The sequence below is a fragment of the Argiope bruennichi genome, chromosome 3 (genome assembly GCF_947563725.1).
Source record: "Argiope bruennichi chromosome 3, qqArgBrue1.1, whole genome shotgun sequence".
In the NCBI taxonomy this organism is placed as follows: domain Eukaryota; kingdom Metazoa; phylum Arthropoda; class Arachnida; order Araneae; family Araneidae; genus Argiope; species Argiope bruennichi.
In genome coordinates this window covers 29,380,313-29,452,401 of record NC_079153.1, presented here as the reverse complement: position 1 = coordinate 29,452,401, position 72,089 = coordinate 29,380,313, and the positions used below count along the sequence as shown (strand labels likewise).

Below are 72,089 nucleotides of genomic sequence, written 5' to 3'. Positions count from 1 at the left end.
GATCTCAAAACTTCATTTAATTTTTAATTAATTAATATTTTTAAAAAATTGTTCAGTCTTATACATTTTCTGCCTTAAATATACATCTCTGTCAAATTTGGTCGTTCGACTCTATCCTGTAAAATGGCAACACACACTCTTCTTCATTATAAATAGAGCTATACCAAAATGTCAAAATGTATTATCTACTATTTAGTCTGGATATAAAAATAAATTAATATTCAGGGCAGAAAATAGTATAAAACAAATGAAAAGTAAGAAAAAAACTGAAATAAGTGCTTACATCATTCCTCAGCAAAATAATCGTTCACATATTGAAGATCTGTGCAATCCTTCTAATATACTGAAAAGATACCGCAGAAAGATATTTCAAAGTTATTCATGTTTATTATAAAATTTTTAAGGAAAATAAAATCAGAGGGAAGGGGGAGATATGGAAAAAAATAAATTCGTGCTTTATAGCATAATTCTCAATAAAGAAAATGTTAAAACTGATATGTATTCCCCTGCTTATAAAATACAGAAATTCTAATAAGGATTCTCCATGTTTTGTCTTCGTATCTCATGAAAAATAAGTGCCTTCATAAATCGCCATGGGTGGTGAAATTTTTAAAATGAATGACCATTTCTTAGAGACTAAAATAACCCCGTGTCTCTATTTTCTCTAGCCATTAAAGGGAATTTAATGTCGTTAGGATGAGTTTCAAGTTTAGATGGTTTCAGATTTTCTACTCCAGGAAGAAAAATATATCTTCCATTACTTGTATTTTGCAATGAATTTTCAACTTCAATTTGTGGAGCATGAATTCTTGTTTATTCTCTAGAAAAGTCACTTTGCTAATGGAAAAAGTGCGATATATCTCAGAAATTCTTTCGAAAAGAACATAATGATAAGATAGTCACTGGAACAATCTTTTGTTCTGAATCGTTATAAAATTGTTCTTTTACTTCCAACTAAGGCTGAGATGATCTTAGTAAGGTACCGGTCGAGAGTAACTAAAATATGGATCAAAATTGCATCAAACTTCCTTAAATTGGTGTGGCATGGAAATTTAAAGAAGTGAGTAGCACCTCAAATATCGTTCATGTGATTTAATTATATTTCAAAATTATAGGATCTTATACAATTAGCTTAAAAATGGAATATTAATCCAACCATTTAACGAAATTTCTTTCTTATATAAATTGTAATAAATGAAGATAGAATGTATTCGTGTCTTTTTAAATTAATTTTCAATTTCTCATAAAAGTAGTTTAGAAAAAACATTGTAATCGTCAAAATATTTAGACTTGAGATTTTAACGAATACCCTCGTTTGGCATTATGTCTGTCCATATCTCTGCCTGTGAACAGGAAACTCGAAACCTGGTAGTTTCATTTCTTGTATATTTGATGGATCTGGTTGGTTTTCCTCTTTTTGTAAAGAACACTGTTGTTCTTCAGCGTTGTCATTGTCGCCAGTAATCGTTTCTGATGCGCAAGTATTTTTTGTCCGTTCTTGATTAAACTTAACTATTATCTGTAGTTCTGTACTCTTTCTTCCTAAAGCTCATGTGTTGTAGTTATATCAATCTTTATAACCATTTTCCTGTTAGAGCGTTGATCGTTTAGAGCCTTTCATTTCATAACTGGCACTTTTTTTTCTTTCATACAAATCAGCAATATCAAGTAAAAGTCTAGTTTCTCTCTTAATTCTGTGAGGTTGAAATCAAATTTATCTGAACATCTACTGCTTTTAGATTTAAATAAATTCCTGTATTTAGCATGATAAGCTTTCGTCATTTATGAAATTCTTTTGCTAGAAATAACGGGAATAGAAGCTCTTGACCATATTCGTTCTATTAAGGGAACTAAAGTGTAACATATTTTTCTTACAGAAGGATCATTCTCTGAAGCAATTTTAAGGTTATGTCTAATATAACAGTAGCAATAGTTTCGTGTGTAGTGAGATTAACTTCCAGCAAATCGCTAAATTTCCCAAAAATAGAACACTCTGATATTTGTCTTGTCTTCACTTATTTCGACTGAGTCAGTTTTACGCACAGTAAAATACACAAGCGTACAAACTAATAAATCAGTTACACAATAGACGGAGAGGAGACGTCAACTCTACTGAACTCATCAAAGCTACTGATTTGAAACCAGCTCTGTCCTTTTCACCGGACGCAAACAAATTTCTGCCTTACCTCAGTAAAAACTGAGGTGCACTGGCATGACGACTCAGCTCCATGCCAGTGCAAAAGTAAAACAGTTTTTATACTTTTATTCATATGAAAACGCCTATTTAAAGCTTTTTATTTTGTAATCGAGGCACTCAAAAATCCTTAAAACGTTGCAAAAAGTGTGTTTTTTTATGAAATTTTAACAACTTTGCGGCATCTTAAGATGTACTCTAATATTTATTATAATTTTTATTTATCTAATCTATATCAAAAGGCAACTTTTTTGGGCTATTACAGATTAAACATCAAAAATTGATTATTTCGTTAAAAAAACTTTAAAATGTAGCAAAAAATTCAATTTTATCAAACTTCAACGTTTTTGCGGCCTCTCAAAATGTACTCCAATATTTTTTGTATTTATAATTTATTTTATCTACACCAAAAAGCGCCCTATGTTGCAGCAGAAGCTACATACTCCTGGAACCAGCCTTGCCATCCTTCTCATCCAGCAACATAATGAGATGCAAATTTAGAAATTTGCTTTGGACGGCCAAATCAACATTTCAGTCATCAAAATTGCTGTTAAGCATTTTTCATGACAATTCAACTGGATTGCATTATTTTACGCCAAATTTGTTTCAAAGTTGAGGATTCCAAATGATTTCCAAACAGACGAAATATTTTGAATAGAATCCAATATTAGCACTTCCAAAAAGAAAGAAAATCATTACTGCCACCATTTATAAACTTAAATAGGAAATAGTTCTTAGATTCTAGAATCTAGATCACTACTTGGTCTATGAGTTGTATTAAATCTGTCACATTCGCATGCAGGAACTTAACAAAAATATTATCATTGTCGTCCTCCAAAATACCCACATTCTGAGAATAAGTAGCGTTATTTAAAAATTACACAGCTTTTTGTAGCAAACCGAGATATTCGAGAGTTAACAAATTAAAGGAATGGAGTTTTCTACAAACCAGGTAAATAAATATTTTTGTAATCATCCATGTTGACTTATTGTGATAATAATTAACAAATAAATATCTACATCTTTGACTTTACATGAAGATCAGAGTTTTTCAGCAATATCTTTGAAAAGAGCCAAAAGCATTTTAGCCATTTTAAATTTGCCCAAATCCTTGAGGTTAGAATTTGTCGCTTTTTGAAGAACTGTCTTTCAGATTAAAATATACAAATTACTTTTCTTCTGCTGAAGTATATTCGAGAAATTAAATAATTCCTTACTAATATTCTCTTTGCCAACTTTTGTGAAAAGATGTGCACAAACTTCCAACATGTGTCCTTTCATTATCTTCTAAAAACTAACTATCTAAGTAATTTTTAGATATTTGAGATATTGATATCATTAGGTGACATCATATCAGAAAACAAAAATCAGGAAAATCAAATTTTAAAATCAATTCTAATAAATCAGAACATAAAATAAAAAGGTAAAAAATTAATGAAAACGATTTGTAAAAGACCAGCAGTACCCACGCAGCGTGGATACATCCAAAGTGGAAAAATTAGCTTTAAACTTAAGTCTAGCCTCAATTCGATATGACATGGACATGTCACGTAACATCAAACAAACATTAAAAAAAACCTTTTTTCGGGGGGAGGGGGCATAATGAGTTTTCAATTGCTGTTTAAAATCAGACTTAAACAAACAGATGTATCGCATATGCATACCACAGTGCACGGGCAGTCTGAGGTTTTCGCACATGCGCGGATAAGTGTAAAGCACAGACACTGCTGTTTTACGCATGCGTGAATCGAAGTAGGAAACTAATTAAAATTGCAATTATGAAACCCCTTTTCTTTTTGATATGACTTCAATATACTAAAACTTCCCCACAATAAATGCCGTACAAAATGGTACAAATATTCCCAATATCACTTAAGTATTCCTCGAGTTTTTCTCTTTCAAACATTCAGCCGCTTTCAGGAGACTTCATTTTATGCTATGTATAGATTAAATCTACTTATTTATTTGGTATGCTTTAGATTTAAAATCACTGGTAACCCTTTACACTCTTACATCAACCATTCTGAAGAATATGTGGCATCATCGCCCTCAGTGTTTCATCAACTGTATTTGCAAACATGCTTTTACTGATATCAATGAAGCGATGTTGCACCTATACGTGATAATTTTTACTTTTTCATATATGAAGTATAAAAAAATACTGTAGACGAAAAAAAAAAAAAATCTAACTCGAGATTTTGACGAATTTTTACGTTTTAGATCTCCCTGAATTCGAAAATACACATTTATGGTGTTATGCCTTTCAGTTTGTCTGTGAACACGAAATCTCGGAAATACTTTGAGCTAGATGGCTGAAATTTAATGTGTGAAACTGCGACCAAATTTGCAGATTTTGTCAAATTTTGAATGAAATCCATTTACAGAAAGTCCGTTCGGCTGTTCAAATGCAAGTGAATTCGATAATATGATCAAATCATACCCAAGATACTCAAATATCTAGGTAAATCAATTTTGGCACAGAGATGAAGGATTTAAATTATGGATACTTATCCAAATTTTAATCCAAATCCGTAAAATGGTTAATCATCTGTCTGTATGTATGTTTGCATCACTGTAAACTTAGTAGCTCATAAAAGCGATGATCTAAATATATAAAATTTGGTATGTCATCCTGTGTTTACAACTGTAGTTTCGTGTCTACTTTTGATATCAATCAAATAGCAAGAAAGCCGTCCAAAGTAAATATTCTCGTGATCGATTCTAGATCGTAAAAATTCTAGATTTACACCAAAGCCCTGTATTTCGTAGTTATCATTCACCAACGTCATGCAAGGAATTCGTGGCTTTTCCCAGGTCTATAATTTTATGCAGGAGAACGGAGGGAATAAGATCTAAATTTTAGAGTACACAAAAAAGTTGCTGGAAGATCACTCCCACGGGTAAGTTATACATCACGCCTGCGCACGTGGTTACATGATGTATACTTAAAAGAATTTTTTTTTTACCTAATTTCTATTTTATTTAATATGTTATTACTTTAAAACCGTATTTTTATTCACATGTTGGAATTCATCACTACACATATGCACTTCTAAGTAAATGGTGTCTAGAGGTTGGATGTTATGTGAAGGGTGATATTGGACAATAGTCGCGACCACTGTCATCACTCTATGTGCTTTGGCACATCCATAGATACATCATTTTCGCATTCTTATGATAAGAAGAAAAGCCTTATAGTAACTAAGATTCTTACATCTTAATATATATAAATTACGTGTCACGTTGTTTGTCCGCGATGGACTCCTAAACTACTTAACCGATTTTAATCAAATTTGCACACCGCGTGCAGTTTGATCTAACTTAAAATATAGGATAGCCCTTTTTTTGAATTTTTAATTAGAATTTTAATTATTAATTAAAAACTAACTTTCCCGCCAAAAAATCGTTTCATTTTCCCCACCGCCAAATGAGTAATGCTTCAGTTTTTTTTCCCAACAGTCATGAGGCTAGGTTTGAGATTTTTCGGCTGATTATTTGAAACGATACTATTTATTTTCTTAATGTTTGATGCATTTAAAATTAAACATTGTGAATGAATCGATCTTTCAGATTCATTCTTAAGTACTTTTGAATTAAAATAAAACAGAATGAAGGAAATTAAAAATTTCTAATCTGCATAGCGTTACCCCAACTGGCGTAGAAAAACTCACGCATTTGCGTTACCATAACTGACGTTGAAAATTCACGCATGCGCATTGTGTTCTGATTGTTGACATGACAACCATTATCAACGGATGATTTAAATTATTTTTAGGTTAGTTGCATGTTTTTGTAATTAAGTTGTATTTATGTTAGTTATATATTTTTTGTATAAGCTTATAATTTTAAGTACATCGGTTTTTTAATTTTTTTTAACCTGTTTTCAACCGATTATTTTAAACGATTCGTTTTATTTTATTAGTGTTTGATGCATTTAAAATGAAACATTGTTAATTAATCGTTCTGGTCATAATGAATCTGAGAATATTTTGTTTACAAATTCTTGAAATATTACATAAATTAGGAAAGATATTCTTTAGTGCCCATAAAGTTTAAATGCTCAGTGACTCTATTTTCAGTAATCATATTATAAAAAATATATTTTTGTTTCAGTAAAAAATACTATATTAATTGCAGATGAATCCTTTCCACTTTAATTTATAGTATAAATTAACTAACTAACTAGAACTAACTAACTAACAAGGAACTAACAGAAAATTAGAGAGATACATATTACGTTATGACTGAAGGCGTTGATAATATTATGAGAGAATTATATGACTATCAAAATTTGAAGTTTTAAAATATTTTGATGAAGAAGCTATTAAAGTAGAAATTGCATAAAATATTTAATTATTAAAATTTTAACGAACATTAAGATTGGCGAACCAGCTGGTCGCCAAAGGCGGCTAGTTAATTTTTATGAATTGCAACAAACCTGTCATTACAATTTTTGGATTTCTGTAACACTAAAATAAAATCCTTACACTCACATATCTTAATATATAAGTATGCATCTTTTTATATTTCGGAGTGCAAAGAATTGAAGTATAAGTAATTTTTTCCAATATTAAAATTTTTTATTTATTTCTTCTTTAACAATTAATCGAATCTTACTTGAATATTTCATACAGCAGTATGAAGATTTACACAAATTTTCCAAATCTGCGAATTAGTCTGTTTAATGTTATCAAATGGGATATGAGAGATTTTATTACACAGAGAATTTCAAATGCTTTTATTATTCCACAGCATAAAAATCCGAAAATATAGAAAAAAAAAAAAAAAAAAACTTTTCAGGTTTCTTGATTTTAAAATTTTGTTATTGAACTCTAAACGCAGGCGTTGTTTCGTATTTTAAAAAGTTCTGTAATAAGAATTTTAATTCAACCTCCGTTTGAAGCAGTCCATACATTTTTTCCTCCTCTTTCATATTAAAGTTGTCACATGGTTCCCCCCCCCTAATAAATTAGTTCATCTGTAATATTTTCATCCTTTATATTATTATGAATACATAGTTTTAGAAATATTTCAGAGAAGAATTAAAGTAAATACGGATGTATTGTGGGCTAAAAAAAATTTCTTGTCTAAAATACCAACGTACAATTATAAATATAACTCAATAAAGGAGTTGAATTACAATTTTGTTTTCAGCGGTTGAATAGAACAAATACATTATAAAAATATTCTGATTATCTTGAAATGTTTAAATAAATTAAATATTTACCCATACTAAATAACTACATTAATAAATATGAAATATTCATTTTGTTAAGCAGAAAATATAATAGTAATAATTGGAATTTTTAAAAAAATAAAGAATGCCTGTTAATTTCATCTTGAAGAGATTTTTATAAAGCAAATAATAAATGTACCTTACAGATCATGATGAAAGAATAAAGATTAAACATAGTTTATTAATTATTACTATAAATTAATCTATAATTAAGATTGTGCTTTGAATTTAGATATACAAAGAAAAAATTACAAGTACCTTATGCCAGCTTATAAAATCTAATGAAACCAGAAATAGGAAATATTTCATGTTAGCAAATAGATTGAATTATTGTATTTGTTGTAAAAGAAGGATGAAAATTTTATTCGAAACTCTAGTGCTACATATCGTAATATGGAGATGTTCTGTCTTCATTCATCTCATTTTTATTTTGAAAATTTGCATTGAATCATATAATGTTGATAATGTGAGTAATATATACAGATATATATAATGTCTTAGTAATTTGCATTTAAATATAAAACTAAGTCACCAAAACAATGAAAAATATTGTTAATAATATACTTAAAAATATTTTTTTAAATTTGCTAAGATCGGAGGAAAAAATGTGCGGAAATAAAATTGATCTCATTGAATAGCTTTTGTTTTGAATTTAAAAGTGGTGTAAAAATAGTTTTTTAAAAACACTAATATGCTGCGAAATTATTCAGGATAAATTTAAGAATTTCAACTGTTTTTCAATTAAAACTTCTTATATTCTTTAGAATTGTTCTACGATTTAAGAAAATATTATAAAGGCGGATTTTCAAGAAGAAAATATTACAATGGTTTCATACTGGAAATCATAACATTTACAGAAAATATTATAATGGTGGATTTTCGGCTGTGAATAGCACGCCTGAACAATTTTCCAGTGATTCAGGTAACGGACTTTTTTTCTCGCGAATACTATTTAATGTGTTTTAGGAACTTGTTTTTAAAGATTAAAATTTTTCCTCAAATTTAATTTTCTTTGTTTTTTTCCCCTATAAAATCGCAGTCAGGATACTATCGAAAATCCTTAAAAAAATATATATAAATTATTAAATTTTTTTCTAATATTCGGATTCAGGACAGAAAATTTTTTCATAAATATTTTTCAACAATCTTGTTTTTTCTTTTTTATGAAGCAACGTTTTTTTAAAAAATAATGTACAGATTGATCTCATATTTTTTTACGAGTTGTTTCATTTTGTGAAACACATATTTAAATGAAATTCCAAAAATTTCCCCCAAATTAAAAGAAACTATAAATAATTTCCCACATTTATGTTTTTCCTTATGTACTCCATATTTAACCGATATAGATTCATTAATTTATTTTACGTATTGAACAGTCTCATGATCAGCCATCTTTAATAATTCTTTCATAGGTATTTTAATATCGAAAACTTTTAAATTTAAACGTTCTTTTTTAGATTAATAGCTTTTTATTAAACTTAAATTACAGATTTTTCGATTTTTTCCGTATTTCTCTCAGCAATAGCCGGTCCGAACAGAGCAAACGTAGCAATCGGTTTTGTAGAGAACCTCCAAATTTAACATAATATAATTGATATTGTATATTTTTCCACATATTGATATTTTTCTTGACATTTAATTTGGTATATATTTCTACTAGGACTCTTCTATTTATTTACAGCTATATAGCTAACAATTCCACTGGAAAATCCGTGTTTTTTCCAAGAACATATTTCTGTAAAGTATTTCAACTTCAACTTTGCAACTTGAATGCACATCTCAAAACATCAATCAATCAATCAATCAAGACTGGAGATCGAGAATTGAGACATTGCAATCAAGGAAAGAAATATTTAAATCCTCTTCATTTTTTTTAAAAATTATTTTTTTGTTTGTCACTAGTCAACTTTTTTTTTTGTCAAGATGTCGGTAATATGCAGACTGAAACAACTGCTCCCAAAAAACACAGCCTTTTTCCTGTGTGACATGCAAGAAAAATTTGCTCCTAGCATACAATATTTCCCTGCCATAGCTAATGTAGCATCTCGAATTTTGAAAACTTCAAAAATTTTAAATATGCCAGTTGTTGTTACTGAGCAAAATCCAAAAGGTATGAGATTTCTTAACGTTTTATTTATTTATTATTTGATATTTGAAAAGATATTTCATTGAAGGTAATCCATTCAAAGTACCAGAGATTTTTTTTTTTTTTTCATTAACAAATTATGATACAAAAGAAACTAGAATTATGTTAGCACAAATTTATTTCAATTATTAATATGTTTTCTCCAGACAGTTAGACATCTGAAACAAACAATTTTTTATAATTTATTTTATTTTTCGAAATTATTCTTACAGAATAACCAAAATAACACATAATTCTGGTTACATGATATCGATAACATTCTAACCCTAAAACATATGAGGAAACAATAAAAATGTTCAAAAAATAATTGAAAGTTTTTCTTAAGTTTTCAAATATTTTCAGTGGTTGAACCAGAAGAAAATTTTCCTTCATATAGGTCTGGCATTAAAATGCTTATACTATGGATTCATTCATATTCTTCTCTGAGAACTAATCCATCTTCAATTTTAATTTCTTCCCTTGACCTAAAATATTATATAACAAATAACAAAAGATTTAATTGGTAAGGAAGGAAGATAAGAATAGGCTATGAATGGTCTAAATAAACCCTAGATCTTAGCTAACAATGATCTGATTAGAAAGGAAAAACTGTTTTCTTTTCCAGAAGCTCAGTTGAAAAATGCTATTTAGAGATTTCATTGTCTCGTCATCAAAGGGATTATCTTGAATTAGTTGCTGATACATTTGAAATATTTTGTGTGTAAATAATATATCTGTAGATCATCTCATATTTTTAACAATTCTGGCATTGTTGAAGTTCAAATGCCATTTTAACACTGCTTTATGTATATTAACAGAAATACTGTTTTAGATTCTCTTCAAAGTATACTGATTAGAAATTCTATTTTAGAAGTGTTGCTTTCTATATTTGTTAATCATTTATTAACTAACTATTCTCATATGATATAAATTTTTCTGATTTGGAATTTTTAAAATAATAATTAAGTTGGTTATCAGTTGAATTTAAAATTTTACCTTAAATTTGTAAATAATTTTTGATGTCCAAGTCCATTATGCTTGTTTATACAATTCTTTTTCGAATGTAATTTAATTTCCCCATGAATGTTTTTAATATTTAATTAAAAAAATAAATGTATAGATTTTTTTTTTTTTTCATTTTGTATTCTTTTTTTAATGCTGTAAGTTGGTACTGATGTATTCTTTATTTAGATGTTTTTATTTTCCACTTTGATAAAACTAAAAGACACAGTACTGATTTTTCACTTATCTAAACCAAATCATGCCAAATAGCAAAAAATTTGCTGAAAATCAATGCCTTTAAAATTGCCTATATGATAAAAATACAATTTTTACCATATTTGGCAATGTATCGCCTTTAAAAATGTATATAGGCAATGTATCACCTTTCAGTTTGGTGATTGTGCCATATTCTTAAGTTTAGACTTTTAGTTTTTGTATCACATCATATCATAACCTCTAATTTGCAGATCAATTGACACATTTTATACCAGTATCTAAAGTGTACTAAGTGTTACTTAATATACTATTACTAATTTTTCTTGAAATCAAATTACAACAGAGTATCAGATGTTTTTTATGCATATTTTTGTATTAAGTATTTGCTCTACATATTTATAAAAATAATATTTGAAGAAAAACATGTGGACTTGTGGGAAAAGCAATGAGTTAAAATATTAAGACAATGAACATCAAAAATTAATAAAGAAGATAATTTTAATAAAAGTTTGCTAATTTCAGAAAGGGCTCTATATTCATTGATCAGTTGTAGCTTTTATTCAGTTTGTATATTTTTATATGTTATTCTTTACTGAATTTTATCTATTGATATTTGTTTTAAAATAATGTAATTTTTTTTATCTCTTATAATTACATAAATTTTAGAACAAACTGGGATAATTTTTCATACTTTTTATTAAATTTTATTCTAACATATTTAAATTATGTTATAATTTTACATCAAGACTGAGCATATCATAGCAATGAATTCAGTTCTTAGAATAAATGTCTGCATTTCTTGAGATGCTCATTACTTTGATATAAAAAGTGTTGAATGTAAAGATAAATTGAAAGAATTGAAATAAGATGGGATGTTTTCCTAGTGAGGCTTTCATTCTTTATGGGTCACTTTTTTATATCAAATAATATAGAATGAAAATTTATAATTAGTTGTAGTCAAAGTAAATTAGTTTTTAAAAAAGTTTGAGTTTTGAACTACATTTGAGTTTTATCTTCAAGGTGCATTTTAATTTAATAAATTTAATAGTGTTATAAACATATTAATTGTGACATTTACAGATAATAATGTTGCTCATTCAAGAACATATTTAAATAAATATTTATATGTGTGTGTTTAAGTTTTCAATCTTTTTGCACATTTTTAGAATTTAATACATTTCAGATTTTTGCTTAGTTGTAAAGTCAATAATTGTGATTTAACCCTGGAGTACATGCAGGGGGCATTCTATGACCCCAAGCCCTCGTCTAACTCCGATTACCGGAAAACTTGCAATCTGTTCATTCCTTGCTTATCAGTAGCTGAGTTTGTCAACCCCCTCTCCGATTTCCTTTTACTTAGAAATCATTCCCGGAATTTTTCGTCCCATTATCTACGTTTTTTTAGTTATTGGGGAATGGAATGACCCCTGTGTGTCTCTATGTTCGCTCCATAGACCGGTTTTTTCGCACGCCGAAGCGGTCAGTTTGTTAGCTTTCCTTTCCGAGGTGAAGTAAATATTTATTTTTCACAATGCCGACTCCATACGAAAAAGAAATGGAGCGTTTACGTACGCTTCTTACTGAAGTTGAAACTGATGACGATTCAGATTTTGACAATAAAGAAATTGAATCTGAGGAAGAGAATTTTTCAGACCATGAAATTTTCAGCGAGCAAGATACAGAATCGGAAGAAGACAGAGATTCTGAAAATGAAGAAGAGAATAGCTCTGAATGGTTTTCGTCAAAAGATGGCACACAGTGGAGGAAAACAAAATTTAGGCAAAATATCCGCACTCGTTGTCACAATATTGTGTTCCACTTACCTGGAACTAAAGGACCTGCAAAGAACATTACAAGCCCTGTGAAGAGTTGGGCATTATTTATCGACAACAGCATGATTCAGATACTTGTAGAGTACACTAATATATTTATAGAGAAATGCGCACCTAATTTTTCGTGTGAAAGAGATGCATGTAAAACGGACCCCATGGAAATCCGTGCTTTATTAGGATTATTATATATGTGTGGATTGCACAAATCTTCCCGACTGAATGTGCAAGATTTGTGGACGACAGATGAAACGGGTGTCAGTATTTTCCGCACTACAATGTCTCATAAACGTTTTTTGTTTCTTCGACGGTGCATGAGATTTGATAATATAAATGATAGGAAACATAGGCAGTCACTTGACAAACTTGCTGCTATATGGGACTTTTTTCAATTATTTGTGTTGAACTGTCAGAAACATTATACGCTGGGTGAATATTTACCATTGAAGAAAAATTGGATCCTTTTCGTGGTCGTTGTGGGTTTTGTCAATATATGCCAAAGAAACGCGCAAAATACGAGATCAAAATATTTGCTTTGGTGGATGCACGGGCATTTTACACTAGTAATATAGAAGTGTATGTTGGAAGTCAACCAGAGGGACTATATAAAGTCTAAAACTCCTCAAGTGATATAGTGAAAAGATTAATGAAACCTCTATTCAAATCAGTCGAAATCTTACCATTGATAATTTGTATACTAGTTAAGATCTTGCAAAAGATTTGCTTTAAAAAAAAATTACTATCGTAGGAACAATGCGGAAAAATAAGAGGCAAATACCCGCTGAATTTAAAATATGTAAAAGAAGAGAAGCACATTCCTCTCTCTTCGGATTTCAGCAAGATGCCACATTAGTTTCATGTTCCAAAAAAAGGTAAATGTGTTGTTTTACTTTCAACTATGCATAACGATGATAGCATTGACGAGGAAACGGGCGATGCGAAGAAACCGAAAATTATTTCCTTCTATAATTGTACGAAAGGAGCCGTGGATGTTGTGGATGAGATGGCTGTGAATTATTCCACCGCTCGTAAAACAAATAGGTGGCCACTAGTTATCTTTTATTCCATTCTGAATGTTGCTGCAATAAACGCAAGAATCATTTTACTTTCTAACAAAAATCCAGCAGTTGTGTATCGAAATAGACGTTGTTTTATCAAAGACCTTGCATTGTCACTTATCAGAGATTATGCAAATAAGCGAATGGATAATTCGAGTTTGGCTCATGAACTAAGAGCCGAAATAGAAAAAAACTGTTGCAATGCCTTTGAAGAACCACCAAAAAAGAAACTAAAAACTGTGTCAAAGATTAGGTGTAAGTTTTGTCCCGGAAATAAGGACCTAAAAACTACTGTTACCTGCAATTTGTGCATAAATTTTGTGTGCAAGGAACACATAATTTCCGTGTGTAGAAAATGTATTCAAGAAAACAAAATGTAACTGAAAATTGGTATATACATAATATTTTTCTAATTTTAAATAAATAATATTAAAATTAATATTTTGTATTAATATTTTATATTTTATTTATTATATATTCGAACAATTCTACAGAGAGTACTTAAATTATTTGTTCATTGAAAGTGTAAAAAGGATAGCTTATATTTTAAGTATTATCACAATAAAAAATATAGAATAGGTTTTATTTGAATTAAGTATTGTATTTGTCATGTCTAAAAGTCATAATTAGTATTTTTAAAACTAAAAATGTAATGTTTTTAACAGTTCAGGGATTAATTACAGTATGGGGTCATTCTATAACTCCCGTGTGTCCTGACGTTCGCCAGGGAGGCACGCGTTTTCCCGGGTTAAGAAAGAAAATATTAGAGAAAAAGTCCTGAGCATAGATAATAATAATAATAATATTTCTTTGTGAAATTCTTTTGTGAATCCAATTCTTTGCTCAAAAGGAATGAAAGTTCTGATTTTTTTTTTTCATTGAAACTCATTTCGTAATTCAATTCACATTTATAAATTTATGAAAATTGTGTTTGTTTTGATGAATGAATAGTATTATTTTAAACCATATTATTTCTTGATAAGGTTTTTTTTTTCATTCCATTTTTTTTTCTGAAATTTTTATTAATTTTTGTTGTAAATCAAGCCTTTAAAACATATTCAGTTTCTTGACATATTACTGTTTGAAAAGAATTTTATTACTTTGTATTTCCCATTAAAAAAATTTACTAATCGAATCAGAGAAAATTTGTGTTTAATTATGAAATTTATATAATGATAAATTAAGTCCCAGTTTCAAAGTAATTATTGCTATACATTTTAAGAAAACCTTTAAAGCAAGTTACTATATAGTAAAAAGATCGAAGAATCTTTTTAGTATATTAGTGAATCTAAGTGATTATGTAAGAAGAAAATATAAAAATCTTGTCAATGTTTTGTAAGATTCCACTGTTTGAAAAGTCCTCTTGCAATTTTATCAATTTGTTTCTTAATATTCTTATTAAGCTAATTGTTAAAAGTATAGATAATCATTAATTGTGGAAGGATATGAATATTATTAAAAACAGAATGATTAATTTCCAAATTCAAATATTTATATAAGATGTTGAAAAGGTTAAAGAAATTTGGTATGTTTTTTCCCCGCATTTTTCTAATATGTATATAGTTTCTATTAACTATTTAATATTTTAAAACTGCATTGTTAATAGTTAAAGAAGTTCCTTTAAAGGACTTTTAGAGAAGTTCTTTTAATGAACAATGTTATGATAGTATCCTTCAATTTTTAAATGTTAATTTTTCTTCTTAATTTGAAATGGAATATTTTTCTTCTTATGTTAGTGAGTATAAAATATTTCTGATCTTACTTTTTCTTTCTTATTAAATGTTATAAATATGTTAAATGAAATATATTTCAGATTTTTATATTAAATTATATTTTAACTGTAGAAAATTAAAGCTTGATTATTTTATAATTCCATAGTAAAGCATAAACTTTGTATTAGTAATATAAATTTGTATGTGATAAAATATACTGTTTTTAATCTCATACTCTTTTTTTTGCATTACTCTTAAAATACTTTATGATAAAACCTTTTTTTCAGGTTTGGGTCATACTGTTAGTGAAATTGGATTAGCTGATTATCCAGAAATAAAAGCATTTCAGAAAACACAATTTTCAATGATGATTCCAGAAGTACAAAACTTTTTAAAAAAGGAGCATCCTGAAGTTGAAAATATTGTGATTTGTGGAATAGAATCACATGTGTGTGTACAGTGCACTGTACATTCTCTAATAAATAGTGGGTATGATGTCCATGTTGTAGCTGATGGATGCTCTTCTAGAACTATGGTCGACAGGTATGAAATATTTTAGGTTATTTTTATTAAAGGTTTTGTTAAAGCTATTTTTGTCATGAAACTAGTTTTATTTTTTAAAATTTTTACTTATGTAATATGGTTTTAAACTTGTATTTTTATATTGTTTTTTTAACTGTAATTAATCATGTTCCTTTGAATTTCCATCCATAAATAAAAATTGTTGCTGAAAATTTGGTAAATGGGTCATTTTCAAAATTCGGTGCCATTTGGAAATTGAAAAGACAAAAATAAAAAAATTTTAATTAGCAAATTTTTTTAATATTATTAAACAGACATTATTTCTGTATATTACTTGAATATTTTTGATACATTTTTTTGTTTTATATATTTTTAATTGATGTTTTTTTGGTCAGATATGATGAAAATTGTCATGTCTGTTACCGGACATTTTTCTTGAAATTTTTGTATTTAAGTTCAGTGTACAATAATGTAAAGCTATATTTAATATAAGTTTAGAGTCATTTTACCCATATAATAAGTCCCTCAGGGGGGCACCTCGAAATGAGGATGAGATGCTTCCGGCATGGTGGTTGGCTCTCGCCACCCTGGAGGGTACACTAATAGGTGGGGGATCTGGCTCCTCCCATCAATTACGAGACGTACTTCCTTCGGGGAGGGTTGTACCGTGGCCGGTGACGGCCCTTAGGACTCAAGCACAGTTCCTGCCAATTGCTGTTGTGGCGGTCCGGTCATTCAGTTTTATGGTTTAAATCCGTGTGCCTTAGGGCGGATCGGAGAGTTAGATGGTTGACTTACCCATATAATAAAGACTTTCGAATAAAAAAATATTTCTTATGGTATTTTTATACTTTTGTTCGTCATGTCTGTTACTAATATAGAATTCTTACAAGGATTTTTTTAATATAAAATACTATAAAAAACAATTAATGCAAAATGTCTGTCATTCTTATATATACTAAGCAGAGTCAATTAATATGTAACTCTAATTGTTGCAATATTATGTCAATTTAAACTTTTTAAGGAAAATTTTGAAATGGTAACAGACATGACACAAAGTAACAGACGTGACACTGAGTAACAGACATGACATAAATTCAGGAGCCAAATTTGATGAAAGGTAGAATTAAGCTAAAATATGTTTCTCTTTTAGTACATAACTTTTTACTATAAAATAAAAAAAAAAAAAAAACAAATATGTATATATTATTTGAAATTCACAGATACAGAATTGGAACATGTGTACACATTTTATTTTTTAGTATTTTCTTGAGTTACAATACTATTTATTCAACATCATATTTGGAGAGATCCACATCAAACATCAAATATTGTAATTGGCGAAAAGAGCATCCAGTTAGATTTGGATTTGGAAGTTTCATTACAATATCCTCTGCTTCAATATTATATTCTTTATCATCCTCTCAAAAGAACTTTGCATGATTCCTGACTTTTTTTTAAATACTTAACTGTAAAATTGTTGTCCTGGATGTCGATTATTTCTGAAACGAAATATTTTATCGATCGTTTACCCTCCAATTTTACAAGTACGAAGCTTCCTTCTTGAATATCTTGTTGAAAATTGTTGGATAAAGGAGAAGAAAAAGATTTACAATTATTTTCTGCGTTATTTATTGTCATGGCTGTGCTTTCTTGTTCATTTTCTTTTAATGCAAATACATTAACTGTAAAACAGTCAGACATTTTTCTGTCTGCAGAAACAGCTTAAATCCCTAAAAAACATTGAGTTGTCCCCAAAAGAAAAAATTTGATGTACGCTCATCGTTCCTTTTAAAACCGGAATATCAGATGGAATTATTTTTTTAAACATTTCTACATCTGTTTCACAGATATAATGAAGCTGAATGTTTGTTTTATTTATTAAAACATTAAACAGAATTTTTGCATCAGGTATATCTGTCCCCTGTGCAACTATTTTGTCAGCAGCTCTCTTAATGGCTCCCCCTATTCCATCAGCAGCACCCTTGCCGTGACCAGCATCAAAAAAAGACCATGATCCATACTTATAACCATTATTTGCTATATGCTCATTCAAAAGGAAGAAATTTTTCTTCTGCCGATATTGCATGGTAGGGCCATCAGAAAAAAAGTGGATAATTTCAACTTCGGGGGAAATTCTCTTAAGCTTGTTGAATATTGGATGAAGGTGAGCCCAAATTGCTGCAGGACCATGGTCGTAACATTCGGAAATTGTGCAGAACGAAATTGGTTCATGCTGGTTTCTTAGATATAAAACGCCAGTGTGCAGAGTTGCCTGCTTTCTCGATCCTCCGAAATGAAATGCCTGCACTTCTGTAGCATGTTTGCAGACATAATTTTTAGAAATAAAGTTTAATAAAGCAAATGATTTGATAATATTGCAAACATTAATCAATTCAGTAAATACAATGTGATAATAAAAAACAGATAAGAGAAAAAATGAAAACTTTAACAAATATGCGCTTTTAAAAAGTAAGAACTTACATTTATTCCCTTCCCCCCCACCCTTAAAAAATTCTTCCTAAAATATCAACTAAAATTTAAACAAAACAAACCCAAAAATTGAACCATATTTCAAATCTTGAAACATGTCAAGTCTGTTACCAAGATTGTCATGTCTGTTACTATATAGAGTAACAGATCATGTCTGTTACTCTATAGAGTAACAGACATGATATTTCAAAGTACAAAAATCAAGGAAACTAAATAATTCCATAAAAACATAAAAATACATTTTAATTAAAATTAAAAACCTAAAAATCTAAATTAATCAGTTGAATAAATTAATAAATAAATATATTTTATACAAAATATTAAGGTAACAGACATGACATGCAATAAAAATACTTACCACAAAAAGGCTTCAGCTTCTTCAATCAAACATGAAACAATAAAGATGGCTGCTTGCATTTCTTTCTTAGAACATGTTTCACTGGTATACAAGTGTTGTCATTTCAAAATTTTAATCTTGTTGCTTAAAATGTTGAAAATATTGTATGGTAACAGACATGACTTAATGTCTGGACAGCTGTATTTAATTGGTAAAAATCATCTATTCTTCTTAAAAGGTTATTAAAACCTTCTTTATAACATAATTAAATGTATATTTCACAATAAAAAATATGTCAGAATAAAAATTTTAATTTTTGGAAAGTAATGCAGCAAAAAACATTTTGAGTTTTATGATTTGAACAGCTGAATTTTTGTTCCCTCTCAACTTCTTTATTAGAAAAAATAAATAAAAAATCAGATGAATTATTTTAATTTTATTGTTTCTCCACTGGAAATTGCCTGCTAAAAAGCATGGTAAAAAGAAAAATCATTTAAACTTTATAACATCTTGTAAAAAATAAAATGTGTTTCACATGGACAACAAATGGCACCGGATTTTGAAAATGACCCAAATATAGTTTTAAACAAATGTTTAAAAAAAAAAAAAAAAAAAAACTCTACTATTTCCAGATTTTTTAATCTTTCTCTAAGAAATATTGCTTCCATAGGTTTCCCCACCTATTATTTAATGTTTATATTTTTAAAACATGGGTATTTCACTAAATATGTTTTAGTAAAATATTTGCATTCTTTTATAAGGTCTTTTAAATATTATAAAATCATCAGTTATTCTGTTCTTCCTAATTGATGTTTTATTCAAAAAAGCAAAATCTTATTGCTCTGAAAAACAAAAAATAACACAATTTACAAAATTGATTGTGTTAGAGAAACTTAGAAAATAAGAAATTATATTCAACTCAGAAAGTTCTGGAATTTCCCTATCGTAATAACAATATCGTAACAACTTGATCAAAAGGTAATAACTTTTGATCAAGTTCTTGTAAAATCAATTCATATTGTTTATTAATAGTGAATGCTGCTTCTTATTTTATTTTCTTCTGTTGTGCATCATGTTTACCAGATAGCATATCTTAGGAAAATTCCAAGTAATATTATGTTTAGTGCATAACCTTTACTGCAAATAAGTTGTTTTTATTCCCATTTAAAAAAAAATATGGTACTCAAAGACCATTTAAGATATTATTTTACACCATTATTGAAAATTATTTAATTTTTTCCTTCATTATTTATATAATATATATGAAATACTTATGTGTGTGCAAAATCTGGTCAAATTTGCTGTCATTCAGTAACAGCTTGTTTATTCAAGTTATGGACATGTTTGGTTTGGTGGTAAAAAACCCAAACAATGCTATTTTTCTAAGAATAATTCTAAAAAATGAGTTAAATTGAGCATTTCCAACTAAAAATCAAAATCTTTGAAAACAAAAAATTTAATGCAAATGAAAATTTTGAAGTATTCATAAGCAGATCTAATTAGAGGTATAATTAGTTTATACACAATTTAATTTACAGAATGAGATTTTCTAATTATACGAGCATTTTCAATTAATTTCACCATTTTGAAATATAGCTAACCACTCGGAATCATTATTGCTCAAATATGATTTAAGTTAATGTGATAAAGATAATATGGTATCTTTTTCCAGTAGGCTGTGTCCATCAAAGTTGATTGACATGACTAAATTAATCTTATAAATACTTACCAGTTTTGACAATTGTTTCAATACTATTAACATTATGTCAATCAATTTTGATGAAATATATTGAAATTGATTGACACAATGTTAATACAAAATAAATAAGAATTAAATTCTATTTTGATTTTTAAGCATCTTAGTAGAATATATTTTTGCTTCATATGATTTACCTATATATTTCTATGTTATCAGAAAATTTTGATATAAAAAATTGATTATTTAATTTTTAGCAATGTTGTAGTTTGTGCAATTTGAAATAATTTAAATTTAGTTTTAGTAATGAATATTTTTATAAATTCTTATTATATTTAGCTTATATATTTAGCTGTGTGGAAAATGGGCGAAGCAAGCTGTGATCATCTAGTGATCCCAAAAGAATTCTTAACATGATTCTTGGAGGTTGATGAGTGGAAAATGGGTTGTAACCCCCTAATTATGAGATTAAATTCATTTTGATAAATTTTTATCCTAATTATAATCCATAAGGTTATATGGTGCCATTTGTATAGTTTTAAGTTTTAATATCAGAAATTCGATTTTAATTATATTTTATGTAAGCTAGTACAATATATTCTATGAACAATATACTTCAGAAATTTTAGATTTATTATAAAATTTTCTTTTAGTTTTTCTAATCTTTAAGTCTTTTTAGAATATGCATATATTTTTTCCAATACTTCATAATATACTATATAAAATTGGGTATAAATTTATATGCTACTGGTATTTAATTATTTTTTTCCCATATTTAAATAAAAAAAATAATTAATTTTGACTTTGCATTTTTTTATTACATCTTAGAGCTAATTACATATACAGTTTTACAAAACATGTATTTCAGAACATTCATATAAAATTTCACATACCTTCTTCAGTTGTTTGACAAAAGACTTACGACTCAGAAAATTGTCTTGTGGACAAAATACGACATGGAGACATATCAATTTAAAGTTATTATCCCTTCAATAGCTTGATATAAAATTCATAGAATAGTCTGTAACTTTTATGACATGTTGATAAACTTATTTTCAATTGCTTACTATAAAAGAATTGCAAGAATTTGAGTTAATAAAAAATTATACTTGCAAATTTACTAAATAAGAAAGATTGATTGAAATTTCTCAAATCAGAATTTTTACAATTATATAAAATCACACACTATAAAGTTGATTTCATGCCCAATTCTGCTACTAAAATGCTGAGATATTTTAGTAGCAGAAAGTAATATTTAGTATAGAAAGAAATATTTAGTAAAGAAATATTTTTATTCATAGCATACGTAAGAATGTTTACACTTTTATTTAAATTATTTTAAAAACCTTAAGATTCTGTATGAGCAAAATGTGAATAAAATTGAATTTAAAATTTTCATTCCTATAAAGAAAAAAACGATTCATATGCAAAATATGTCAACATGAAGCTTTCCATCCATATATTTGTCTAAATAAATACTTACAATTTTTTATACAATAATTATATTTTGAAATTCAATATACATATAGAGTTTTTTTTTTTTTTTTTTTTTATCCTCCTGATAGAAGATTTTTAAAGTAGATATAGCAGTATTGGTTACTGTAGTATCATGTATTGAAAACTGTTAAAGAATTAAGTTTTAAAAAAAAAAGCTTTATAATTTCCAAGCTGTCAAATGACCTAATAAAAAAAAATTATTGATATTTTGAGGAATTTTGATATAATGCCTTGAAATATATATATATTAGCTTTTTTCTGATGGCTCTTTTTAAAAAATACAAATTGTAATTAATTTTATACATTTAGTCTTGTCAGAATTTGGTTTATTCTTTTTCTCATTGTCAATTTATATCAAATTATGTTTTTGAGTATTTTAATTGGTGCTTAAAAAGTTTTAAATGACCATTGAAATATATTTATTGAACTTTTTGGAATAATGGAATTCTATAATCTTTTTTTTTTAACTTTAAAACTATATAAATTTTTTTAGGATGTATTCATTTCAAAGAATGAAAGCTATGGGTGCGTGGCTTACTACAAGTGAAAGTGTGATTTTAGGATTAGTAGGTGATTATACTCATCCAAACTTTAAAGAAATACAGAAACTGATTCGAGAACCAGCACCAGATAGTGGATTGCTTTCACATTTACCTCATCTTGGGTAAGGTAAGTTTGGACTCTCTTATTTTGTTAAATAATTATAATTTATTCAAATAAGTTTTATGATTATAAATATAAATGCTTTTTTCTTTTGTATGAATGAGTTGAAAATTTGTTTAGCATATTTTATGGCATTTAGCATTGCTTACCTTTTTGTTCTTGATATTTATGGTAATGAAACAAACATTAAAAAAAGTGAGAAGAAATAATGTGCCATGTATATTTTAAAGATTTTTTTTCATGATTTTGTGCTTTTAATTTCTGTTTAGAAGAGAATAAAATAGAATATTTCCAGGCTTGTAATTCTTTTTGTATGATAATGCCTTTGCATGAAATGCCATTTTAATAATTTAACTCTATAAATACTTTGCTCTCTCATGTCATTAATTTTTTTAATGCATTGCTTTAAGTATTTATTTTGCTGTTTTATCTTTTTAAATGTGTAAATATTAGTAATTGAAACACTACAATTTTTAAATGCTTTGTGTTGATTAATGTCTTTATAAGATGTTTATTTTCCAAATGATATTTTATGTTCTTTGTATTTGGGTAACTTTTTGAATATTTCTAAAATGTTAAAATCATTTTATATGTTCTTAAAGAAAGTTATATTTCTGAAATTAAAACTTACAAAAGTGGAAACTATCTGCAGAAAATAAATTAAAAATTCCATGGTACTGAAAAGTTTATTTTTTCTAACAAAAATTGTATTAATATTAATGAGGATTGATTTCTACTCATTGCATTAAAAAAACAACAACCTTTTCTGCATTAGTTAACTCCAATTTGATCATTTTTAGAATTGGAATTTTGATATTTAATTTCTTTTTAAATAATATTGTTCTGCAGAAGAGTAAATATTTTTTTAATATTTAAGCTGTTGTTTCTCTGATAATATCATTGTTTATTGTACTATTGGCAAACTAATGCCACTTGCTATTTGAAAGCTTTTTTCCTTTCATATTCAATATGTATTAACATATAAAGTGAGAAATACTTTTTTTGTTTTTAGAAATTTTGATATTTTTATCATAAATATTGTTCTAAATTATATTAATCTGTGATCTTCATTTATTCATAATATGTAATTTTCAGTTTTTTTTTCTTCCGGATCCCCCCTTCCCCCCCCCCCCCCCCCCCCCCCGAAATTTCTATTGCAATCTGTAGTGATAGCTAGTTTGAATTCATGATTTAAAAAGTTTAATGTAAGAAGATAAAAACAATGTCTTAACCATTGGCATAAATTTTAATGATGTAAAACAGAAATTATGAAAGATGATGTCAGATACTAAATATAATAATAAGACAAATAGAGAGATGCCACTCAATAGCACAAAATGTTAATTGAATGTTCTTTAACAATTTTCACAACTATTCCTGACATAATTTAAACAAAATTTTGTTACATCAATTGCATCTAAGTATTTTCTTATGCACTTATTTTTTAAAATACCAATAATATCTTACTGGTTTTCATGCATTATATGAAGGAAAGATAATTAATATTTTAAAGCTAGAGAAGGTTTTTGTTGTAATATTTCAGCAATGCTGAAAGATATGATATTACTAGTTTGTTCTCGCATAATAGTAGGCACACTTAAATAATTTGCTGTTCAATGTGCCTGCCCAAATTTATATTGCAGCACATGATTCACAGATTTCTACACTACTAAGAGGAATGAGGTGTTTTGATAAACAAGTTAATGCCCTTGCCTCTCTTTGAAGTTTGGAACACCAGTTGTGTGCCTCTCTGATGTACATTTGCCATGATCATCAGAAACTGTTTTTAGCTGCCCTGTCTTTAAAATTGGATAATTTGTTTTAAACTTTGATAATGATATCACTTTCATAGAAATTGTATTCCAATCTCATTATCTATAGTGTAAACTCAGAATGATCCTTAGTGTAGCCCTGTTTTGTATATAAAAAGTTAGCAGTCTAAAACCCTATAAATGTTTATCATTAGGGGAAAATTTAAAGAAAAACTTCAGAATATTGCTGAACTCCTAAAGAAGGAAAGCCATCATTAGTGGATGAATAAAAGACCTGTTACATTGATCTCAAATTATACACTATGTGTATCTAATTTTAATATCTCTTTGAAATTTCAGTGTTGTGAAATAAAAATGTATTCTTTATTTTAAAATATTCTAACAATTTTAGAAAATCTCTTTTTTTTTTTTTTCGTATTGACTTTTAAAAAAAATTTGACACACAATAATTTAGCTCTTTTTCTTGAGCGTGACACTGAAAATTTTAAAAATGTTCTCTCAATCACTTTATTTACAATTAGTAATTATATTTTAATTCTTACTTTTGCATTTCCTGCTTTTTTAAAATATAAATTTGCTTCTTTTAAAAACTTTATTTGATTCATCATAATATTTAGATCAGATTCAAATAAGAAAAAGGTAATTCTCTTATTCTTCTTTTGTTGTAGGAATTTAAAAATGTCCATATAGAATTAAATCATATCTCTTCTATATTAATCTATTCACCTTGGTTAAACATTTTCAAATGATTTGAGAACTCTAATTTTAAAATTGTAAATCACAAGGTTTGCTGTTTTTTTAATGACAGGTATTTACATGCATTAAAAATACTTACATATGTTTTTGTATTTTAAGTTATAATTTAATTTCTATATTTTCTAAGATTAGTTATTGAAATTGTATGTAATGAAATTTTTGGACTATAGTTACTATTGCAAATTATTTTATGTTGATATTTTGTCATTTTTGTTATCATTTATTATTTTTCTTTTTCAGACTCAGCAAATTTTGAATGTAAATAGGAGAAGTTTAAAGTGTTAATGACTGATTTATATAATTCTATTTGTGTTATCATATCACTAAAATTCTAAAGCAACATTTTTATAGGAAAAATTTATTTTTTGTATCAAAAAATATATATTTAAATGTTTTAATGTTATAAATACAATGTCACTATTATGTATTTTGTTGACATTAAAAGAAAATTCAGAATAGGTTTGGACATTGATTTAATTTGATAATTAAAATATTAAGTATGGACACTTATATTCTCTCTGAATAACTCAAATTTAAAACAGAAAGAATTCTGTGAAGCTAATTTGCAAATTTTTGTTTTTTATTGCTATAATTATTTAAACCCAATTCAATCTGGTTCTTGAATTTGAGTCATTATGTTTTAGCTACTAATTCCATAAAATATTAGAAAATTTTTATAATATGCTTTTTTTTTATATATAACTAATATTGTTAAAGTAAAGCCCAAAATCCATCTGGCAGATGTACAGATGGATAAAGACACTTTATTCTTAGCAAAAATACAAGATACAAGTAACAAAACTGATGAAGCATACAGAAAATAGTCCTTGCAGAAGTCAACAACACACAACCATCAAGTGGTTATTAAACAACTACAATAACACAAAGTGCTCAGGGAGATCTAATTGTAGATCAAAACACCAAAGGCAAATTTTCTTCAACACTTGACTTTGCTTACACTCAACTCAGCTATCAGATTATGGACATCTCTCAGATTTAAATAGTTCTAGTGACAGGGCATTGAGTTTTTTGGATCAAACATCATAACTTAAATCCTGATGTTTGTTCCAAGGTTCTCGAATTTTCTGTGTTCTGGATTTTTTTTACCATGACCAAGAGTCATTGACCAACATCAATTCAACCTCAATGGTAGCTATCTGTAAAATTTTCTTCCTTGCCAGAAAATTAACTATGTAGGGAAGTAGTATGACAAATTTGTAACTAAATTAGATATTTTAAATGAGAATAAAAATGACAAGTAAAAGATAAATTGTTTTTTCTTCTATTTGTCATGATTGTCTCTTTCAAAAAGCAGATAAAAATGTTCAAATTTATTAATTAATATCTTGATTATTTTTTATTTACATTTTTAAATAATATAATTACATTTTGCTTCAGGCTAAATAATGTTCAGATATACTTTATGAATTAGGTTGTATCAAGAAGGAATTTTGGATTAATGAAAATATTTAAATCCTTTTTTTTTTTTATTTGATACAATGCATCTTTTCTGCTAATGATTATTTTTTCCTGAATAAAAAAAAAAAAAAAAAATCAGTGCTCTTAAAGTTATTCAACTGGCATAAAATGTGAATATTTATAGTTAATTCTTTCATTTAATTAAGCCTTGATTATGATGATATTGCATTTATTTACTTTGATACACAAAATATCAACGATAGTAATAAATAGCAATAAAATATTAAATAGTGTACTTATAGAAATTATTTCTCATATTATTACATTAATATATAATTTTAATTGAAGCAGCTGTTTTATCATTGATATTCAATTACCTGAAATTGTCTTAAGCAAAAAATTTATCTTTACAGGCTAATATTTTCTTAATTGAGAATTTCAAATACTATATATAATATATTTATGTGTGTTTACATAACATACACAGTATTCATATACTTAGGTACTGAAATCATGATTCTGATAAGCATAATATAGTTAAATAATATAGTTAGCATAAAAATAGTCTTTTTTAACATTTTCAATTTTATACAAAATAAAATTTTATGTAAAATTGAAGTAAAAAAAAATCTATTGTTACTAAGTACACATTAGATATAATAAAAAGATGTGCATTTTCCATAACTCGTCAGTCTCCCATAGTAACATAGTTCAATTTTCACCGTTTTATGTAAGGGATTTTAGTATCCATTAAAAATGAAAGGAAAAGAAGAATTCATTGCATTTCTTAGAAGGAGGTATCTTCTTGTGTTGTAGAATGAGAATTATTTTTTATTTTGACAAATAATAATAATTTTATCAGCAATATGGAGTCATTTGGTTACAGATGTAACTGTAGATCTTTTATGTATTACTGAGACTATTGTTCTGTATAGGGTATAGTAATAAGAAATGTATGCATTTTCCAGTTATTACTTTTATTTCTTCCAACCTAAATAAATAAAACTGTTCTCACACAAAAGAAAATTGTTCTGAGTGTAATAATATTTATATTGAGCTATAATCCCAGCCACACATTTCTGCTATTGTGTAAATAAGTAAGTGTATCTGGCAACAGTCAGTTGTGCACAATTAATAAAATAGATTTAGTTCCTGATTCCACTTATGTCTTGTTTACCTTATATTTACCTTATATTTTTTACACTGAGAAAATGGAATATTTTACAAACATGAGACTGCAGTCATTCACATTAGTTACAAATGCTTATTATTAGTTGCAACAAAATTTGTGATGAAGGATATATATGTTAAAAGTTATAGCTGTTAATCGAAGAAACTGCAAAGATTCATTAAAAATTTAAGAGCAATAATGATTTAAGCAAAAAAAATTCTGTAATATTCTTAATTATGGAACGAAAAGCTCGTGTTATTCTAGATAACTATTCAAATGACTTCTTGTATTTGGATTATTTTCAGAAAATCTATAAGCTTAAAAACTATTTGGTAGCTGAAAACTTGTAATAAATAACACTTTGTATAATTCAATAACAAGAATTTGTGTTCCAGGAAAATTGATAATACTATAAAAAGCAGTAGAATGAATGTTACAAATCTGCTCAAATATGAATGTCTTGTGCAAATCGTATATATATATATATATAAGACTTTACCTTTGACCTTACTGGAAAGACAAATGAATATAAAACAGTAGTGAACTGAAAGTCCTTCAAAAGATCAAATTTTATAGTTAAAATGTGTATACCACACTTATTACAGATAAAACTATGACATCAGGAGCATTAAATGTATATCTGACATTTAGAAAAAGAGAGAATGGGCAATCTTTTCAAATTAGCACCTACTAAAGTTATTTGGAGCATATTTGCAGTCTCTTCTTCATGACTGGAAGGTGGACTTTGGTCTACAATTCCCTAAAAAATCTGTCATGTATTGGAGTTTGCTATATGTTAAGCTTATCTTAAGGCAAACGTCTTTCCTCTTATATGGTATGGAAGTTCGGTAAATGAGGTGATGATTGCTTATTTATCATTCTTATCAACTGACAGTGATCCAGAATTGCAAAATCCATCCAAAATAACTCTTTTGTAATTTGAAAATAGGATGTAATAAAGTAACAGAAGTATTAATTTATGTTTACTTTAGTTACAGAAAAATATCTCCTTAAAATTGCCTATTTAATAACATGCCTGTTGTTAAAAGAAATGGGATAACTACTTTAAATGGCAAAATTTGTTTCCTTTCAAAATCACAGGGAAAGATATAAAATCATATTCACTTCAAGTTTAATCTATTCTACTTATATCTAAAGTGTTACGATCTCACTGCATCAAACTAGTGAGGAAATGGTAAGATGCGAGAACCTATATATTCCACTACTGCTTGCCTCATCTAGCAAAATCAAACAAAATAATCAACTGAAGTTTGTTTATAAAATATATCAATAAAAATTTGACTACTGATAAGGTTGTTGAAAGATAATGAAAATCTTTGCTGATTAATTCTTGTGATAAGAAAAAGTGCTTCGCCTGAGGAACTCTTGGTTAATGAATAATTTAGAGAGATTTTGCATCAGAAATATTGGTTCTATTTAATTTCTATTAAATCCCTCTGCATAAGTGTGATTCCATCATAAAAGCAGTTTTAAGTATCAAATTTTGATATGTATTAAAGCCATGTTGCATTAATAGCTTTGCGTTTGTATTTATTGCATAAATAAATCTTCCTAATGAAGTCAAATTTCATGATAACATAAAGCTATTAAAAAAGGTAGATAATTCTTATTCTTCCAGTAAACTACGCAAATATTAAATGGAACCTTTCTTCCTATGTTTTTATCAATGTAAGAAAATTATATGACAACATAAAAACCTGATAAAATAATGCAAACAGAATTTCACTGCAACAGTGAAATATATTGTTGAACAAGTACACAAAAAATATTTTTAAAAATCTTCAAATTTAAGAAATTTTATAACTTAATTGATATTGTTAAAAAAAATTTTAATCTTAAAATAACATTTTTTTTTTTGTGAAAATATTTACTGAAGTATTCCAAAATTTGGCTTAATACTTTTATTAATTATGATTTTAATAACCATTAAAAAGTTATGGGTTGCTCATTCCCTCTTCAAAATATAATTTACTTAGAGTTACCAAATTTGGTACAAAAGCTTGTAAAGCACCAAGACACATACATGCACACATTTTCTTTTATTATCATGAGATAAATCATTATAGAATGCAAATTTAAAATGTCGCCTTACAAACAACTTCTCATAAAAGGGGAAAAAAAATGTTTTTGTTTTTATAGAAGATAATTTATTTAGTGCAGTATAATTCTTCACATACTTTCTTTTAAAAAAATTGTTAGTTTTTAGCCAGTTTTCAAAAGAAAAAAAAATGTGCTTTAGTTACTTTTTTATAATGTTTTTAATTATAATCATCAATATAAATATAATTTTACTTTAAGTGTTAAAATATAATAAATTTTTAAATATAATTTTACTTTAAGTGTGCCTTCAATTTTAGATAATTTTATTTAAATTATCAACCGGGCTGTTCCCTTAACTCTGTCGAATTCGTGTAGAAAAGATTATTATGAAATGCTTTGATATTTCATTCTTCCCTACATGAATGTATATCACAGTTATGTTTCTGAACCTTTAATTGTTTTGCATTGCATTGAATACTCATAATACTTATTAAATGTATGTTTGTCTCCAGTTTGATAACCAAACAAGGAAGCGGAATAACTCAACTTCTGTAACTCATAGAACAAATGTTGTTATCTCCAGTAAACAGAATTACTCTTCTAGAAACCTTAATGGTGATTTGTTTATTATTGTTTTTGCTTGTTGAGTTGCACACTTACTATAGGAATTTTGTAAAAGCTGCAAATTTAAATTAATCGGCAAATGAATATCGATTGTTTGTTTAATTAAATTGTGTATTTAATTTACTATGATTAAAAATGTTTTGAATACTAATAAAAATATTCTAGTGTTAATTTTTAAGTGAACTAGGAAAAAAAAAATATTTATTCTTTTGTAATTCTTAATGAATTTATTTTGATTAAAATCGTCTGTTCACAAATTCTGTAAAAATTGATTAAAAGAATTAAAAAAAAAAACAACTCTGCTCGAGTATTTTTTAAATATTGTTTGCCGTTATCCTCTAATTTTTCTTTTTAATATAAAATCTTATCATTCTAACGGAATTTTTTCTAGTTTGTCGTTTCTCTTTTCGGAGATTTTATTTGATAGTTCACTGTGCCAAGAATTGTTCGAGAATGGATGTGTGGTAATTGTGATGACTATAAATTGTATGAACATAAATTTTATCAAGAATACTGTATTGTAAAATTCGTTGACTTCATGGCGTGATTATATATCGCAGCTGCAGAACGACGTCTACATTAATGAAAAGTTCTTCCGTTTTTTAAAGAAATGCCCAGTGCTTTTTCTGCCTAAATGAAAGGTTAGTAGAAGAATTAAGTGAATTCCTAAAATTTTTTGACTTGTTTTTCTTTTTTGTGTTGCATCTATTACTTACGATATTTTTAATTTCAGTGTTCTTGCTAAACTTCTAGGTTCCCTCTTCCTTTCTTAGCGAAGTTGTAGGTTATTTTTATAGAGTTAATAAAAATTTTGACCGATGCTTTCTTTGAATGCTGAAAGCATAACTTACTTTTATTGTCAAAGGTGGTTAAGCAATAGCAGCTCATAAAATTTCAAAAGGCATACTTCTTAGATAAAATGATCTTCATGAATAAAGTTAATAACTGTAATAAAAAATATCAATTCATTGTAATTGCTTAATAGTATTGATTAGGTTGTCAGCAGTCTTTATCTAAGCAAGTTGATATTGTTGACATTCTTGACGAAATAAAAAAGTACCCTAAATTAGATTTCAACCTGGAAGGATAACTTTCAATCAAACGTTTAACCTCTTTGTTAAAAAAATTCTTAGAATTTCATTACTTGAAATTCCTGATTAAAAGCATGATTTAATAACTTACATATATTTCGATTTTTGTATCGTTATGTAAATTATTTTAAATTTGATTTGTGTTAAGATTTAATTTGTCATTTAATGCATACTAATATAATGTGTAGATACATGAAAAATTTGTTGGTTTTCAAAACTTCTAACTAAATTAATATGACATGCAGCTAGCTAATCGCCAGGGGCGGCTACTTCCTTAAAAAACATGAACTTCTAGGTTCACGTCGATAACAATTTTGTTATGCATAAATTGTTTTTATTTAAATATTTTCTTTTTGTCTTAAATTAATTTTTTTTTTTGCCACGAAAGATTTATGTATCAGATCATTACTGAAATTTCTTGTTTGGATTATTGTTTTTGTGATTGAATGCTAAGAAAAATTGCTTTTAAAATAAAGTACTTTTTACGTTCATTTTTCTGGCATCTGATTATATGCAGCATAATGGAAGTAAATTCACAGATAAATAGCAGAAATATTTTTTATTGCCCTTTTAACAAAAAAATCTGCACAGTTTATAATATACACTGTAACCAAAATTCCCATTAGCTTTTAAATGTCCTCTTTATAAATTATTGGATAGCACATAGTTTTGGATAATCAACTTCTACTGTGATGTCCACTTCCTTAGTTTCCAGTTCACCTAAAATCCTTCTTTTTGATTCTGAAACTAATTTCCTTGCAAGACGGTCGGATTTGGGTAAGCAGTGGAATTCAACTTCTTTGCTTTCTTTCACTTTTATCACATCTTGTGATTCACAGGCAGGGAGAGGTCTGGTACTGAAGCAAAGTTTGTCATCTTTTGGAAGGACTTTGTTTCTCTTCACTTTTGGTTCTGAAAGTAATATATAATGCAGATTACTGTTTCAATTAAAAAATATATATTTCTGTGTTAAAATTGATAGAACTCTGAAATGAATAGCATCTTTTTTTTCTTTTTAATGAATAATTACTTATTATTCTATTAGAGAACAGAAGGGAGAAGTGTTTTCATTAGCCATTGCAAACAATATGCTAGCAGACTCTTCTTTAAAGCGAGAAAGTATATTGCGCGGATGTTTAGTTATTAAAATAGAGTTCAGGTATTTAACATTTTAACTTGTTATTTGATGAATCTGAAATATACATAGTTGAATCCGTCTAATTCAAATTACTGGTAATGCAAATTAAAAGTTATATACGTTCTTAAATAAATGTAAATCTAGAGATACCATTTTTTTTTTATTTCAATTGGTTAAAGAACGTAATTGAATGGCTTGTTGGATCCATAAAATTACTTTCAAATTCACCGTATCAATGAAAAATTTGTCAAATTGTATATGAAATTTAATTAAAAAAATATTAAAATTAGAGAAAAAATGGGCGAAAATGAAATTAGTATCATTAATATGTATGTATTTTTTTTTTTTTTTAGTTTTAAGTTTGTACCCTGATAGGGACCTTCCACTTATCTTGAGAAGTATGGACCAGATTTCTTCACGTTCGAACAAAAACTTCTTTTTTTTTTCTCTTAAAAAACATACAAATAAATATGCATGGTCTTTATGCAGAGAGAAAGTTACTGACCTAGAACTAGGTGTAATGTATTGAAAGAAAATCTAGCATTCTTTCTTCCCTTTTTTTACATTCGTAAACACTTACCATATTCTTGTCTGCTAATTTCATCTATGTCTTCCGAAGGCATACGGCGATAGATGGGCGTGTCACAAATGTGTGGGTGTTCTGGCTTGGATTTGTAGCAATTTCCCAAGGCGCAAGAATTTCCATAGTCATAAATGCTAGAATACAGACACCTGTCTGGGCCTCTCAATTCTCTAACGATTTCGCCATCAAATTCACTGCACAAACCACACAACTCGCCCTTATATCTTGGATGCACCTGTAAAAGTGCAAATAGGTATTAAACATTCTGCTAACTCCTTTGGTCCCAATATAAGTTCCAATTAATTTTGCTGTTATTTTAATTTAACCAAAGTGATACTAAAAAACATCATCTTCAATGTGCTTCGATTCACCCAGCGAAATAATTTTTAATAATAGCACATAACATATTCACTGAAGGTATTCAAACCATAGACATTTATCATAACGTTGCTATTTTGATTTATATATTTTTTTTTTCATCAGTCCGACGTTGCATTTTATTTGGTGTTTTATTATTTCATATTAGATATTTCTTTGCTCTATTCCATTACTCAGCATACTAAAAAAGTATTGAGTGAAGTAAGGTGTTAACAATTACAGTAGACTCCCGATTATCCGCGCCTGCCGCACTAAGTTTTTTTTTTTTTTTTTACTTCCAAGCAAAGAGAAAATGCTTCCAAAGCAAGAAGCAAACACAAATGACTGATTTCTTCAAAAAGGTGTAGTTTTACAGTCATGCTTTTGTAATTACATAATACATTACAGTATTAAAACAGTATATATGTATTAATTTTTCTGTGTATCCTTGACGCCTCTGGTAAGTGCAAAGCACTTTTCTGTTTTCATTAACAAAATGCATTTTAGGTTAGTTTTGAGTGATATACTAAAATATTAAGCGTTAGTTAAACATTTTCGCCTGTTTATTTTACGTTTTATTGTACATAAAACGATTTTTCAAAGTTGGAATGACTGTTTTCTATTTAGCTATACCCGTTTTTAGCTTTTTTCGGATTATCCGCGGCGGCCGCACCACCCAATTCCGCGGATAATCGGGAGTGTGCTGTACTTATTTTTGTTCAATAATTAGCATTGAGCCATAAAAAAATGACTATACTAATTATAATTCAGAAAGCGCATGTCTGTCTGTCTAATGATAGTCTGTAGACAGGATTGTTTTGGACTTGAATGTTAGAACAAATAAAATTTGGAGATCGAAATTTTTTTTAAAAAAATTATTTAATTAAAAATTATGGTAACTTTTGGCTTTTTATGGTTATAACTTTCCAAAATATTATTGCGCGGCAATGATTTTCATACATTTTTTAAGAATAAAAAAAAATCTCTTTTATATAATATAAAAAAAGTTATAATTTTTTTTGTGAATTTTTAACGATTTTACTTTTTTTACGATTTTGTCTATTTTATATGATTTGTAACAATATATTGCTGTGATGGAATTCAAATAATATTCATTATTTCATCAAATATTTAATCGCGGGAGAAATTTTTTATTTATTATCTCCGCAATTTGCCTAATCAGAAAGATAAGACTCATTATTGCGAAAGACAATCTGCAGTTACAAGATGGATTAGATAGAGAGTTTAGTTTTTAATGACACTAGCTGAATCCTTCTCGGCTGAGAATGTTAACAGAATGGGTTAAAGTTTTTCAAATAATACGGCCGTACTATCTATGGCATTAAAATATATGCTGTAAATGCTTGTTGAGAGTATAATGAACATTAAATTATACAATAGAAATTTGATCTAAATTAACCAGATCTAATATTATTAGCCAAACTGCTGCTTGCTAAAGAGGGTTAACTTCTTCCAATTTGAATCAATATGAAGCTTACCTGTATCTTTACATGTTCTCCATCATATGTTACTTTGATTCCAGCCTTCTCGCCATGGATTTCAATAAAGGCATGTCCATCCATAGGTTTTTTAACCACAGCGTAAATCTTTTCTGTTTCATGTAGCATAACTTCTGCCAGATATTGGATAGTTTGGGGTTTGTCGTCATATTGAATTTCGTACTCCCATTCTTTTCCAGGCGTCAAAACTACTGAATGCCTTCCGATGTGAAGATGAACCTCCTGAAAATTATTTAATTAAAATAAAATTCATACACAACTGGTTCTTAGATTAGTAGGTAAATTTATCCATACGCAATTTCTTAGTTTATTAGATACGGCCATCTTTTTTATTTGCAATATATTTGGAATTTTGTATTTCTGGAATTTTCATCTGTCGATATTGATGGAATTTAGAATTTCTTTTTGAATCTTTTAACCTTTTTGTATACTTCCGGGATGCAGTTTTTCTGTTAATTAGAATTTTTACTATCTGCTTGTGTGTGATCATTTGTTTCTAATCCACAACATTCGTTATTAGGCCTAGTTTATTCTCTGAATTATCTTTATAAATTATGAACAGCAGTTTTTGATTTCTGATCCAACTTATTCTAATTAAAATAAAGAAACAGGAATACATATTTACTGAAATTGTTGATTATTGGAATATATTATGTTTATAAATTTCGTAGAATTCTGCGTTGCTCTTGGTTTAAGATGGTGAGAAATCTGTTATTATATATAAGTATTGTATTTTGAATTTCACTTCGTTTGGTTATCACTAAAATAAATAAATAAATGAACAGTTTACTAGGATAATTAAAGATATGTCATATTTTTCGGAATATTTAAAGGCATTAAAGTTAAGCTTGTCACTTTTATATTCAAAACCGTTTTCTTGAAAATGGAAAGATGATTCCTCATAATAAGAGACTATGTATATGAAAAATGATCGAAATGTCTTAAAAGCTTTTGAAGAAATGAGAATCACGGTATTTCTGGATGTTGATGTTACTTTTCTATATAATGCACGAATTTGTGAAAAAATACTTTCTTTGTCCAATAAATGAGGTAATTAATATCCCATGTGGGTATGGTTTATTAGGTTTAATTTATTCCTAACTCTCTTCGTGTCCATTAATCTAAAGATGTGACGAAGGTGCTTGAACTCTCTATAAAGCCAAAACATAAAAAGAGCTCGAAAGTATGTGGTATCAGCGTATATAAATTTGAAAAGTATAATTCCTTTTTCTGGACTGCAGTAGATAACAATTTGGTAACTCAGATCTTTGTAAGAATTTGCGATGCCAAATGAATCAAGCGATTGTTTGATGAGATAGAGACATTAAAGAGAGGAAACTTGAAATCAGTACCATTTAAAATCGAATTACGCAATGGGAAAAAGATTTATCATTTAATTTCTTTCACAGAACTGTTTTAAGCATTTGTCAACATCCTCTTCTGAGCGTTCACGAATATTTACAAATGTGAATTAAACTTATTGTGGTAAGATGAAACATAACCTGAGTGGAAATCAAAAGCTTCAATTGCAAAGGAAATCAGTACTAAAGGAGTTGAAGCTCCCTAAATCGCAATGTATTGTATGTTGCAAGTAACTATAAAGCTTCATATTTACAGCACTTTCTGCAGTTGCTGATAGCAATTTTCTCTTATGTTTTTTGTACTTTCTAATCTATTTTTTTCCTTTAACTTTCTAAATATTTTCCCTTCTAATATTTATTCATAGAATTATTATTATTATATACAATATAAATCATTTATTCTTGTTAAGATAATTTATTTTTCAAAATTTAAAAGTAAACTGAATTTAGCATACTATTTTTAATCTACATTCCAAAATTTATTGGAATTGTTGTAAACCATTTGTATACAAAGTAGTTGTTTCGCCATACTTGATTCTATTCAATTTTGTCACATTATGACATGAACAGAATAGAACAGAAGTGAACTATACTACTCATTTACAGATAATGAAGTACTACTAAAATGCATAAAATTTCGGAACTTGCATTGAATATAAAAATTCAGGTTCATTATTTTATATGTGTAGATCAAACTTTCAGAAATATCTTTTGAAAACTAGCTGTTTTTTGAGATGGAGAATCGCCATTGCCATAATGTTTGTCGAAAAATAGTTTGATATTATAAATTGTTTTATTGCAATTCTATAAGAAAAATAACAACAACAAAAAAAAATCGATGACATGGTTTCCCACAATTAATTTTAGTGTCGTATTTGTTTAGAAAATATATTTAAGAATAATGATATTATAAATTGTTTTATTGCAATTCTATAAGAAAAATAACAAAAAAAAAATCGATGACATGGTTTCCCACAATTAATTTTAGTGTCTTATTTGTTTAAAAAATATATTTAAGAATAAAAGGCGAAAAAAAAAAAATTCTTGGAAAATTTGGAATTGCTAGAATTTTTTCCTTATTTTGCAACGACGTTTTCATTAAATTTTAATTTTCTTTGTGGATCTCTAAAAATGTCAGCATCTTCTCTTCATTGATTTACGCTTTACAATCACTCTTCGTTTTATTTTTAGTAATTTGATTTGTCTTTTCTCTTTCGTATTAAGGGGGGAAAATGATAATTTGGGGATCTGGATAATTGCCAATGACTCGTTTTACTTATGAGTGTACTGATGCCATGTTACCTAACTAAAACTGGTAAATTAGGAACTATATGAAAATGGTGGAGGCTGAGGTCTCTATGAAATTTCATAACTATATGCTGAAGGCATACGAGGGAAATCATTCTTGATAGAAATAATTATCCCCCCCCCCCCGCCAGTGACGAAAGACGATGTAGAAAGGAACTCAGCTAATATCACTGAATTATATTTTGTGACTTGGACTTCTGTTGAAAACAAAATACGCCATTAATATATTTAAATATTAGATTTAATAAGTAATATTAATTTAACGAATTTAGTTTTGAATATTTTCATACATTTCAGAATATATTACAAATAGATTACTTACATTTTTCAAAAGCGGATTTTTAGTTTTGGATAAGGAAAAAGAGAGAGAGACATAGCAAATCGGACAATTATCAGAGAAAATACACTTTTAATGAAAGTTCATGTACTCACTTTTGATTCAGGATGGCGTGGATCTATCTTTACAATCACAGCGAACTTCTTGTGTCGCACACAGTGAGTACTCAAAATATAAGAGCATGTCTCTCTTCTTACTAAATGGATAGTCTTCAAGTCGTATGTTCTGACGGAATTCTTCATCAAAGTGCAGGTAGCTGTAACGAACAAATTAATTGGTTAGAAGTACTGATACCTAGAACTCGAAGCATTTTTTTTTATGATATAAAAAGAAGGATTGCTTGTAATCATAGTATTTCTTTGTTGGTTTAGCATTAAAATTTGTTTAAACAGATTTTCCGAATTTCCTTTCTGTTGTTTTTGCTTTCAGAATACAATTCTCTGATTTTATCGCAACAATTTTATTAAATTAGGAAACAGAGATATTTGACTGAAATATAGATCTTATTTTTAAAATTGAAACTCTCATAAGCATATAGTGTTTTTATTCATAATTTTCATGCTAATTTTATTTTAGTACAAGCAATCAAAAGCTGTCATCCCTCTCCCCCCTCCTCTCGTAAAAAATTATTGTGTTTTAATATTAGTTATTCGGAAGAGAGGACAGGAATCCAAATTTTCAAATTCGCATATTTTAAATGTTAACTATTTTTCAAATTGAAGTATTAATTTATGTAATATAATTATTTATAAATACTTCAATATCTTAAACAAAATCTATAGCATAACAAATCTACTCTCAAGTCCTTTAGTAAGTTAAAAAAAATTAAGAATTTCTTGGGTACACTGAAATTTTATTCATATTTCCATATACTTAAACAAAACTTGGATAATTATAACGTTTTTGATTCGAATTCACTGATAATTCTCTGGTTCCTAGAGTTTCCCATTGACGTAAGGTTACAATACTATCTATAATTCTAATGTATTCGAGATAAATTTACGTCAAAATTAAATATTCTAGGATTTTTTTTATATCTTAAATATTTCCGTTAGTCAAATGCATTTCCTCGTGACTGCAAGTGAATAACATTTCAAAGCTCTAAATTTGCTGAAGGATTTCACTGTTATATAAATGTATTCAATGAATAGAACAATGAAAATTGTCTTTTTTTATTTAAATATTTTACTTGAAAATTGTATTGTTTAATTTAAATGCATACTATACAATTACTGCATTCAAAATGCTATATATATATATAATTTGTTTATATAAAATATTTGCTTTTATATTGGCATCATTTAAAGAATAGTTATTTAATTATTTTTAATCGATTTTTTAAAAATCCAAATTGCATATTGCTTTTTTATTAATTATGCAATATTTATTAAAATTGTCACGTATCAGTTATAAATTATTTCTGTCACTTGAATTTGAAATGTATCTTTTCTCTGATCAAAAACTTATTCAGCTTTTTCTTAATTTGAATTTTTGGAAAATAATAAGTTTTTATAATGTCGGTAACTTCGAATTGGCGTAGCTCCATTCTGTTTGAAACAGTTAGCAAGCGCAAAAAAAAAAAAAAAGATAAATGGTATACCCGGATATGTGTTGTTGGTGTGGTATTGAACATAAGTTTCTGGAACGCTGTAAATGCTGGATATTGGCTGAATGAAGGTTGGATCTACTTTGTAGAATTTCAATGTTTCTGAAGGCTTTTGTAGGACAACATCAACAACAGGCTTGTCCGTCAACTTGTCGATGTATGTTACATCAACGTTAATGTAGTGTGGAATTACGCAATAGTTCCTTTCAACGCTGAGGTGATTGAAGAAAGCATGTTTAATAGCAATATCGACTTTGTGTAAAATATCTCTCACTATAGGAGTGTCCTGTATATCCTAAAAAAGAGTCGGTTTTATTTCACTATGGTTGTCGAGGAGCGTTTTAAACAAATGTAAATAATTAAATAATAACAAAATGAAAAAGTAAATTCACAATAGATTAAGCATGCTCTTTTAAATGATAAGAAAATGGAAAAGTAAATTCACAACAGATTAAGCATGCTCTTTAATTTCTGGAAATTTTTTTAAAATTCTGTTTTTGGACCTTGCTTTATTAGTTTGTAGAAGTGCGTGAGTTCTTAAATAAAATATCTGCATTAATTGTGTGTATGGCAACAAAAATATTTACTGATGTTTTTTATAATAAAATTTAAACACATTCGAGTTTTTATTTGTCCGTAATGTTGCTAAATATGGTCAAACCTCTCCCAACAAGCAAAACAAAATATTTAAAAAAATGTGTCGCTTAACGTGCCATGTTTCGCAGAATGAGAGGTAGGAGATATCAAACGCTGGCATGGCTTATATCAGTCTGTATTGGACGTTTGTTTTAAGAGTGTCCTTATGTGGGAGAAGCTTTGGCTTTATACCGATGCCGAACGCGACCCCGAGACACAAGTGCTCGAGAATCTTTAATCGACGAGGTTGTGTCTCTAGCCAAGATTACGGAGTCAGAAATAAATAGCTATGACTTTGATGCACCGACAAAATTAACGAATATTTTATGGATTCTGTATAACAGGAAAAAGTTGCGGATAAGATTTGATTAGAAGAGGAGATAATAATAGCCTCTGCAGAGGAACACTCTTCCAATAAAATAAGGAATATACTGAAAGCTTTGGAAATTATTGCATCGTATGCTGAGAAACATCATTTTAATCGGACAATAGCTAATCGACAATCGGCAAATCTTTTAACGATAATGCTATCATATTTTGATGAATAGCGAAAAACACTTAATCATGACACTTAAAAGATATCATCGTGTGATAGTTCTGGAAAACACAAGCTTGAATACAAGAAATTCATTAATCTCTACCACCCTCTTATAAACCAATCACGTAGGCTATAAAAGAATTTTTTTTCTTTTTTAATGTTATGTATAGAATAACGAATCTTTCGAATGATAAGGGTAAATGGATTTCATCTAGGCATTACATGTGCTTCGAAATAACTAACCATATCTTTGTAATCAAATTTCCACATTGCTTCATTTAATAACTAAATTTGAGCGTCTTCGAAGTCCTCAAAGAAAAACTCTTTAGTTGTTATAGCAGTTATTTTAGCGTAAAACTGTTGTTTTTTGGTATTTTCTACGATTAAACACTATTATTATCATTAAGAACATGATGTTGTTTTCACGGGGTTTTGAATAATTGAAGGCAACGAATAATTGAAGCTCGAAATCGCGTAGGCAACGAATAAAGCATAAATGGCAATTTTCATCTTCATTTGCTTCAACCAGTATTGCATTATTATTAGGTATGCTTCTTTGAGAGCAGATGCGTTTTTAAATTTGATATGTTGTTAGAGACATGGGTTTTTCGCCATAGTAATCCTACGGGGCTATAGTACCCCCCCCCCATGGAGTCATCTATTGTGCATGCGCAGATGGTTTTCGTTATATCTTGTAAACTACATATGTTAGAGACATGGGATTTTCACTTCGAAATATCCCGAGGGGTCCTCTACGCCCTCCAAAATTTTGGATCCATTGCGCTTACGCAGTACGGATTTTGCTTACTATTGATTCTACACAACGTAGAGACGAGTGCGCTCCTTATAAACACTCGTCTTAATGAATAGAGTAGAATGATATTTTTAGCGAAACTCGTGTCTCGATAGGGTCTGCGATCGGTTCTCGAAATTTACAAACTCGAGTTACATTGCATTTGCTCGTAACGTTGGATAGTACTCGCCGAAATGCATGTAACGATATGAATTTCACGTTGCTACTCAGAGTGATTCGCGAGATACAAGCTCTCAAAGATGTAAAAGTTTGAATTTTCGAGCGAGGTTTTCGACCTCGTTTTTGAAAACCTGTTTTTACGACTGGCATCGATATACTCTACTCGATATCCTCTATCGAACGATACCACATTTACGTCACTTACGTTATTAAGAGCCGAGAAACGGAAAAAGAACATGATGTTTTTGTTAGGGGGCTTTCAAACTCGAAATTGCGTAGGCAAAAAATAAATCATAAATTTGGCGCCCTAAGCTTTCTCCCGATGAAGCCTTGCAAAAAAAAAAAAAAAAAAAAAAAAAAAAAAAAAGAAAGGGAACGAAAGAGCAAATAGAGGCGGAACAAAACCTTCAATCAAACCTTCAGAGGCAAAACCTTCAATCAACAAAAACGAATAATAAAAATTTTAAATTAGAAGCTGATCGAATTAAATTTGAACGTAAAATAGCTTTACAAAATGAGCGATGAAAGCGTAAAATATGCAGTGTGTTGCAGATTCTCAATCGCAACATTCAACTTCAAACATAGAACGTGTCCATTTGGATTCTGAATCACAACCGTCAACGTTCAACACAAAACGTCTCCGTTTCAATTCTGAAATATCGCTTTCTAGCTCTAAGCAATTCATCGAAAAAAATGTTCTCACATGATAATTTGTAATTTTGGACAGCAGATTTCATTTTTTTTAATTATTATTTAACTCGATATGTTTCAAATGTTTTAAAAAAATTATGATGATTTTGCACCCTCTTCCTAAAGCCTCCGATATTTCCAAAATTTAATATAATTGTGTATTCTAGTAGATAATACTGTATTTAAATATTTTTAGAACTTATTTATCACTTGAGTATTTTATTATTATAATTTTTATATTCGAAAATAAGTGTATTTTAAGTCCGTCTCTTAATTAATTATGAGTATATTTGCTTATGTTTTCTATTTGGAAAATCACTGCTTCCTTAATAACTTTCGATAGATTGAACTAAATGACAAATTATGTGAATATATTTTAAACCTTGGGAAATAATAAAAAGACAATAAAAAAAGGAATTACTAACCTCTCCCCAAAACAAATGAATTTTCATTCTGTTGTAGATGGCATGTTCTTTGATGGCTTTGATGCAAGCAACAGAATGCACCTTTCCTTTCTTCATATCTTCAAGACACTCCTCGTGTGTTTCAGGATAGAAATATTTAGAGGGAAGAGGTTTTTGCAGTCCCTTGTTCAGGTGTTCTTCCAGAGACTTGTATTTCAGGATAACCTTTAGAGAAGAAACAAATTTTGACTGAGAGCGTGAAATTTCTGGTAGGAAAGAATTATTTTAAAATTTCATCAGAGATCATAGAATTTTTGATAGAAACTACAAATTTTAGAGTTTGTAATCCTGCAGTTTAATTCTGGTTAATAATATCTGACAATATTCAATAGTAATAAGTTTTGAAATCGAATGTTTAGAAAGGAGTTGAATTCTCAACAGTGCCTCGAATTGTATATGTGCAGAAATTTCAAAGGCCATTAAATTTAACCATATTATTTAGAGATTTATCTTGTTCTTTTGGTTAAGACCGAAATGATTAGACAAAAAATGAAGAATTAAGGGCAATTTAAGAAAATAAATATAAATTCATTAACTGTTATCTAAACCTTGAATTGTAAAGATGTTGAGTACTTGAGCTTGAACTATCAATTTTAAATATTGATATTATATCGAAATACAAACAAAGAAAGAAATGATTCAGAAAGGTTATTATGATTTAAAAAAATTTCTTACTTTAGCAGTAACGTAGGGTTTGTCTTGTAACCGAATGGAACCTACTATAATTCCTTTCTGCTGTCCATAATGGTCTTCTGAATACTTGAGTTCATTTGGTCTGTCGAAGTACATTGCAATGAAGTTTGAGGTTGCCTGTGAAATGATAATAAATTTCTATTATTAATTTGTGATTTTTTTTCCTATAACTGCCAATTAGATCTTCTTATTGGATACTGAAAGAGTTATGCTGCATAATACCATGGGATTTGTCTAAATCAAAACTAATGAAATCACAGTTCCAGATTCTTTTAACCAAAAAATTCGAGTAAAAAATTAATTAAAACTCTATAATTTACTAAGTTAAGAGCAATAAACATTTTTTTTTTAATTCATCACTTTTAATAAATACTGAATAAATAAGTAAGCATACTTTGGATAGCCAACTCAACCGATAAACCCACTATAATTGCCTTTATGCATTTTTTAAACTTTTTAAATTCTTTTTCTTTACAGTTTGACCACATTAATATGTTTTTGTTTCAAGTATTGGTAATATACATTAAACTTTAGGCTAATTCTGCCTACAAGCTGATTATATTTCGATCTGTATATTCGTGACTGAGCAAAAGCGACAACTCAAAACTATGATAAGCTAAAACAATGAAGATAAATTAGATGAAAAAAAATGTGATCTTGTCATCAAAATTATAAAGAATTGCTAAAATTACATGATGATTTGGTAGCTAATTTTAAGGGAATGTAAAATTTCTACTCTGTTGGAAGAGAATGCGCTATTTGTCGCTCGCAGTGCGAGAAAGCCAACTCGACTAAAAACTTAACTTGGAACTGAAAATTGTGAACTAATAGCATTAAAAGTGTTGAGAAAGCTTTGCTGTATATATATATATAAAAAAAACATTACAGCTTGTACAAATTCAGTGCCTTAACATCAGTCTTGCTTCAAGAAGGATTGGATAAACTTGGGAAATAAGTGGTACTCTCATTGAAAATTCATGAATTAACTAAGATTCACAATGATTATGAACTGATATTTTTATGTTATTTAAAATCATTGTTCCTTTGGAAGCAATTAGTCAACCAAAGCGTGTCATTTTTAACCATAGCTTTTCAGATTTGGAATATTTTATAGCGTAATATTGTATAATGATTTATATTTTCCTGAAAATTTATTATATGTATTTTAACTATAAAAAAATGAAAGAATCTTACTCCAAGTGGCAGTCCATAAACTTTGGCAGTGGCGTTCACGCCAACATGGTGAATGAATCCCTCTAATGTGCGCTTGTACGCCACGTGTAAATAAGCCGTGTTAGTGACTTGGTCACTAACTTTCTGTTCAACAGAAATGGAGAGACTGTCATAAACGTGTCCGAATTTTTTGATTTCTTCTTTCAGTAAATTTTCTTCTGATATGATATTTTTTTCACTGACTTCATCGATGGTAAATTTTTTGAAAAAGTCAAAATTACTTTTTGATGTAGACTTGATGAATTCGTGCTGAAGGGTGATATGCATCTTAACCTGAAAAAAAAAGTGTGAATATATTGATGAATTATTCTAGAATTCAGTAATTTTATAGTGTTAATAGTTTCGAATTATTAAAATCATTCTGTAGAAAACATTTAATTACTTCATGACTAATTTTTGGAGAAATTATGGTAAGCCCATAAAGCTTCGCTGGCATTTAAAATTAATATTCAAATCATTTTCTTGAAATAATACTCGTAAATAAATATTGGATCAGAATCTAAAAGTTTGTACCAAAATTTAATAAATTTTATTTGTTGAGAGTACAGAAGATGAAGATCAAAAATAGTATTATTTGCTGTTTTTCTATATCAGGAAAATAACTTTTTTTTTATCGGAATTGCATCTGCCAGAAATCATTCAAACATTCGTAGATCTATGTCGAAGGAACATCATCTTAAACCATGGCTTGGAGATATGTAATTATGGCAATTGCATTGCACGACTTCAAGGGATGTTTCACGCTGGAAAAAGGAGGGGGAGGGGCAGCTTATGTGCAAATAATACTTGAGAAGGGAATGCTATTTCCTGTCTAGCAAACAATATCTCTATATAAAACATTGCACAGATATTGCTCTGATTATTTATTGTCGAATCAACAGATAAATGTAGATAAAACATAATATGAATTTCAGGTAGTTACTTCCAACGTTTGGTCATCTAATTAGTGGACTGCAAAGTAGTATTAAAAATGTTACGGGGATGGTCTGTCTTATAATTAAAAAGTAAATTTAGTCAGAAGAAAGAAAATATAAAAGTAATCAAGAAATAGGCTTCAAACTGAAAGCTTAATCGAGAGGGAAAATAGACCAGATGTGTAATGAATGTGACTTGCCTGCGAAAATGGATGTTCATATCTTCCAAAACAAATATTTCACAAAAAAATAGTATTTGTATTATCTTAATATTCAGAAAATTACTTTTTTAATATATCAATTTCATTTCTGTAGAATTTCCCTTTAATTTTAATAATATGTTTAATTTGATATACTATAAGTAGCCATGTTTGTAAATTCTATGATAGAATTCAAATTCATCCATCAAAACATTCAACTGGATGCTGTTGCCAATCATTAACTCCATAGCAGGATTTTCACTTCTTCATAACTTTTATTTCTTAATATATCCATTTTTATTTCGTAATATCTGCCCTTTTTAATTTGTAGTAAATTGAACTATATTTAATTTATGTTCATAATCAAATAACAAGACGAAGTGCTTTTTTAATCCATAAATTATTAAACAGTTTCCTAAATCAATTATCTTAACGAACAAACTGGTCTCCAAAGGCGGCTGATTTTTCAAAAGAATTTATGTGTGCTGTTAGTTCATCTGCACAGTCATTGCACAGATGAATCATATTGTATTGCAAGACTCTATGATTCAACACCTGAACTATCGTATGATTTTTTTGTTGATAAATAGTTTGAAACTGCAATGAAGCGAAACAGGTTTGAATATTAATTTTTTTTTATCAGTTTTCAATTGCTGCATTAATTATTAACAGAAACACACACACACCAAAAAAAATGGGTTGCATGTTAATTTTCTTTGCATAATAATGGACACTAAAGTTCGTTAAATATCCCCACATTTTGATAATAAACTGATTTTACAGGAGAGTCAAATTTAATAAATCTTTTTATTCCAGGTTTGATCCCAATAACATTTAGACTTCACGATAATTTTCTAATATTTCCTTTTTATTTTTAGTTTTTATTGTTTCTGATGGCACTTGCCATGGACAAGCCCGCTGATATCGAATTCAGTGATTTTAAGCCGGGAGAGAGTGTCTCTTGTTTTAGTAGCGCCAACTAGGGCCAAGAGTACGATTTTGCTACTCGCGCATCACATTCGATTGCACAGCCTCTTTTTTGAAGGGAGAACACATTCACACATCTCACAGTTAGAACAGATGAAGAACAACCATGCCCGGACCGTGACTCGAAACCAGGAAGCTCAGATCTGGGGGAAGACGCGCTACCTCTGTGACGCCGGTTTTATTTTGTAATTATTCTTTTGCACTAGCTAGAACGACAGGTTATTAAGAAAATTTCATCTCTCTCTCCTTTCCATGCTTGAATCTGGAATTCTTGTGTTATCGAATATTAATAAAGAAAGAATGGAATTAAAATATTCAAAAGCAAATTTAAGTTAGAACATTATTGTATGATTTAGAAACTGAGTGAGAAATTTAATACTTCAGGACATTTAAAATAAGGCAAATTAAAATCTTAGAAAAAGAACTCATATGATAGAAATTTTGTAAAAAAAGTTTAAATCTTGGATTTTCTTTCTTTGGAAATGATTGACAAAACTGCGAATGTGGAATTAAATTAACGTTTATCGGACAAATAGTTTGAAGGCTGCACGTATAGAGAATTTAGAATCATCGTTTGAAGAAGAATTATGTTATTAAAGATTCCTAGTTGATTTTAGTACGTATATGTCTAGAAAAATATCACATTGAATCAAAGTAAAAAGGATTTTACCTCCGTCTTAGGAGGCCAGAAGATGCTATCGGGTATCCTCGAGATTTCAACAGTTTTTCTTCTCCATCCGGGGTTCAGGAAATCTTCAATAGTCTGGTCCAATGCTTCTTTGATATTTCGCGGTACTTGCTCGTAACCAAAGGAAATATCTTCGGTTAGGATATCGCTACGGAAAAGAGGAAATCCGACAACGCCAAACGTACTGTTTCTCTAAAAATCAGAGTAAAAGCATTCTTTGTTAATATTACCAATTTCCATCTTGTGCTCGATTTAAAAAATATTTATAAGATTTCTCTTCCTTCCCCCATTTTATGAGGTCCCTCTTTTATTAAACTGGTCAATTTATTTTCACATTCCGATTCTTTTTAAAAATTAATCAGCGCATTTATTATTTTAAATATTAATGTTTGATTAAATATCTGAATAAAAATATATATGCTTTTAATTACTTATCTATTTATTTTATGATTGAATGGCATCCATATTCGTACAGAATTATATTTAAGTTATGTATGGTATTTATAAACACAGTAATAACGAAATGAAAGTAATGAAACAGATAGGAAAATTGGTAGTGTTAATAATATTATCCTAATACTTCTTAATATATTATCCGAATATTTGGATTATTGATAAATTTATTTATTTATCAAATGGTAAATGCCATTTTTTAAAATTAATTTATAAGCCCACGCCCCTATTTTTTGCCCAGCTTCCAAATCAAAATTTCGTCACCGCCTATTTACAAATCGGCAAGTATTTACCACAAACGAAGATGGGATCGTCCTGATTACTCTCTTTTCAGTTGTTGTGGGCTGGGCTTCCAAGTTGTGCTTCGTGGTATAAGTTCCGGCTTCAGAGTGGTAAACGAAGACCTTTTTCGGGAGTTCTGGGAAGCTGTAAGACACGTGGTATTTGCCCTCCTCCACAGCGACGGTAATCTTGACGGGGTAAGTTGTTGCTATTTTTGTTTCGTGATATACTCCGACATGCTTGCAGTCTCCAAGGTTGAGCATTCCGTTGGAGTACAACATGGAGTGATAGAGGCTGAAAAGAAATAAGCGTTCACTATAGATTACGTTGCATTTATACTAATAATTCAAATAGCTACGCAGTACTTGGAATATGATTTGGAATCTCAGATTTAGAAGATGTAAAACTTAGAGATTAATGATAATTCAAAAAAGTATTCAGCAGATCGATTTTTATAAAAAGGAAAAGTCAATGTCTTTGTATACCAGGAAAAAAAAAAGGGTCAATAGCATTTATTTTCTACTGTTATATTTTGAATTTTTCGAAAGAGTGTAAATTAAAATAAACTTAAACCGAACATTTGTACGAAAATATATTTTGCTCTGAATGCTCTGTATTAAAAATAAATTATCCATAGTATTCTTAATAATATTTAATTACATATTAGCTCAACTTTGCTGTATGAAGACAGAGGGAAGGAAAACCTTTTGATTTTCAAATCTTATAGACAATTCTCGAATTGTATCATGCTGATTAGATATTTCCCACATTTATACCCGAAACTATGCGTGACGAAATTCTTGCTTATATAAATAAGGATCTTATGTTTTTCCTTTCATCTTCAAATTATTAATTTGCTCATATCTAAATACAGTTAATTTTATTTTTTAAAAATTGTAATAGTAAGAAAAATTTTCATAAATTACTGACTTTACTTTGATATTGAAAACAGTCTTAATCTATTCTGTTAATCCATATTGATCTATTAATAAAAGAATTTATTTGCCGAATCATGACCAATTTCGACACAAAAAAGAGCTTATATATATATATATATATATATATATATATATATATATATATATTGATTTCAATCCCGAAAGCTCAAGTCATTGCGAAATTTAAGAGACATCTTAAGAAAATATTTAAAGTTCTTCAATAGTAACTTCAATCATTCTTTAGTAAAATCTACTGCGCATTTTTTTAAACAATTACCTTGCAATTATCGGCAATTTCAATAGCTATCATAACTCTGTTGAATTTATCCTTTATATGTGGTTATATTTATTTATTGAAAAACAATGGTAAAAATCTTTCATTTGTATATCATCTCTTGTGAGCAAATGAGCGTTATCGCTTGTTTTATACTCTTTGTGCAACTTAGAATTTCTGCAAATTCTCGAAACCGCATAAACTTACTGAGTTTCATTTCATTTTTCCTTTCAAATTGGTATTTCATGAAATATGATTAGCATACCTTGGATGAATATCAGCTGAAAATCCGTCGTTTTTTCGTTTTATATCAAGCTTCAATGAAAGAAGCATTGGGTTCTTCATTTCAAACTGGACGGGGTACGGTAAAGTTTGAACGAAGGCCCTTGACTGGAATGTAGAAGGCATCCACACTTTCACTATATGGCCATGGATGGTACCTCTTTCCCACGTGAGGAATTGCTTTATATGTTCTTTCACTGAAAAAGGATATTTTCTTTTATCTTTTTGAAATGATATTTCTTTTTTTATTTTTAGCAGTTTTACTTTAACTCCCCCTATGCTCTCTCCAATAACGATAAAAATGTTGTTTTTTTTTTCATAAAAACGTTTCTAAAATTAGCTTTAATTAGTTTAATGAAAAAATGTATTGGCTCATTTTATTGTGACAAAATTTTTTTTTAAATTTCAAGGTTAATCAAATATTTATTATTTCAATGCTGTATTAAACATAATTAATTATCAGTATATTTTGCAACTGCAAAAAAACTTCAGTCGTTTCTGTTTCTTTCTCAATTTCAAAATAGCTACGCAGTTTTGCTTATAATTATCTTTTTTTGAAACATTCTTTTAGATATACAAAAAGCTTGAAGGTAATCTCAATATTTCTATAGAACTTAGAAAGTTAATATCAGAGCTGAAGCAGAGTACGGAAGAACAGGAAGATAGTGAAATGGGACTGCGTATTGAATACAGTTCCTTATATACGGAACATATGGCAGCCAGCCATATTCATAGGTTGTAAGAGGAGATGCATATTGTTTCTTACATCGTCAGCTTTCTGCTAATATTTTCTTACATTCCTGTATTTTCCACTCTTTGATAAGACAAACTGTGGTCTAATGGAAATTTCTATTTCACTTACATAGGTCTAACAAGTCTCCTCTCAGATATTCCAGATCATCCATGTAATAATAGGACATAGAGTAGAATAGTTTTTGGAAGATGGTGAATCTCCAGAACTCGGTAGCTCTATCGACCATTTTGACCTGCATGAAAAATTATAAAGTAAACCATGAAAATATATCATTTTCATCATCATTATTATTATTTGCTTGACTCGAAATAAAACGCTAAAAGAAATATGTTCAGCTGTTATATTTTAACAGGCTTTGAATAATATAAATTATAACTCCTTTTGTAGTAATATAACGGATTTTCTTATTCAGAATACCTTACGAAACAGTACCTCTCATATATATATATATATATATATATATATATATATATATATATATATATATATATATATATATATATATATATATATATATATATATATTGAAGATTTAAGATATTTACTGTACTAAAAGGAAGACATTGAATTATGTGGTTTTTATAATTATTCTTCTTGAAATAAAACCATTGCAAGTCAATTAATAGAGATTTTTCCCGTGAAAAATATTACTTTTATGCTTAATTTTAGTTTTCAAAACTTACATTAATGTTATAGAGATATAACTTAACGAAGAAATAGTGAAATCCTTCCTGATAAATGAATGAAATTATGTTCTCTGCGAAGAGCGAATATATAATATAAGTGCGAAATATTTAATATTTTTAGCTGACTAGAAAAACTAAAACGATTACCTTGGTAAATAAAAACTTTTATTAAAAATTTTAAATTTGTTAAAAAAATCAGCTGATGTAAAGAAATAACTAGTAAATTTATGATTTTTTTTTATTCTCACAAATGTTGTAGCAATTGCGCATTTTATTGACTAATATAATAATATTCAATGCCTGATGATAGGTAAAATATATTCAGATTGATAATAATAGTAGTTGTAAAGTTTATTATATACAGTACACAAATCTATAATCTATAGCTAATAATAAATAAAAAAGTTAAAAAAATAACATTAATTATTCAAAAAAGGGAGTACAATTTTTCATTGTTTTTCTTGCAAATATCTGGCAACCCTTAGAACATTATTGATCAGTTAATTTAATTTAAAACAATCATTCTCCTGTACGCAGGAGGATGTGAAATATTCGTATATTCTCGCTACCGTTACCTAATTTGGGCTGCTACCTAAAATAAGGCTGAGGATACGAGTTCTTTCGTAATGTCTTCCCAGGCTATAGGTTCTTTCGGAAGTCGAATCTTGGAGCCTTGTTTGTGAAATTGTCATATTCTTCAATATTATCAAGCAGTAATAGTTCATAAAATCATATCTTTCAACCAATTAACATAAATTTTCTGAATAAATATATTTGTCTAAATTCCAAAATCTTTAGGATTCCTGATTGATCTATTCCTCCTCATTGACAATCCTGATATATCTATTCAATATTTCTATCTGAATTCTGTCTTTACTAGTATAAAAATTTTATAGGAATAGCATAAAAGGATTATGACTTTTTATCAAAATGGCTCCACGAATAAAAAGTTACAGAATCTGAATTCAAAAGCTTAAATTTTGCTAAATGTTTGCTTGTTATGATGAAATGCGATTACGGAAGGCTTTCTCTTACTTTAGCAGAAAAATATTGTTTTTGAAGTAACTTATTTAAAATCAATGTAAATTATAATTTATTTCTCTGAGGCTTATACTAATAATGATCCCTATATAATTATTTCATTCATATTTATTTCTCTATAAATTTTATTTGTTTGAAATTACCTGAGGGAAAATATCGGACTCCTTTTGCTTTGGAATGCTCTCAGCAGGGTGCAGACTGAAGACTTCGAAAACCTTATCCCAAATGTTGAATGAGTTGAAACCTTGGGAATTGATTGCATACTGAAATAAAAAAAAAGTCAAATATATATTTTTAAGTTTTACAGAAATAAAATTCATATTATGTATGTATGTTTGACAAACTCATTCATCGTTTTCCTTTAAGAAGCAATGAAATCTTGTAATACATTTTCAAACCTAGATACTAAAACCTGCTTATCAAATTTTAACTACACATCTCTTTGTTTTTTGGTTTTCGATTTCATTTGGACTCAGAAAAGCCAGACAGACGCACTTCCGTGGATGAATTTCGTTAAACGTTTGATAGAAATTTAATCGTGAATCCTTATACCAAATTTTATTCCTTTAGCTCAATGGGGTTTGGAGTAACCATACTCACAGACAGCTAGAACCAAAAGTTGGATATTTGTACTCAAGAGAGGTCTGAGGTGTGGAGATTCCTTAAAATTTCGCACTCAAATGTACTTCAAAGATAATGTTTCCCTCTCTCTGTACTTCGTATATTAGTAAATAAAAAGACTATGATCAAATAAATAATATCGTTCCTATTACATAATTACCAGATATCTTGATTTGCAACCTGTATCTACACGATTTTATTCGCAGCAATGTACTTTTCTTTATCAAAAATTTGATATCGTATTTCACAAAGCTTATTATACTTACAATATTACCTTTGTTTAAATTTATTTCTTGAGATTTTAATTATGATTCAGATTCATTATATCAAGTCATTTTTTTTATGTTCATTATAAAGTTTGTATGAAATGTTCCACCGAATACTTATGAATTAGCTAAGTGAATGCTTATTGTTATTTTTATGCAAATGTGCCTTTTGCAAGAATGAAGTGGCAACACAAAAAAATTCTGAAAGATGAAAGAAGTCGTGATTTGAAATGAAACTCTTTTATAACTCACTTTGTAGTAGAAATCTCTCAAACTGTCTGCGTTGTATCCTAAAGCAGCGTAGATAGTGCTTGGAATGAAGGATTCGTTACTTGGTGTAAATTGAAGGACGTGTTCTATTCCAAATCCTCGAATATCTGTAAAGTGAAATGAATTCCATTTCAATAATTGGAAGACATTTAAATCTATTTATATAAATATTAATATTATTTATGTGTCTTTTATGCGAATAGTTTATTCTTTGATCTTATTATCTTCTAATTTTGACCGATGTGCTGTTTTAGGTAAGAGGAAGAAGATAATTGTCGTCGTTCAAAAGTCATTATGTTAATTAAAAAATCATACAAGTGTTTCATATTTATCTTCCGAAACTATAATCTCATAATTGATTTTTACTGTACTAAAACTATATTCCCATCCATTTTTTGCTAATTTTAAGAGCTTTTACATTTGTTTTAATATGAAATCTGCAGCAACTATTTCAAATTTAGTTTCAAATTTTAATATATATTCAATATTTTTGAATTTTTTTTTATCTTAAGTGTATTGAAATTATGATATGTTGATCGTAATCATTTAAATTTTATACAAATCTTATCTTTTTTTTTTTTTTTTTTTGAGCGTGCCATTTTGTGATTAAATATTAGCAGATTATTTCCTATCTAAAAAGTTTTATTTAGTATTAAAAATAGTCTCAGATTCAAATATATTTTCTATAATATTATCAAAAGTTTTCATTCTATCTATACTTATCATATTTTAATACCTTTATAATTATTAATTGAAAATAATTGCCTTTAATTATAACTTAAATTTGGTCGAGTTTCCTTGCCAAAAAACATGCTACTTAAATGTAATCAGAAGGAATTTTTTCCCCCCGCTGAATTCTTGATTTTTTAAATTCTACTTACACACTTCATTGTATTAAGAGAAAAATATTTTGTGTCACAATTCTCTTGGTAAAAAAAATTATCACAGAGGATTTGTTATGTAAAAGTTTAGTTTACATTCTTTATTGAATTTAGAGGCAAATGAGAAATATTATGGGCAGCTTAGTTATTATATGAACAGTCACATGTTTAATATAATACTGAGAGTTTCAGAACTATTTTGCTATCAGCTCATATTAATCGAATACGATTTACTTATAACAATTCGAAACAATCTTTTATTCTTTCTTGAAAGATTTTATTTTCATAAACACGCATTAAAGCATATAATAATAATCGAAGAAAATATTAAATGAAAAACAAAATATCATTTTAAAAAGCAAAACATCCACTAAAGAAATTAAGTTTTAGTATATCACATAATTTGTACTAATTACATTATAATAGTTTTTAAATTGTATAAAGAGGGTATTGTTAACTATTATTTAAATTTATTTAATTTTTCATCATCTTTTTTTCAGGCGAATATATATGTAAAATAATTACGTAAAGTTAACATATTTTTTTTATTTTATTTATTACTTAAAGCTTACGTTAAATCATCTAAATTTTAAAATTTTAATAAACATATAATTTAGAACACGATATTATTTAAAATTTAAAAATAGGCTTTTTAACAAAGAATTACATATTATTTGAACACTTTTTAGGAACTTAAAAATCCCCTCCTCCAAGCCTTGTATTGACTTTGTTTTTTAGTAATTTAAATTTACTGCTAAATTATTTATATTTTTCAGATAGATTGAAAACTTTATATTATCCCTCGAACTACATCAACTAAACGGGGATTGATATTACTTACCATCAAAAATAGTTGTCAAAACATTCTGGGCATGGTGCTTTCCAACAGCGAATCGTTTGATTCGGGGCAAAACTTTCTTAATACGACGTGCGCTGAAATAAAATAAAGACTACTTTTACTGTTGTGCTAGAATTTAAATGAAAGAAGAGTGTCATTAATTACAAAATATAATTTTCTCAACTATTTGGATAATTATTTTGAGTTTTAACATACTAATTCAAAACAGCACACGCATTATTTACGAAGAATCACAAAAGTAATTTGGTTAGAAATTTTATAGATGGAAGATTTTCCTTTTTTACCAAAGATTTACCAGTTATGTAGGCGCTTTGAGGCTCAGGCCGACTCATATGTTGTAGAAATTGAAAGATTGAAATGTCATTTACCTCATATGTCTGCTGTTCTAAACTACGCAGTCCATTTCTACAAACCGCTAGTGTAGCTTTCAAGCCGGTAGCTAATCTAATGTAATTTTTATGGTTTTTCACGCAATGATTTTTTAATGAAAAGTTATTGAAGTTATTTTATTCAGAAATAACAATACAAATAATTTTATAAATAATATTTAAAATTTAAATGTCAAAATATCGTTGGATATTTAAAGTCAAATAAGTTATTTCTGAATTCAAAGTTTTCGAATATCATGTGAATTTATGCTTCAATTATGTTTTATTGCTTCAACAATGACATTTTTTCGTTAGTATTTATTTTTTATTACTTCTGAATGCAAAAATTACTTTTGAAATGCAAATCTGTCGAAGACTGACGATTTATGAAAATACATGGTATTAAAATAAAAAAAGCAATTCCATAGAGAATAAAATATTACAAATTTTTTAATAAAAAATTATTATAATTCTAATTAATTAAAAAGTAAAGCGATATTCCTCTTTTTAGCGAAAACTTTCGAAAATGTTATTGCACAAAACTAAATTTTACAGCTTTTTTTTTGTAAATTTAAAATGGCGGTTTGATGTAATGGAATTTATGTACACAATAAACAATATAGGTGAAAACTTATTAAAATAACTCGAAATCAAAGTTTGTCACAATTTGATGCTTTGCTGAGGGAATCATGAACATCAAGTTATTTATCTATACATAGTATAAAAGAAAGTCTCCTGAAAGCGTCTGTATGTTTAAAAGAGAAAAACTCGAGAAATACTTAACTGATACTGGAGATATTTGTATCATTTTGTAGGGTATTTATTGGGAAAGGTTTTAGTATGTTGAAGTCATATCAAAATAAAGAAAGGAGTTTTATAATTCCGATTTTAATTATTTTCCAACCATGATTCGCACATGAGTAAAACAGCAATATCTGTGCTTTGCACTTATCCGCGCATGTGTGAAGACATCAAAATGCGCATACGCAAATAGCAAGAGCTGTGGTATGCATATGCGATGCATTTTTTTTTTTGTATGTTTGTTATGTCTGATTTTAAACAGCGATTCAAAACTCTTTATGGCGAAAAAAAGGAAATCCAACCTTGGCCGGAGCAAATTAAATGCCAAAACGCTTCGTTTGTTAAGCGATAATGGAAGTATAGAGAAAAGAAACGTTCGGTAGCGAATATCAGAGTTTGTATATTTTTAAATTTTAAAACAGTTTTACTATTGTATATTTTTATTGAATCGTTTTGTCTATGAATTTATCATATTTTTATCTTTTTAATAGTTCGAATATTTCTGAATGTGTGCTATAAAAATTGTTTTGTAGTTGTTTTTGATGATTTCTAAATATATTTTTATGTTTATTTGATGTTGCGTGACATACCCATGTCATAATGGGTGGTGACTACACTTAAGTTTAAAGCTAATTTTCCCTCTTGGAGGTTAAGCCACGAGTAACGCTGTACGGATACACCTAGTAGAAGATATAATTGGAAGTAAAGACAATCAAGTTCCCTGTGAACCAACTGGTATTTAATAAATAAATAACGTTGACTTTATATGTAAATTACAACATTATACTGCGCTCCAAAACAAATCATATAACAGAAACTTACGTCAGTTGATCGCATGGAATGCTAGAATTTCCAAGGGTTTCCAATGTAGATGTGACGTAGCTTCCGACTTCAATGCTTGGTTCGTGCCAAGTCTCTTCGGCTACGTGCTGCAGATCGCCAAGCGTAGGGTATGATCTTGCAAAGACACCAAAGGCAGCAGTCCTGATTTTTGGTGGCTCATTTTTGTTGGTATATATCGGGAGGACGATGTCTTTTATCTGTATTATAACAGAGATGATGCATTAAAAAGATGAATAAGGCTTCTTTTTTTTTTTTTTTCGTTTTCAGTAATCAGAGAACATAAATTGTTTGACAGTTAGAAAATATCCGTTATATGTTATATTTCCCTTTTTGATTCTTTCACAAGAATGCGAAATAATATTAAACTCAGTTGTATGAAATTATTGTTATATATATATTATATATATTAACACTGGATTTGATGTCAGAGATGCTAGCTCATAAAAATGAGAATTGTAAAATAAGATTTATATTCGTCAAAAATCAATCGTCATTAATTAACAACTATGGCCTAATTTCTGAGTGGTTAAATTGATTAAAAAAATAAATCTATCTTTGTTTGTTTTTTAAATCCAAATTATTATCACTTATTTTATTTGCAATATCTAGTAGAAAAATAAAGTTATTTAGAATAAATGTCTTATAGCCTAAATATTAAGGTATTTATCAGGTAATGAAGACATTACAAAATGGTGTGAAATCTCTATTGGTATAAAAATACAAATAGATTCTCATATTCATAGTTAAAAAACATAAATACTTTTTAAAAATTTTCATTGTTCACACAAATGATTTGTGAGCTTACATTAATTTTCATAGAAACCGTTTCAAATAATTGTTTAAATATTTTTTTTTCTCTTTTGAAAATCTTATTGCTTGCATCTTCAACAGTTTTATTTACGCTTAAATACTTTTAAATCATGCTTACTTCCTTGGAGTGTTTATCCACAAGATTGTGAAGAGCATTAATTCCGGCTGATCTAACAAAGTCCACATAACTGGGCGTTTCTCCAGAAATACTGTATCCTTGCACGTAAGGCTTCACGATTGGAATTACAGATTTCAAACCAGTTTGAGTCAAAGAATCAATATAGATTATTCTCTTTAGTCGGTCTGTGTTTCCTTTCAGCTTTTGTGTTACATCCTAATCAAAAGGAAAATCATGATTAAATTGTAAATGCCACTCATTTATTTAAATTTTCAATCAATAAATAAAATGTTAGATGTCTATTTCATTAGTAAGATGATATTTAGCTATCATTAATGTTGCAAAGTAAAGTTGAGGAGGGATTACAAAATTAAAATCAAAGAAAATTTCCTATTTATTTAAGGATATCGGTAGCTAACTTTGAATGAACAACGAAGCTTTAATAATTAAATAGCTTTTTATTCTAATTCATGGTAAGTTAAAATGTTTTCACATATTCCTAGGATAAATTATAATTATAATGTTAATTCAATCAACAATTAATTGTATTCAAACAATTTTTTTGCTTTTATTGTATTCAAACAATAAAAGCAATAAAATTTTTTTAAGAACTTTATATGTTTAGACATGCATCTAACCGGGTTTCTTATATATTACTTATTAAAGTTGCTATATTTAAAAAAGTTACTACTACCATTTTTTGTTTTAAGAAAATATATGGCTTCTATTGTTGTCCAATTTTTTTTCTAAATTTCAATTTTTGGGTGCCTCTCATTTTTATAGGGGTTTCGTCGACTTTATATTATCTAAGTTCATCAATATCATAACGCCGAGGGAATATATATTACCATAATAAATCTCTTGACATCAGTTTTCGGACATCCAATGTTTTTGTAATCGTCATCAGTTTCCTTCAGTAACATCTGCAAGTAATTTGGCTTGTTGTCTACTTCTACTTCAATTCCGTTGCTCACGGCACATATGTTGCGGATGACCCTAGCCACTGCCATATGGGCTGCAGAATAATACATTCCAAAACCTGGTTTTGTGCGATCTGTTAGAGCTTCGAGAAGTTCCTGCAAAAAGATAGCAGTGCCAAAATATAGTTTCAGCTGTGTAACTTAACCTAGTGTGGTTCCCTCCTATTGATGAGAATAAACGTAACTTTCAGAGAAAAAAATCTAACCAACTAACCGAAAAGTAAACTCTTGATAAATCCCACACAACGTTTTGCAGAAAAAGAAAGAAAGAAAAATTAAATTTTTCATGAAAATATCATGTAAAAAGATTGTGTGTGTATGTGTGTGTGTGTCGTTGCAAAAATCGAAATGAGCTAAATATAAAACAAAGAAAACAAAGTTATGTTCTATAATTGAAAGACTTATAATACAATTCGTATTTTAATTATCAATAACTTGTTACTTATTAACTGTTACGATGATTAAGAAAATAATCATTCGTATTGTGAAAATAAGTTTATGCAAAATGAATAATTGTTAATATGTATAAAAAAATAAGTTTGACACGCGTATGTATATAAATATATAATTTAATATTGGAGGAGACCTTGTATATGAAAAACGCTCTGAAATTTTCGGAATTAAAAAATATATACATATTTAGATGTATTTTTTTCTAGAGGAATTCAAAATAATGCTATTATTAAAGCGGTTATGATAATGAAATTATTTCATGCATTGACGTTTTGCATTGATGTTTTCTAAAAACGAATTTTCTTGGTCGTCTGCCAAACACATTCAGTAAAGCGTAAATTTCAGTTCATCTCTCTTTTTTTAATAATAAAATCATTTTTATTTCGCATCAAATTTTATATCCTAGATTTTTATTGCGTTTATTGTAATAAGTTCATGCTACAATAGAGAATTCCTTCTATCAGTATTAATATCTATTAATAATAAAGGAGCCTATGTGTAGGATTGCTCACTACGGGATAGGCCGTTCGTTTAATAGTTACCAAATGTGAGGCAGATATAGTTTAAAATATGCATCGTAGAACAATTAAAAAATTAATTAATTTAATATTAAACAGAGTTTCGGCGTTTTAAGCGAAAACTCTCAAAAACATTATTACAAAAAAGATTTTTACACGTTTCAAAATATATCAATTTGACATTTTAGCAGTTTTAATTCGTTAGTAGTTCAGATTGTTTCTGAAATTCGACCATTTTTAAAAAAAATATTTTTGTTAATTTTTAATTATGAATTTTATTACTGAAATGAAATTCAAGCCGTTTTCATTGTTTCATCAAATATTTAATAGCGTTTTTTCCTTCCATTCTTGAAAACTAAAGAGGAAGGATTCTGCTCAATATTTTTGTAATTTGTATAATAAATAAGAATATGAAGTTACAATACCGCAAAAGTTAGGTGAATTAAATAATTACGTCTTTAATAGAGCTATGGTGTCATGCCACTTGGCTCCATTAGGAAATCTCATGTATAAAATGAACAGAGCATTCGTATATCTATTAAAATAACATAGTGTAAATTGCTCTGACAATTTGATGCATAAAAATAGTTCATTAATGGACGTATGGGTATGAATTTACTTGTAAGAGATTTAATTTGTATTAAATATAACCAAAAACCCAAGTGATCTAGCTGGCAGCCAAAAAAACGGCTACTTTTAAAAATTTTCAATAATTTTGTCCTTTAAATAAAACAATAAATTGTTAAATGGAATTTTGATCACTATAAATGAGTTTGTAGCTTAAAAAACTTACGCTCAGACTTTGGATAGTTTTGTCGTCTGGCTTGTAAATATTCATTGGGAGATCTTCCAGTATGCTTTTGCATTCCCACAAAGATATGAATGCATGATGTTTCTTGTTAATGTTGTTTTTAATCAAATCGACGATGTAAGTAATGGATTCTGAACTTCCAATTAACGGCAAGGTGTCCAACCAGATTTGCCTATAGAAAAAAAGGTCTTTTTAGTTTTTTATACATATTGAGTCAATATTTGTTTTGAATGAGAAGTAATTTATTTTGTCTGTGATTGAGATACAAATTTTGGATGCTAACCACCGGGAATATTCACCCCTGAACTTTCTCAGATACCACTCTCTCTCTCTCTCTCAAAAAATAAATAAATAATAATAATAATAAAAAAAAAAATTCCAAGCAAGAAACATGTTTATAATACATTTTTTCGGGTGATTAAGGATTTTTCAAGCGTTTTAGTATATATACATAAAAATTAGAATATATGTTTCTGTATGGTCCTAAAAATGCACGACGGAAAAGTTTGTTTAAAAATTTAAATTTATCCAGTTTAATTGATAGACAGTTCACTCATTTCTGGGGTGGGGAATTTGCAAAAAATTTGGAACTGAATGAAATGAAAATTTAAATAATTCCTTTTTCTCTTAGTTTCATATTTTAGCAGTAACTGTTGATATTTCTTCAGAAAGTTAAATATTAGCTAGAATTGGAATACATATTCATATATATTCAATACTCAAATCGAATGATAAGGTTTCGAGTTACAATTTATCCTACTAGCTTTAGGTATTTTATAGTTATTAATCTGCAAGCTAAAATACAGATTTCCATTGAAATTAAATGGAAATATACGAGTTTGAAGTAAAGACATCAAAATTCATTCTTCTGGTTATTGCGTTTTGAGTTACTTTATTTACTGGCACACCATAAAACAGACATCCTTATTTTTTTTTTTTTTTTTTTTTTAATTTCGATGTCAATAAAGTGGGACAAAACCGTGGGTAATCGATCAAAATCTGAATATGAATTCATTATAAGTCTCCTTTTTATATACTTTCTATTAGAGGAAATGAATCGATTCAACAAAATATTTTGTCTCTATAAATAGAGTTTGGATGCATCTAATTGCCATGATTCTTACCGTTTATTCTTTGTTTTGATAATTTTCCCAAACGCTGACATATTTTTACCATAGATGATCAAGTGTTGGGAAATTCATTTCAGGATTGCATTTTCAGTATATCTTTGGATGTATGTGTTAAATTATTCAAGCTCAATAGTCAACCGATTCCGAAAAGATAACCTTAAAGTTTTCGGCATATTAATAAGCTGTTGTTTTGAGAAAAGCAGTATGTTGGTAACGTTATGGCTTGTCAAACAGGTGGTCAAAGTTCGTTTTTATAAACATTTTTATTAATGTATTAATCATTCCTGTCTATATAATAATTTCTCATTCGTATAATTAACAAATTATGACTAAAATTTAATTTTTAAATAGTTAAATAATAAAACAACATATACACGAAGACCTGTAGCCTAAATTTCGTACATATGATTCTTTCATTTTTTCAGTTATTATGTTAAATAGAACTAGCATGAACCGATAAACATCCCTTGCACAAAGTTTGCTAAAAGGTGATGGAAATTTACAATTTTAAAGCAAAGATTACATGCCAAAAGCCCTCCTCCTATTTATGGCATTTTTTTTATTAAAGAAGTGATGGAAATGCCTAATTAAGTCTTTTTCTGTCGCAGAGAAATATGAAACATAGATTCATCAAAATTTCGAAATAGTATTATTTTACAGTGCAATGTTTTCTCTTTTTGCAAACTTCGCATAGAGAATGCAATGGCTAAATAATTTTATAATAAAAAAAAGTTTTCGATTTTCTTATATTGCTCATGCTCTTAAAGAATATACGAACCTCTTGATTTTCTCTTCTTCTGTGGCATGTTTTATGCTTTCATAGGGAACAATGTCTTTCTGAATCACCTCGAGGTCCTTGCGCCTCATAAGAGACAATGCTTTCTGGAGGAAGACGAGTTTCTCCCCGATATCCTTGCTGTCACCATCGATGCTGCTCTTGAGAACGATCTGCGTAATATGGTTCAACATTTCTTTCACAGTAGGAATGGCATCTTTTGTTCTGAGGATTTTGCAATGATCATCCAATTCTGAAAAAAATTCAATTTATAATTTAAATCTGTTTTATATATAATTATTTATAATTTCAATTAATTTATATTATAATTAATTTATGTTATTTAGAATTTAAATCTAAAATCATTAAAAATTTTGTTGACAATTTCTTTAAATATTACATAGATTAAGGAAGATATTCTGTAGTGCCCATAAAGTTTAAACGCTCAGTGACTGTTTTCAGTAATCATATTACAAAAAAAAAATCCTTTCTTTCAGTAAAAATATTATTATATTAATTGCAGATTAATCCTTTCCACTTTAATTTAAAGTATAAACTCTACGGGAGCTAACAGAAAATTAGAGAGATACATATTACGTTATGACTGAAGGCCTTTATAATATTATGAGTGAGTTATATGACTATCAAAATTTGAAGTTTTAAAATATTTTGATGAAGAAGCTATTATAGTAGGAATTGCATAAAATATTTAATTATTAAAATTTTAACGAACATTAAGATTGGCGAACCGGCTGGTCGCCAAAGGCAGCTAGTATTCCAAAAAAATGTAAGCCTAATGGAGCTATGATTACTTTCATTAGTTAATTTGTCTAACAATTTTATAAAGCGAATTTAATCTCACAATTATTTTTACTAAATTTTATCTACATATATCTTTCAAACAAGAGAAATTATTTTATATTGAAAACGATTTCCCACCTTTCTCATTTGTTTCTTTACTCCAGTCTTCGAGGTCTGGTTGTGTTGGTTGATCCGTAGGCTCAGTTATAGGTGTTTCACTTACATCCTTGTATCGAATCAGAGAGCTTTAATAAAAATGAATATGTAGCATGTTCATTTAAAAAACATTCTATGGAATGTTGCTTTGTAAACTGTTGCTGTTGGATTGTCTTTTTACTTACTTAATTGCCACTTCCATATTTTGATCGTAGATGTCAGCAACATGAGTTTCTGTGGTTTGGACTATGCTAGTGATGACTGAATCCTTGTATTTTATCAAACTATGATGTTGAACGAATGATTTTTTCATCGGCGTATGATACTGAAAATAAATAAATAAACATGGAAATAAATTCTGAAAACATCTCAAACTTTCAACAACTTTTAAGCTAAGGCATTGAGGTTTTTGTACAGTATTTATGAGAACGATTTTGTAGTTTGGAAGGCACAGAATTCGAAACTCAATTTACCCCAAAATACATTTTGTTCGAAAATATCTAAGCCTTGAAAATAAGAATAAATTATGAATATATATCATGTGTTTCTTTTTCCTATTGCAATGTATTTTGAAATGTCCTTCATTGCTTAAACCTTTGAAATGCATTCTAAAGCGCGCAGTAACTTTTTGTTTCGTAACAGTACAAGTGTAGCTTGTGAATTAAGTCTCTTGAAAAGTATTTAATTTCATGTTAATTTTTTTCTTATATATTTTTCAGATAATTTCTGTCTTTAATAGTTTTTTAATCGCCTGATTAGTAACTAAATATTAGAATTTTGTGACACTGTATCAACCTGATAGATACGAAAAGTAATAAATACACAAAACTGAGTAAAAATGTCTGATACTCAGTGTCAGATTTTAGACTCAACTGACAGTCTCCTTGGCTCATTTGTTTTCTTCACTTGATATTACAAAATTCTGATACATAGTATTAGATTGATAAGACTTAATTTACCGTCTTGTCTCGACGAAACTATTAACATGTGATATATTTTTTAAAATACATATTTCATTCCCAGTCATTTCAGCTCTTTTACCTATGTAACAAAGTACTTTCTTCCGATCCATCACTCACTTTCAAAACCAAGGCTGTAGACACACATTCATCAACACTTTTTGCGGAAAAAAGAAATCTCATTTAAAATTACATTCTTATCATTATTAGCTACCTAAAGGCGCCAGCGAGAGAACCTGTAGACACATAATGCCCAATTTTATTAAAATGGGTAAGGTAACGGGTACCGGTAATATCAGGTAGAAAGGTATCAGATAAAATCCAATATCAATTTTAGCTGGTACCTGCTGCAGCGAAACCGGATCCTAGAACAATCCTATCAAAGATGCTGCTTGATTTTGATTAAAGTGTTTATAGGAAAAAGACAAAAAAAGTATTTACAACAATACTTACTGGTTCAAATTCAGCAGGACAACCTGCGGAAAATTGATTTTCGACGTGGTCTTTCTTGCAGACACCTGGACATCCCTGTTGTTCGAAATTGTGATGGACGTGGTACGCCAAGTAGGGGATAACTTCGTAGTTGTCGGTTCGAGTGATGTTTATCACGTTTTTCTCTTTGGGGAAGTCTGGGTTAGGGCTCGAAGTTATGATGTAGTGAGAGCTATAGTTTCCAACTGATGTGGGCTTCAAAAGAAAAATACACGTCAGTGTCGAATGAGGACTTTATTTATAAATGAATATTACTGTTTTTTTTTCTAATAAGTTACCATATATAATATATATGTGTTGGATTTTAAAGCAATATTGCCTGACTACCATTTTTATATTTCTTGAAAGAGGTTTAGTATCCTCTACATGTGGCTTTATGTGTGTTTGGTGTGAATATGCTCTTCACATTTTTTTTTAGTTTCAGGCATAAAAGCAATTAAATACATCGGTATTATATAAAAAAATTAAACTAAACGCTTACGTATAACAATGATACATAATAATTTTGAATCTCAAATATTGATATGGGAAACGGTAATGATTTCTTCAAATCACTTTTCCTTGTTTTGCTCGTTCTGATATATAGCAGTGTTTAGCCTGTTACATTTTCTGTGTTTTAAACTAGGAGATTCTTCTTTCATATTAGAATTAAAACTATAATTCTTTCCGCTTTCGGGTACTGAAAACATAATATATCTGATGTCATGGCAATAGCCTGGTTTGTTAACATACATCATGGGACACATGTCACCATCATCATCTAAAGAAATACGAGGCTCATCTTTAAAAACTTTCCTATGAATTTGAACTTTTGAAAATATACTTAACCTTCATAAAAACTTTTAAATTTGAATTTGCAAATTCGTAGTTAAATAGAGGAGCAGTTCTCTTGTCTTAAATAAATCTGTACATTGCGCCAGCTGTGAATTCAAATTTTTATTTATATATTATTAATATATTAACTGACAATGAAAAAGTCTGAGTTTATTCTGTTCACATGCAAACATAGGAAATGCGAAATTAAGTAATAATGCATTTTAATCAACTGTCAATCCCCAATCTTGAATGATAACTTGTTTCAATCATTATACTTGTAATTATACCTTTTATATTTATAAATATTTATAAAGTTACTCACCACGGTGTGGTTGTACGTTAGTGGCAAGCTCAGCTGACCAGTAGACTGCAAGGCTTTCTTATCCAATCGTACTTCCAAATGGCGCAGAATGGTTCTCTTTATTTTCTTAGACTCAATGCTTTCTTCGCCGTCAAGTGTGTAACTTGTTACCTACAAGGGATAATTTGCTTGATTTTTTTTTCTTTTACACAATGTGGTATTTATTATATTTGGAAGTATAACTGAGCAATGTCGGCCACAGGCTGTTATAAAAACTTTCCGATTACTTTTATTATTATTATTATTATTATTCTTTATTACTATTATTTTATTTTTATTATTATCTCAACATTTGATACTCTTACCTTAGGGGGTAAAAGGGAAAAAAATATTTAATGGCTGACATTAGACAGAACATAAAGGCAAAAATAAAAGGCTACTGTGACAAATATCATTTCCAAACCAAATTATATTTTAATAAGAAAAATCAAAATGATTAAATTGAATCCAGAATAATTTTCATTTAGAAAGATATGAATGTTTTCAATTAGTTAAGCTGCATATTTTATCTGTAGAGTCAGTATCTGTCTAGAGGAATACTTTCACTGATGACAAGACAATCGCTATTCCGCGGTAGTTAATGAACATCCTTCTAGCAGAGTGAATTTTTTCATCTAGATAAGTACCGAAACAGAATTTTCGGCGTAAATTCGAACTTGCGATTATTATTGTCATGTTTTGATCCGGATTTTAAATAGATGAAAATTGCCAAATAGTCTCGATAATAACTATTAAATATTCTTATAAATTAGACGCCTTTGGCGACCAGCCGGAATCTTAATGCTCGTTAAAATTTTAATAATTAAAATTTTATGTAACTCCTATTTTAATAGATTCTTCAATAGAATTTCATATTCAGAAAAACCGATGCATTGATGACCAATTATATTTACCTTTCCATTTTCAAAAGTGACTTTGATTGGTATTCTCAGTTTTTCTTGCAGCTCTGAATTGGTCTTCATTTCCACGGGATCAACTGAACTTCCAACACTAGCAACTGAATTACTGACCTCGACCTGGTCAAACTGAAAAGAGAAAAGAATTGCGTTAGGAACAGTGCGGTTTCAATTGATGTTAGCATATAAATTATGCGATTGGTGGGTTTTACATTTCATATTCTTTAAATATAATGGAAATGAAAGAAAAATTAATATTTCTATCCATAGCGTATTTTTAAGAATTTGCTTCGTTTGAATAATTAAAAAGGGAGCCAAAGTTTTTTTGATAAATATATTAATGAAGAAATAAATAAGAAGGTGTGCCCGCTAAGATGCTTGCTATGTTTTCTATGATTTAAAACAATGGGATTCAACATAATACATATTTCTCTCACTTCCAAACAGTAATGGTCTAACAAGTCAGTTCAATTTAATTAAATATTACTGAAGTTAGTGAAAGTTGGAGTAAGTATTTTATCTTTCAACAAATTTTTATTTTATCGCATATGACGTAAAGGGAAAGAAAGAATTGTAATCATCAAGTATTCGACCTGAAGATTTAGATGTTTCAAATCTCCTTGAATTCGAAAAATGAATTTATAATTCCCTACTTGTGAACGAACATAAAACTCATAAATATATTCGGATAAAGCAACGAGATTTGGTATGTGACTTTTAAGGAAAATTTTTAAATTTATATCTAATTTTTAGCGACAAACGTCGAAAGAAATTTTTCTGTTTATCTGTCATAGAGTAAGTAAGCAAAAGTTTTATGATATGTAATACGCTAGATGAATGAAATTTGGTACTCAGATTTATCATCTAATGCGTATACCAGAGTCAAATGCTGCACCAAATTCATCAAAATATTGAATGTCTGTCGGTTTCTACATTGTATTCATGTTAAAGCTATAACTCAAAAATGCAACTATTTAGATGTGAGAAATTTTGTATGTAATCTTGATAATATGATTGCAATTCTATGTTAAATTTTGGTTAAAATCGAAGTGGTAGTGGAGTCTTCCATAAATACAGATGTGGTTTTCTTTATTACACTATAAAGTAGAAACCATGAATTTTTGGTACATGGAGGACAAAAGTTTCTCCATTCACAGCCGTATTCGTGTAGCACAGTTTTATTATGGGAGAGGAGGATAATACTTTTTTTTGGAACGACGATGGTAAGAAACGGAAATTTTTGGTCGTGGTATTTGGGCTCACAGTCCTACCTCAGTCATTTATACCTCATGCCAGAAAATATGAGGGATCCCATTCTCACGAGTTTTCTTCTCACATACTGAATTAGTATTTTGTTTCTCCAAAATTTTGCCACGGCATAGCCTAATTTGACTTTTGCGTTTATTAAACCCAATAAATCGGCATGGCTCCATTTACATCCTTGGACTAAAACCTTTAATAGCCTTGAAAGGTAAAAAAAACAAAAAAAACACACACACTCACCGCAATGAAAGCTTCCTTCGTAGTGTGACCGTATATCTTAAGTTCCATTTTCATAGCCGATTTTGAAACCTGGGGGTGCATTCCAGGGATTCCGCTCGTGATATTGATCCAAACATCATATAAGAGTGTTTTATCCTTCACAAATTCTGAAAACAGAGTAGAATGTTTAGAAAATCAGAATGTGAATTAAACAAAACGTAAAAATATTTAGTGAAACCAAGAATTTTACCTACCTGGGTATTTCAATTGTATGCTAGGTATGGCACCTGAAAGAAAAAAAAATTTAACTTTAAGAAAGGTTTTATTATTTATGAAATTAAGCAAATGATTTCGAGAAATCTTTCTAAAATTAATTAAGTAATTATAAAATTTGATTAATTTAGATAAAAAAAAATTATAGTAAATAGAAAATTAATTTCAATATCGAAAATAATCTTGATGAATTAAAACTTACAAATTCTGCCTAGATAGTCATAAAAGAAATTAAGTCGAGTAAGAATTTTAAGTATTTATTTAAACTTGAATTTGAAGTTGACTTTTAGAACAACAAAAAGTTTCTTCGGGATTTATTCGTTTAACTAATTACAATTGATGTTATACATTTTAGGGTAAATTCTTGATAAAATAAAACTGAAATTTAAATAAATTTGGAAAATGAGCCTTTTCTTTGGTTAATTATATATATAGGACTCTTGTCAACATTTATAAATTGTATAGATGAATGAAATTAATTTTTTCAATATTCATGAAGTATTATATTAGAATTTTCTTTAACTAATGACTTTTAATTAATATTTCAGACATAAACACGCTGAGAGCAATTATTATATCAATACAATAAAAAATATTTATTGACACACTCGATTTATTTTTAGCTGCATTTTAGTTTTATTTTTAATCAAAGATAAAACATTATCTTTTCCCAAATGAAAAAAAAAATGAAATATCATTTTAAATAAACAGAGAAAGAGTATATAAATTAGTTTATTAGAATTTTTTTAAATTATTCATATAAAAATTTGTACTTTAAATCAAATTTAAGACTTATCAAAATTCACATTTCATGTTTTTTATTATAAATCACACAAATTATAAAAATAATTTAATGAACTTTCTAATATAAAATTTTAAGAAAAATATGCAAAGAATATCGAAATGAAAGTTATAGGCAATAAGTAGATAATTTTAAAAGGCAAAATTATATACTTTAGAACTCTTGAACATTTGTTTCATTTCCAATTGAATTTATTATTTGCATATTATACAAATTATACTAACCAAAATCGCTTGAAGCATCGAAGAGTTTATAAATTCTTCTGTATTTAGTATGAATTTTAAAGTTTAAACTTTCATGCAGTTGAAATAATTTCAAAGCGAAACCCAAAGAGGAAAAGGAGAAATTTTCACATTTTTAAAAAATATATAATTAATATTCCCTCAGAAATTCTCTAAAAATTTCAGATTAAAAAAAAACTTTTAATCAATTCTTGTCTACCTTCTTTTAATGTTTTAACCAAATTATGTTATATTGATTGAGGAAATGGAATCACTGTTCAAAAAATTCTTTAGGGTTCTTATTAGGAATTGTTGTTGTCGAAAGTTTTTAATCGTCTGTTTTTCAAGTCTTATTATTTTGCTGGAATTTGTTTCTACAGCAGCCAAAGGTTAGTTAGACAATGAATAACTGCCATAGTAATTCACAGGCCTAAATCCCCCTTAGACGTAATCATATTATCATTAAGAGTAGAAGCTGATTAACATTTTTACTATAAGTAGAAATATAATAGTAAATAATCTTTCAGTTTGAATACAAGTAATCGAATGAGGATGAATGTCATGACACGCTCTCTCTTCTATATGAACTATAAATAGTCCTTCATTAAATAAAAGTGATTTCCTTTTAAATATAAATTGTCGTCACGCAGGACATCTTAACTGTTGTTAAAAACGAATTTCTGTTTAAATATTTTTTTTTACATCGAAATAATTTGAGATTATTTTCAGGGACATTTAACTAGAAATCATAATATTCTTAGCCTATTCCCTTGCTATAAAGTCTTTTTTTTTAATTTTTTTTATTTTTTATTGAAGCATTAAAAATCGTTTTAAGAAATTAAATATAAAAAGGGCTAAATCTACAAAGTAAATTGAAATTGAATCAAATTCTGTCATAAAAATATTTCTGAGCATTTCCAGAAATTCGGGCAATTATTTCCATAATATTCCTTATATACAATTTATTGACGTAATTTATTAAAAACGTTTTTTCGTATATTTGAGTATTTAAAACTTTTAATAGCATAGATGTAAGGCATGACGCTAATGAAATCAGCAAATAAATCAATTAATAAAAGAATATTCCAAAATATTTGTAATTTCCATTTTACTTTACATCAAATTTATTGGGAGCCATGTTGTTTTTCATCTAACTATTAGAAAATGTTTGAAATAAAGTAAGAGGAATTACATTTTCATGTATTTAAATATACATCATCAGAGAAAATATGAAAATAGTATTTAAACTATTCTATAAAAAAGTTTCAAGAACGCGTTTATGTACATTTAAATAAAGATATTCTTAGAGGAAAAAATTTGATTTTGCTCTGTTTCAAAAATTTATTATTACACTTTTGATTCTTTGTTTTTAAGGTTAATAATAATCTGAACACTTTAGTTTCCTTTTTAATTTCTTGTACTTTCTGATTAACATTTATTGATTTTTTTTCATAATTTACTACAGCTAAAATAGAAATATAGATTTAAAAGAGATAGTGGGTTATAATACTTACTTGCAACTCCCACAAGGAGCAGCGCTAAGGCTGCGGCTAAGAACTTCATCCTACACCGATTGGAAAACCAAGGTGAATTTGCCTTTCTGAACTCACCCTTTATACGCTCTAAATTTCGTCTGAATGTGCAGTTTTTGTATGCGATTTCTTACTATCAAACTGCAGACATTAAAATCAGCTGAGGTATAGCGTGGATTATATTTTACTGATAAGAAGATATTTACTGATAAATAAAATAAAACTCTCTTGAAATATGATTGCGTAGAAGTTCTGTTTTTTGTAGCGTTCTTAAAAATTCTTTATTCAGCTTCAACAGTATCACCCGATCTCATTACGCCATGTCCTGTCTTCAAGTCAGCTTCAAAAATCAGACATTGCAGTTTTTAAATTATAAGGGGAGGG

General features: G+C 28.3%; 2 protein-coding genes across 3 annotated transcripts; one reads left to right on the top strand and one right to left on the bottom strand.

Annotated features, from left to right (window-relative positions):
* Positions 1-9,222: 9,222 nt before the first annotated feature.
* LOC129962479 (isochorismatase domain-containing protein 2-like) lies at positions 9,223-25,572 on the top strand. Of its 2 annotated transcripts, none has more exons than XM_056076215.1 (4): positions 9,223-9,540; positions 15,660-15,915; positions 22,411-22,581; positions 25,349-25,572. In XM_056076215.1, exons 1-4 carry the CDS (start codon positions 9,354-9,356, stop codon positions 25,362-25,364), a joined length of 630 nt encoding a protein of 209 aa, XP_055932190.1. In that variant the 5' UTR covers positions 9,223-9,353; the 3' UTR covers positions 25,365-25,572. The 2 variants fall into 2 exon arrangements, with proteins under 2 accessions (XP_055932190.1, XP_055932191.1); XM_056076216.1 differs by having other exon boundaries at positions 9,224-9,540; positions 22,411-22,586; positions 25,349-25,562.
* A 6,551-nt stretch (positions 25,573-32,123) lies between these two features.
* On the bottom strand, positions 32,124-71,736 carry LOC129962796 (uncharacterized). The gene is made up of 28 exons (XM_056076791.1): positions 71,688-71,736; positions 69,132-69,164; positions 68,899-69,044; positions 67,393-67,524; positions 66,461-66,610; positions 65,284-65,517; positions 64,057-64,196; positions 63,854-63,960; positions 62,918-63,167; positions 60,992-61,181; positions 59,096-59,323; positions 58,248-58,463; positions 57,299-57,516; positions 55,290-55,381; positions 53,550-53,674; positions 52,554-52,673; positions 50,792-50,915; positions 49,913-50,126; positions 48,447-48,729; positions 47,683-47,892; positions 44,873-45,184; positions 43,661-43,795; positions 42,947-43,150; positions 39,679-39,979; positions 38,174-38,334; positions 35,052-35,294; positions 33,193-33,430; positions 32,124-32,386 (listed from the first exon to the last, which is right to left on the bottom strand). The coding sequence occupies exons 1-28, from the start codon at positions 71,734-71,736 to the stop codon at positions 32,124-32,126; spliced, it is 5,118 nt and encodes a 1,705-aa protein (XP_055932766.1).
* Between the last annotated feature and the right edge of the window lie 353 nt (positions 71,737-72,089).

Coding starts and splice junctions, on each gene's coding strand:
- LOC129962479 (XM_056076215.1), top strand. CDS start 9,354: ATGTCGGTAATATGCAGACTGAAACAACTGCTCCCAAAAAACACAGCC. Junction 9,541..15,659: donor TACTGAGCAAAATCCAAAAG/GTATGAGATTTC, acceptor CCTTTTTTTCAG/GTTTGGGTCATACTGTTAGT. Junction 15,916..22,410: donor TCTAGAACTATGGTCGACAG/GTATGAAATATT, acceptor AAATTTTTTTAG/GATGTATTCATTTCAAAGAA.
- LOC129962796 (XM_056076791.1), bottom strand. CDS start 71,736: ATGAAGTTCTTAGCCGCAGCCTTAGCGCTGCTCCTTGTGGGAGTTGCA. Junction 64,197..65,283: donor GTCCTGCTGAATTTGAACCA/GTAAGTATTGTT, acceptor ATTTATTTTCAG/TATCATACGCCGATGAAAAA. Junction 48,730..49,912: donor TCAGCTGATATTCATCCAAG/GTATGCTAATCA, acceptor ATTTCTTTTCAG/CCTCTATCACTCCATGTTGT.